Consider the following 54,456-nt stretch of genomic DNA (forward strand, 5'->3'; position numbering starts at 1 on the left):
GACTCCAGGCGAGAACATAATTTGCTTTTGTCTCTGTGGGATTAAGAAGGGTTTTCAGAGCCACGTTTAGTTTGTCTGACCATTTTATTAATAATAATAAATATGAGCCAGTAAAAGGCTTCAACATTAGATAAAAACCAGCTTGAGGTTGTGAATTTTGTAATAAAGGAGTCATAGAAAATGGTTGTTTTCTTTTATTTTTTTAATTAAAGATTTGTTACTATTTCCAACTCAGTTGCAGAATACTTTGTGTGAATATGTTTATATTTAAAATAGGTTGTCAAGTGTTAAGTCTTCAGTACATAGACTGTAAAAAGAATGGACAACGTGTCTCTGCTTCCTCCCACTGTACAAAAATTAAGCCAAAATATCCAGAATACGGGTGCTGCCATCTTGTGCTGGTGATGTCATTAGGAGCCAGAGTCTGCACAGTAGTGAACGGGTAGTGGAGCCGCGGTATCGAGGTCCCACCCATACACTCGCCCAACCCGATCGCGAGCACACACTAATCTCTTTTTATATATGACTCATTAAAAACAAACTGATCAGAAAAATGAGCACTTGAGCAGACTGGTGTGATAAGAACTACCTAAAATTACAGAAACCATCTTTGGAAAACTTTTTTGATGTACACTTAGTTTGGTTTGGCTCATGTCCCATCTGCTAACATGGAGGGAGTGTGACTTATGACCTATACTGCAGCCAGCCACCAGGGGGAGATCAAGATGTTTGGCTTCATTTTCCTGAGCTGTTATACCGTCAATTATTTTTAGTCTATACAAGCACCATAGTCTTGGGTAATAGTGGTCTTTAAAGTGAGGGGATCTAATTCATGCCTGCAGATGTAGATAAGGAATTTGATTTGACGTTATATAGCTATGTATATAAATATTCACAATAAATTACAAACTATTTTATTACCAAGGACTTTATTGAACTACTTTCATGGCATTCAGATCCAACTGGATAGAGGTGCAAAAGCAAACGAGTCACAGTTAAAGATTAGAGGGGATGTGTGCAGGCACAGGAAAGTGATTGGACAACTGGATGTTGCATTACATGGTAAACATATACATATTTGGCCCCTTTCACCCTTTTATAAGTGAATAGCATTCAGAATTAGCTACAGGCACTAGTCAAAAGCTGTCATCAGTCGTTAACAGACATGAAGAACTGATTCAAGGTCAGCATTTAAATAGATAAAAGTATGTCTATATGTCCCATGTGAAAAAAAACAGATATACATTTATGAAAATACAAAACCATTTCTGGCATATTTCTAATTGCATTATCCATTTGCAACTATTCATACAATTTGATAGCTTTGGAAAAGAAGAGTGTCATTACGGTGCTACAGAACCAGGGAACACAATGGAACCTGGCTTACATGTGAAGCACAATGCAATGAGAAGGCCTGGTACTAACAGCCCTTCTATGTCCTAATCCTTTACATAGAGAGTCCAGAATAGTGTAGTTTCTAAATATGTGAAAATGAAATACTTACCAGACTTAATTAATTTCCCACCCGCTCTCCCCCTCCCCAATGTCTGCTGGTCAGAATTCAGTTTCTCATTTAAAAAACAACACTTTCAACTCGTTCTTCTACATTCCTCTATAGCCTTAAGCAGTCATGATTAGTTGGGCATTAAGAACTTCTCCATAAGAACTGAACGGGATTTCTCATACTTGACCACTGGTATCTTAGCTTCGAGACCAACACATCCAGGAATGATCAACAGTATACACCCTGATCTGACATGGTCACCTTTGTGTAAGCCACATAGTGGAAACTTACTTTGACCTACTGAACTATGTTAAGATCATTGATTTATTTTTTATTTAAAGGACATGCTTTGAATTGAGTCACATCAGTCGTAAATTGCATACTCTTATGACATTAATATCTTACTCTCATTCGTTCCATCGTTTCACCTATTAGACAGCAAGTTTGACATTCACCAATCACAGGCTCCTTCCATCCTAGGTTCACAGAAAACCAACAACCAACAAAAACACAACTCCTACAAGAAAATACAATGATTACAAGTTACTTTAAAATACTGTTTTGTAAATTGGCCAAAAAAGGGAAATGTGGAAAGAGTAAAAGGAGGACAGAACTACAGAATTAAATTAATTCACTCAAATAAATCAGAAAATCTGTCACAAAATCTACAACAGTCTACACTTGCATCACTAAAAGGAGAATAAGAAGTTTCACAATGGCTGTGCTGGAGCCAGACCAGGATGCTTTGCAGTCCAGCCCTTTGATGTCCGACAATGTAAAGGTACGTCTCTTCCTGTTATCTATCTACCCACCACTGAGACTGAGACCACACAATCCTCCTTACAGATGGGTTACTGCGGCCACATCCGCCATTTTGTGCCCCCAAGGATTGTTGTTGTGTGGGCTTTACCCCAGGCATCGTTCAATACCACAACTGTCAAATGTCCTTGGTGATATAACCACAGTAATGACTCTCATTATTGAGGACATGCACAGATGGGCTATCATCAGCAAAAAAAGGTGTAAGCTGTAAACAACGCTCTTGTTTTTTATGCAAGCCTGGTCCAAATAAAAAACACACAGAATTGTGTGTTGAAAAACAAACATAATTTGGTACCTACACCCAAAACCAAATGGTTCCTTGAAAACATGAAACAAGCCAGATAGATGGATCTCTATCTGATCTATCAAACATCATACATGTTTGCATTTTGGTGGAGGCCAATGTAGCCCTTTAGTCGTTTCATGAGGACACCAACTGACTTTGACACATCCACCTCATCCATCAGATTTACAAGGGAGCATCAGTGAGTATCTGGAAGAAAGGGAAGGAAAAATATCTGGGGGTAGGAGTTAAAACATTGGTTCGGGACTGGGCCAAAAAAGCAGGTCGAGAAGTCCAGCAATCAGGATTGTCATGTTGCCAGTGCTATTGACTTCATTGACAACCCTCCTGTCCAATGAGAGGCCTCAAAACACCAACACCTTCCAACCAGTATGGGTAAAGGAGCAGCCAAAGAATAAGCAGTCCACCCCTTGATCCAGCAGCCAATCAAAGACCACTTCCCTGTTCCCTGTGCCAATTGTCACCCTTAGCTTGAAGTTGCCCCCATCACTCAAGTTGTTGTTGCTGACAGGCAGTAGATTGACAACTTCCATTTCAAAGGTCACAGCAGAGCCCAAGGTGATATCCGGAAGCTGATTGGTCATTTCTTTTCCATTGACAAACACTGTACCTGAGGAGAAGGGAGTGATGTAAATACTGTTAGGTCTACATTAAGTAGTGCTAGGAGTGGATATGGAATGAGACACAAGTGCTTACCATTGGTCGAGATGCAGACAGCCTGGTTTCTCTGGAGAGACTCCGCCCCACTCTCACAATCCACACACACTCCAATGCTGTCCTGCTTGTCCACCAGACCCACGGCTGAGATCCTGTACACACACACACAAAATTACAGACTCACACACATGAAAGGTTGGTGGAGAGCGGTTAAAGAATCGGGCTAGTAATCAGAAGGTCGCTGGTTCGATTCCCAGCCGTGCCAAATGACGTTGTGTCCTTGGGCAAGGCACTTCACCCTACTTGCCTCGGGGGAATGTCCCTGTACTTACTGTAAGTCGCTCTGGATAAGAGCGTCTGCTAAATGACTAAATTTAAATGAAAGAATGAACTAACAGTAGTGAACGTGTGTGTGTGTGTGTGTGTGTGTGTGTGTGTGTGCACTCACTTGAAGGTGAGAGTTTGTCCACAGAAGTAGGTTGGAGCATTGGAGTAGAGGACCGGGGTTCTGGAAGAGGATGAGTCACTGCGCATGGCAATGTTCCGTCTACTGCTGAGGATGTAGCCCTCACTGCCTGGGCACCAATCTGATGGAGCAGACACACATTATACATAATGTACATGTGTCTGTATGTGCACACTGTCATAGGGGCAATTGTAGTAAGTGTGTAACATATAGTATAGTGTATTTCTGTATGGGCATACAGTACCTGTATACAGAGCTGTCGCAAGGCCTTTGCCAACTGTGTGACCGCACAGGACATCGAGCCTGTAAAGGGCCTCGCTTCTGGCCTTTTTACAAATAATTGTTTAGCACTGTTTTGACCCAACATGCTTCTAAAATGAAATACCTTATGCATAGTCTAGGTCCCAGGATGTATTTTATTTTTGTTATTGATTTGTCAATGATTTGATTTTGCGTCAGTATGTAATGCGTGCTCGCTTCATCTCCCTTCTCACTCACAGCGATGAAGGAGAAAAATATTGATTGCATGAGAGCGGGACTGATTTCGCAGGCACGAGTCGGATGTTGAGAATGTATTTTTATTTTTATTTATTTTTAATGAAGGTAAAATTTAAGAAGTCACTGCGAGGATTGCTGGATAAATTTGTCAACACTTGCAGAGAAGATGTGGTAGGCTCAATGTGGTGATGATGTAAAGCCAGTGGTTTTAAATAATTTTTGTTGTTGTTTATCTAAAAGAGTCTAATTGCAAAAATACAGGAGAGAGAAAAAGTCATAGCTGGGACTATGTGTATGATGGTGCTGTATTATTCTGCTTGTTAAAAATGTATTGCACAGATTTGTGTAAAAGGGTAGTTTCGCTGCTTGCCAGTCTCTCTGTTCCGAGCTTTACCCACACCAAGCTACAAATTCGAGACCTCCAATCCCAGTTACGCCACCTGGCGTGGGACTATTTATGTTGAGGAGTTAGTTAACCAATGCTTCGTATGTGGCCCTAATTCATCTGCATGTGTGTCAATGAGCAGGGTCTTGCACATCAATTTCGCACAGGGCCTCGCAACCCCTTGCGACGGGCCTGCCTGTATATTTACTGTTTATGTAAAAATGTCTATATGTGTGCGTGTTTACCATGCGGCGCCATGGTGGTATATCCGGCTTGGGGGACGCTCCAGGGGCTCCACTCCGTGCGGCCCTCACCGCGGGCACTCACTCTGAACAGGTGCTCGGTGTGTGTGTCCAGGTGGAGCACCAGGAACTCGCAGTCACGGCCGATGTAGGCATCCTTGTACTGGCCCGATGCACTCAGTCGGTACTGCAGACGGTAGTCCTGCGCTGCAAAGTCGTCGTCCACCTATACACACACACACACACACACGTGAGCATGTAGACACAGAAGCATACACGTGTTGAGGGAGGGAAAACACAGGAACCTCTTTATATACACTAACTACTTTTTTCTTTGAAGTGTCTTTACTATTGATGCTTGAACTCAGAAGGGCTGAAAAAGGTGACACATTTTATACAGCTGAGAAGCTAGCTTTTCATTATAACGTCAAACATGTCAGCAACAACGTTCTCCATAAACGGGAATCCAGGGAAAGCTGCAGCCAGGGCCTTTGCAAAGAAGACGCTGCCGTTATCTTGATTGTGATTGGCCAAATGACTTGCGTTACGTATCACCAAAGATGTTTTATTGTGAAGACGACCGCAATAGGTTTTTGAAATTCCCCTTTATGGGAAATTGACGATTTTGTCCGAAAAGCAACAAGTGTGCAGGTACAGTTAGGTCCATAAATATTTGGACATTGACACAATTTTCATCATTTTGGCTCTGTATACCACCACAATGGATTTGAAATAAAACAATCAAGATGTGCTTTAAGTGCAGACTTTCAGCTTTAATTTCAGGGTATTTACATCCAAATCAGGTGAACGGTGTAGGAATTACAACACATTTTATATGTGGCCCCCCCCTTTTTAAGGGACCAAAAATAATTGGACAAACTAACATAATCATAAATCTAATTGTCACTTTTAATACTTGGTTGCAAATCCTTTGCAGTCAATGACAGCCTGAAGTCTGGAACCCATAGACATCACCAGACGCTGGGTTTCGTCCCTGGTGATGCTCTGCCAGGCCTCTACTGCAACCGTCTTCAGTTCCTGCTTGTTCTTGGGGCATTTTCCCTTCAGTTTTGTCTTTAGCAAGTGAAATGCATGCTCAATTGGATTTAGGTCAGGTGATTGACTTGGCCATTGCAGAACATTCCACTTCTTTGCCTTAAAAAACTCTTTGGTTGCTTTCGCAGTATGCTTCGGGTCATTGTCCATCTGCACTGTGAAGCGCCGTCCTATGAGTTCTGAAGCATTTGGCTGAATCTGAGCAGATAATATTGCCCGAAACACTTCAGAATTCATCCTACTGCTTTTGTCAGCAGTCACATCATCGATAAATACAAGGGAACCAGTTCCATTGGCAGCCATACATGCCCACGCCATAACACTACCTCCACCATGCTTCACTGATGAGGTGGTATGCTTTGGATCATGAGCAGTTCCTTCCCTTCTCCATACTCTTCTCTTCCCATCATTCTGGTACAAGTTGATCTTGGTCTCATCTGTCCATAGGATGTTGTTCCAGAACCGTACAGGCTCTTTTAGATGTTTTTTTGGCAAAGTCTAATCTGGTCTTCCTGTTTTTGAGACTCACCAATGGTTTACATCTTGTGGTGAACCGTCTGTATTTACTCTGGTGAAGTCTTCTCTTAATTGTTGACTTTGACACAGATACGCCTACCTCCTGGAGAGTGTTCTTGATCTGGCCAACTGTTGTGAAGGGGTTTTTCTTCACCAGGGAAAGAATTCTTCTGTCATCCACCACAGTTGTTTTCCGTGGTCTTCCGGGTCTTTTGGTGTTTCTGAGCTCACCAGTGCGTTCTTTCTTTTTAAGAATGTACCAAACAGTTGATTTGGCCACACCTAATGTTTTTGCTATCTCTCTGATAGGTTTGTTTTGATTTTTCAGCCTAACGATGGCTTGCTTCACTGATGTTGACAGCTCTTTGGACTTCATATTGAGAACAGAGCAACAGATTCCAAACACAAATACCATACTTGAAATGAACTCTAGACCTTTTATCTGCTCCTTGTCAATGAAATAACGAACTCCCTTTATGAGGGAATAACATACACCTGGCCATGGAACAGCTGAGCAGCCAATTGTCCAATTACTTTTGGTCCCTTAAAAAGGGGGGGGCCATATATAAAATGTATTGTAATTCCTACACCGTTCACCTGATTTGGATGTAAATACCCTGAAATTAAAGCTGAAAGTCTGCACTTAAAGCACATCTTGATTGTTTCATTTCACATCCATTGTGGTGGTATACAGAGCCAAAATGATGAAAATTGTGTCAATGTCCAAATGCTTATGGACCTAACTGTATGTATCTGCATTTGTGTGTATTGTGTCAATGTCTGCCTGTCTCCCTTTCTCTGTGTCAGCGTGTGTGTAAGAGTGATTGAGACTGTTTGTTTATGTATACTTATGCAAAGTGCCCATGAAGCAGTCGGTGATGTCGGTGAGACACACACACAGATTCTTGGAACTATAGATTGATAGTGCACAATGCCCGTGATGAAGTAGGTGACACACAGATTCCTGAAATTATATATAGGGCACAGTGCCGTGATGCAGTCTGCAAGTAAGATGTCAGTTACGCACAAATATTTCTGTAATAATAGATGTGCAGTGCATGTGATGCAGCTGGTGAGGACAGTTTTTCCTAAGTGGCTTTGGTACCTACATTTCTATCATTGGTGGCCAAGCAGCAAAGGCACCTTAAGTGTTTCTACCTTTTATTATTATTATTATTATTATTATTATTAGGGTTCCTCCGGTAGGAGGAACGTATTGGTATTGTTAGGGTTCCTCCGGTAGGAGGACCCTATTGTTATTGGTGGTATTATTCTAGTGTAATGGGAGTCAATGGCGGCCCCTAGACCAGTACTGTAAAAAGTTGTGAAATTTGGCATGTTGAAACTGCAGAGCAGTAACTACCATACCAAACATGGGCCACATGAGACAATAGGTGGTGCTACAGGCCACGCCCCAATTTTCAAAGTGATGCCATTTGCATCCCATTTGTCGCAAAATTCATTACATGTGCCTTATTTCTCATGAGGAATAAAAAAGCCTCAAGAACCTAAAACGGCCGCCATATTGGATTTTTTTGTACAATAAAGATTTGTCAAAAATTCTTCTCCTCATGATCCGTAACTCCGATTGACTCGATTCTGAGCCCTACGTGTGTAGGATACATGTGTTTCTATAGTTTGGAAAGCAATAAGGAATATTTTACAGAATTGGCAAATTATTAACATTTACTAAAACTGTACACCTGTTGCACATATTTCATGTGTCCATAAATATGTGCCACACTGCCCTAGGGACTTGATCTGTTCCACACATGAGGAAGACACTACACCATGTTACCATGGAACTTAATATCTCAAAAAATTATAAAATTTAAGGAGATCAAATTTTCCAATGCTAAAATAATGCTTTACACATCCGCCGGTCAAAAACTGATACTCTGATTCAATCACAAGTTCATATGAAGACTCTTGACAATGTTTAGTACACAAGTCTGAGAAACAGTAGAATGTAAGATGAAAAGTAGATTTATTGTGAATATTTGAAATATGCATGCTTGGCTAATTGCTAGGGCTTCTTCCAATGAACTGTCTCCCTTGCTCCACAGTGCGTGCGCTCCAAATTCTCACAGACACATCCTGGTCCTTGACACACACACAAGCTTAGGGAGATGCACATACATCCTCCTCCTTGGTAAAAAGTTACCACAAATGGCCCACCATTGCCCATAGGTCACGCCCTAATTGTCAATTTTCAAAATGATGGCATTTCCACCCCATCATTCTAAAATGTCTAAAACTGGCTATACAGTTTGCCTTATTTCTGAAGAACAGAACAGCCATTGGTCACCCATACAGTCCGCCATGTACGGTGAACATTTAGAAAAACTTACAAATATCTCTTATGAACCATGACTAAATTATATATGTATGTGTAGGCTACATATGTAGTTATGTTAGTTTGAGACCACAATAGCTATGGAAATAAGAGTGAATGCAATTAGGAGGGTGGCTTTGTCCACATTAAATTTTTCTTGTTGTTTTGTTTATAATTAAAAATTACACGTAATTAAAGCAGTCCAAAATTAACAAAGACCATACGCCAATTAAACAGCCGAAGCCAAATAAAACATAGCCTGACGTTGTCCTACTCATAATTCTAGTCAGAATATGAGTCTGATACCGCTCCGTTGGGCTGTAAGTATGGGGCGTTTCAACCGAACCCGGACAAAAAATGCCTCTTCGCTCAATTGGATAGACCTACAACCAATCAGAGCAACGTAGTATGTTGTTTGTTGAAAACAAATTCAACCCAAGCGCTCTTTAGTGATGTGGTTGATTACGTTACTGTTGATCATCTGTCCTTCCTCGTATAAGGCCCGCCCTGACAATTTGATTGGTCCGAACAACTCTTGTTCGGACATAGTTTTTCCCCAACCGAGCGACCCCAGACCCAACTTCCCGACCAAATTTTTTTGTGGGTGGGCTAAGTTCGGCTTAGCCTGGCTCTGCCCTCCTACGTACTTCCGTTCAATTTTATTTTTGCTTCTGTACATAGGTCTGGCCATGAGGTACGTAAGTCAGATTTTTCAGGTTGATTTTCTACCGGCGAATCAGCAAACAGAGGGAGTGGCTGAGAACGATGACGTTGATGTCGTGCGCTAGTTTGTGTTGTAGTTCCGTAATGGCGGCGGAGAAAGATGCGAACAAAGCTATTCGGTCCGTTGTGGCAACGCTGCCAAATATCCAACAGCTAAAGCCGGAGCAAGAACAAGTTTTGCTGAGTTTTGTTGGTGGCCATGATGTTGCGGCCCTCCTCCCCACAGGGTTCGGCAACAGTTTGATTTTCCTGCTACGGCAGCTAGCTCTGTTACAGTAGTGGTGAAGGAATTGGCTAAGGCGAACGCTAGGGATTGGTTATGGCAGATCAGAGTGGCTCTGGGCAGATCCAATAGTTTTAAACTTCAACAGAGTACCCTACAAGGAAGTCAACGCTTGTCAATGGAGCGAGGCCAGACTCTCTGTACAAATGCAATGTACGAGAGTCTGGTTAGGACCAGGCTGGCACCCAGGCTAAAAGAAACAGAGACACCAAGATGGAATTGAGTACGCGAATAATGGCGCTGCAATTCTACAAGCAATACAAGCTCTGACCAGTAAAATGGACGAGCAGACGGAACTTTTGAAAAGTTTCGACAGACGTATTGAAGCTAACACAACAGCAATCAAGGAAAACCAAGAAGAAATCTGCGTGCTTCAGAAAAGAAAAGGAGGCCTTCAGAGAGAAAACAACCTGTTGAAGGAAACATGTGCAGAGTAAACCCGGTACAAAAGAAGGTGGAATCTGAGGATGATTGGTCTCCCTGAAAAGGATGGAGAGGACACAAGAGAAGTTGTAATCGGGATACTGACAAGGGTTGTTTAAATGTCTGTGGAGAGGCTGCGAGACACCGTAGACACCGTTCACCGGCTGGGAAGGAAAGGCCATGCCGCTATCTCAAATAAGACACCGAGAGCAATCATTCAGTTCGGGATGAGAACTGTGCGGGATGATGTTTGGAAGAAGTCGAAGGATGCGAGAGTGTAGGGACATGCACATACGTTTCAAAGAAGACCTCTCGAAAGAAGACCGGGAGGCGCGTGCAAAGCTATGGCCACTGGTCCAAGAAGCCAGAAAGACAGTTAAAAGGGCATTCTTGAAAGAAGGATACACTCTGATCGATAACCGGAGAGTGGACCCTGACTGAACACTTGTTTTGCTATCTTTGAATGGCTGTTAGAAATCCAGCCTGCACTCACGTTTGAATGAGGAGCTATTTTGTTGTTTGGTTGACATTTAAACGCTCCGATACCACTTTCCCGCACTTTGTTTTTTATTGTATCACTGAACATCCGAGGTTAAATGACCAGATGTTGGGGTTTAAGCATGGTTGGTTGCATTGATGACTGAAATGTTTTGTGCGCGCCAGCATGTGGCTGATGCTGGATGTTGATTTCATATTTGGATGGACCTTTGCTACAATGGCTGTTCGGTTTGTAGTTTTTCTTTTTCACCGTCTACGGTGTATGGAGGGTTGGTTGTACTCTACGTGTGGATTGTGGACTATTTGTTCTTTCCTGTGCATCGTTACACTCTTTTGGGCTTTGTTTATAGAATATACTTATCACCTAAATGTCCTTTATTTCTTTAAAACTAGGGGGTTGAAAGATAATGTAAAACGTAAGGCTATTTTTCTTTTCTGTAAGGAGCAAAGGGCTAATTGTGTTTTTTTGCAAGAAACCCACTCAGCTGAGGCTGACACGAAATTCTGGAAATTGCAATGGGGATACTCTATCTTTTTCAGTCATGGATTGTCACATTCGGCAGGAGTTATGGTTTTATGAAACAGATTTCCTGGGAAAATTATTAACCATAAAAGTGACTCTAACGGCTATTGGTTAATGGTTGCAACAGAAATGAATGGTAAAACTACATTTTGTTATGTGTGTATGGTTATAACAATAGAGCACAGAACAAGAATCTTTTCTCATCCTTAAGTGAGTGCTTAGCTGAATGGAAAATGCTTTTTTCAACAGAGTAATAATAGGGGGGGATTTTAATCTGGCCCCTGATCTTTGGTTAGACCGCCTACCTTCAAAGAGGCATTGCCACACATTTGACGAAACAATAGTTGAATTGATCACAAAGGCCAATCTAATAGATTATTGGAGAATGAAAAACCCAACCAGAATTCAGTTTACCTGGTTCAACTCATCTCACAATGGCCAGTGCTCAAGATTGGATTATTGGTTGATCTCAGACAATTTAGTTAATGAGGTAAATGGATGTGAAATTTCAGCATCACCCCTGACTGATCATTGTGTAATATCTTTGACACTTTCTCCGGGTGGAAGAGAGAATAACAAACTCCATATGGAAATTTAACAATACCCTTTTGGAAGATGCTGAGTTTTGTACTGTAGTTAAACAACTGGTTATAGAAGTAGGTGAATTTTCTGAGTAAATGGGAATGGGTCAAGTTCAAAATTAAACAAATAGCTATTAGGATAAGTACAAAATTATCAACACTTAAAAAGATAAGACAAAGAGACGTAATTAGTCACATTAATACACTGTGCTGTAAAGATGATTTGACACTGGAAGAGCAGACTGAATTAAACAATCTACAGTCCAATCTTGACAATATATATATCTGGAAAAGGCCAAGGGGGCTTTTATTCGTTCAAGGGCTCGTTGGATTGAAGAAGGGGAAAAAAACTGTTCTTATTTCTTTAGTCTGGAAAAACAGAGACAGACGAAGAATAGTATTCGGAAGTTAAATATCAATGATATATTTTTAATGCTATTTAAAACAAGCAGCGTATTTGTTCAGCTGCATTTCCTTTCCCTGCTCTCCCTCCGTCTCTCTGCCACTCATGCGTCTCTCTCACATACACACAAGTGAGGCTTAATCGGAAAAGGCTTACATGTGTGGCCTACAAACACAAGCTAAACTTGGCATGTGACTGACTGCCTAGTATGCTCTGACCTGGTGCCTGTAGCCTTGGGGAGGGAATCGTCTCTGAGGTCTTGGGGTGATGCAAGGACTGGGATCTATTTCCACCTGATCCAATTTGCTCAGCTTTTTGAAGATGTCTGCTCTGTTACCCTTTCTTTAAATGTTTGAAGTGAACCCTAAGAAAAAATAACATGTAGGCCTACAAATCCAATTACCCACATTTGAGTACAATCTCGATCTTAAACATATCCCCATTATTATCAACTACCAGCCTTTAAGTTACTAGATCATAGCTAGCCCTACTCTGAAATACGTATTTCAAACAAGCATTATACAATAGCAAACAGGGTAGCTATCTGACTGCAGTGTTAATCTTTTGTAACGTTAATAGATTGATAAGGCATCTCATCAAGGAATCTTAGCCGTTAAAGTACAAAAATAGTGTAGCGACCCACACCGAAAGACGCGCATTATATGTTAGGTTGTTAGTTCGTTGTTTACCAGTAGTGTTCGCGGGGTCCGACATGCCAATCAACCTGCTGTCTGCTAATCACGGGAATGCCCAGAATGTTCGGATTCCGGGTATCCTGGTGGTTGGCGAAGGGGCATGGAGGGGGGTTTGGGGGAAGGGGTGGAGCGTTCGAAGTTAAGACCAGGGGCCTCATGTATAAAGGATTGCGCAGCTTTCATACCAGAATATGGCGTACGGCCAAAACTCGAAAAGTACCTACGCACAGAAATATTCACATGTATAAAACCGGCCGTACGCCAGGTCCTGCGCACCTTTCCTTTATAAATCACAATCAACGTGAGATTGACCGCACGTGAACGAGCCACTGACCCCGCCTTGCCTCCTCCCATAAATGCATATGCAGATGACCTATAAATGCGCTCCTGAGGTCATTTCTTTGTCTGAAATAAAATGTCTAAACACAAAAAAACTATTTCACAGACTGTGAGATCGAGGTTCTAACCATAGCAGGGGGAGGCGAGAAAATGTGTCCTGTTTGTCGGTGTGTCATCAGGCATTAGCAACATAAGAAAGTCGGCGGAGTAAACTGTCAGTCGCATGCACCCTTTCTTTTTTTTTTACCTGTAGCACTTTGAGATTTAGCTAAATATAAAGTGCATTACAAATACAATTATTATTATTATTATTATTATTATTAAAGGACCGTAAATGCTGTGGGTTCGGAGAACTGGACCATGGCAGAAATTAAGAAGAAATGGTCCGATGTAAAACTCAAAGAAACGAGTGGTGGCGCATCGTAACAGCATGATTTCCTGAGTGAATTTGTCGTTCGTTTGACACCCTCAAATTTGGTGCCGGATTAAACAGTAGCCTATATAGAGCTAGCATTTCCCGTTTGGGTTTTGGCATTTTGATGTGATCATCCACATTAATGAAAAAAAAAAAAAGAAAAAAAAAAAGAAAATGTGATTTGAATAGTCAATGTCATAGACGTATGGCAGTAAGTGGAAACTTTAGGTGAGTTTCGGCACTTTTCAGTTAGAATTCGCCATGTTACAGAGCGAGACAAGACTTTGCGGGCGGTCCGCACATTCTCACGTCAAGTAAATCTTTATACATCACACCGTGTGCGTGAAAACCAGCGTACGCAAGCTTTTTGTGCGTACGCAACGTTTATACATGAGGCCCCAGGTTCAGCGTCTGTTCTTTCTGTTACGTCTGGGTTTCACAAGAGGCGGTCACTATTGTTTTGTGGGCTACCTTTCTTTTATTTAGCGTGGGCTAGGGCCAAACAGCTGTTTGGCTTACTAGTAGCCTGTGTACCGTGTGGTTAATAAGCGTCAATTAGGGAACTTCATCTTATGCTTGGACGATTGTTCCTTTCTGACCTAGTCAGGTCCTTACAATAGATTTCAAATGGCTAAATGATACTGTTGTTGTTTTAAAAGTGTGCTATATAAATGAAAATGAAAAAAACAAAATTTAATCAACTACACCACAGTACAACTACGCTGTTAGCTACTAAGGTAGTGCTAAGTGCTAAACAAAAACATACATATTTCTCTTATCTGAATCTGTTATGGAACCAAATTGCCAATATGCATCTTTTTCTATGGCCCAGCAACTCAACTTTCATAACATTTTGTTCAGGAAGCCTCAACCCCAATGCTAAACCTTAAAATGATAACTGTAATATGATGCTCTTGTCTTCCGTCGCTGGCGCTGTATCAGACGCTGGCGTAGTGATTTGTGACTGACTGGTGAACTGTGGAAATATCCTCGATTGAAAAAATGCGCTGCCAGATGTCAAAAGAAACACTTCTTTTAACAAGATAAATTAAATGTCAATCAGCATCCAATTGCCAGGGATAGCGAATGACATTTTGGGGTGGCACCTGGGGTGGCCAGTCCGATATCAGGGGGGTCCAGTGCCACCCCGGCCACTCCTCTGGCTCCGCGACTGGTGTTGTGTCTAATGATTGCTCCATAGTGTTCATATTAGGGGTGGGGGAAAAAAATCGATTCACATTTGAATCGCGATTCAGTCTACTAGCGATTCACAAATTTCAAAAATCCTAAAAAATAAATTAAAAAAATTATTACAAATCGAATCAAACCCGGAATCGATTCGAATTGTGAGGTACCAAAAGATTCCCACCCCTAGTTTATATATGGATTTGCTGTGTTTATGATCTGAAAGCATTGTTTTATTTTGAGCACAGGTTAAATGGTGTGTTTGATTTTGCCAGAAGAGTCACAGGTTTTGGAAAAGTAGTTTGGAAGATGTGGTTTGGTGTTTACAGTTTTGAGAAAATGGGTGACCATTTCAAGAAATTTGTTTTAGCTATTGTGAAAAACTGAAATACCAAAGTCTGGTGAAAATGTCATGGGAATAGCCTCATTGGAAATATATTTACTGAATTTCAATACTTATTTCCCCCACTGTATAACAAACCTCAAGGATGTCTGGGGCCTGTACTACGAATCAAAATCAACATGCTCTGGATTACTTTCAGTTACCCGGCTACACGAAGCCTAACAATCGCAATCACGATAAGCGGTATCACAACGGCAGTCATCAACTCTTTAACTCAACCCAGATCTTTCCAATCTAGAGACGTTCGCGTTCACATAAAGGGACGGTTTTGCACCGTATGTCCAATTGCAATGGACAAAACAATAGCCGCATATTTCACGCAGGAGGAGCAGACATTAATCTTACAAACTTTGTCTACTCCTCCTGCGTGAAATAGCCTAATACAAACATATCAGGAATACAGACATTTGATACAGCCAAAACCCAAATCCACAAATTCGCTGCTGCCAAGCTGGCAGAAAATAGCAGACGCTGTAAATGCGTAACCTACATGACTTATTTATATCACTGCCCAAGGCACAAGATGTGACCATAATTACACTTGTGCATTCCATAACGTTAAACTTTTGTTGCTGTATTATTTTAGTTGCAACCCTGGCAGTGGCAAACGATCGTGGGAGCAAATAAAAAATAAATATAAAAACATAATTCAAAACGGTAAGTAGCCGTAGGCAATACTTGCACATATTTTAAGGCCAACAAGTACAAGAATGAATTGCCTGAGTCAGTCCCTTTTGTAGGATATTGGTATACAAAGGGCCTATAGAACAATGAAATTGTCAACAGGAAGAAAAATTAGGCAAAGAAAACTGGAGGGAGCCCTCCTCCACAGGACTTCACTCCTGCTGAGGAGCTGGTCCTCTCCAGCTATCAGGGTCGCCCCATGATGGAAGGAGTGGAAGGGGGCATTTCTTCAGACCCTGGTGGCAGCAGCTCGGAAACCCAAGCATATGTATGTTTCAAGTAATCTATATGACCATTTTAATTCAACAATTATTTATGAATATTGTAGGAGTGAAATGTATTACTGTTCTCTGCAGTGACAGGAAATGCTGTTGCTGCCACCACCCACTGTCGTCCCACTGTGCCATACAGAGGTAACAGTGAAACTAATAGTCATACGCCAGTATGTATGCCATATGTGGTTGCTGAATATTGATCAAATATGCCATTTACTTTCTCAAGTGGAGGTCCTAGATGATCAGGAAACTGTCTGCCTGCTCAGAGAGCATTTTGGGGGTACACTTTTGAGTTTTTTTACCACTTGCAACACAGGTGGTGAGAGTGTGTGAACGTGCTAATGGTGGTGGTCTGAACATGAGACACAAGGCCTCAAAGTGCTCATTTAAATTATGACTCAATTCATTAAATTGCTATGGTGTTAAACTCAGCAGGAAGAGGAACTTCTTCCTCCCCCTGAGCCTAGGGCCTCCACTTCAAGGCCAAGACAAAGACACAAGGTATAAGCAATGAATCTTGAAACACAGTAGTCAAATGGACACCTTCAACTTTCTCCAAGTGTGCCTTGCAAAGGGACAATGTTCTTTATTTGTTTCAGGTTGGAGCAGATAATGTGAGGGCCCTGTATAAAAGAACCCTGGAGCTCGATATAGAGGATAAAAGGCTCGACAGAGTATAAGAGGCTTTTAATTAAAAAAACAAGGCTGGAGATAGAAAAAATTGAATATGAGAAGGTAGTCCATGACTAAATGAATGACACTAAACTTAGTTACACTAAGTTATATATAATAGTTACACTATTACTTCAGTACAAGCTCTCCCAGCTGAACGTGCCTGATTCCACCTGCAGGTGGATCACAGACTTCCTGTCTGACAGGAAGCAGTGCGTTAAGCTGGAAACACAAGTCTCTGACTCCCGGTCCATCAGCACCGGTTCACCTCAGGGCTGCGTCCTTTCTCCTCTGCTCTTCTCCCTGTACACCAACAGCTGCACCTCCAGTCATCCGTCCGTCAAACTCCTGAAGTTTGCGGACGACACCACCCTTATTGGGCTCATCTCTGGTGGAGACGAGTCTGATTATAGGTGGGAAGCGGCCAACCTGGTGACCTGGTGCAGCCAGAACAACTTAGAGCTCAATGCTCTTAAGACAGTGGAGATGGTTGTGGACTTCAGGAAGAACACAGCCCCACTCACCCCCATCACCCTGTGTGACTCCCCAGTCAACACTGTGGAGTCCTTCCGCTTCCTGGGCACTATCCTCTCCCAGGACCTCAAGTGGGAACTGAACATCAGCTCCCTCATCAAGAAAGCACAACCGAGGATGTACTTCCTTCGGCAGCTGAAGAAGTTCAACCTGCCAAAGACAATGATGGTGCACTTCTACTCAGCCATCATTGAGTCCATCCTCACCTCCTCCATCACCGTCTTGTACACTGCTGCCACTGCCAAGGACAAGAGCAGGCTGCAGCGTATCATCCGCACTGCTGAGAAGGTGATTGGCTGCAATCTGCCTACCCTCGAGGACCTGCACACCTCGAGGACCCTGAGGCGAGCGAGGAATATTATGGCCGACTCCTCCCACCCTGGACACTCCCTGTTTCAGTCACTCCCCTCCGGCAGAAGGCTGCGGTCCATCAGGACCAATACCTCACGCCCCCAAAACAGTTTCTTCCCTTCCGCTGTTGGCCTCTTCAACAAGGCCAAGGGACCACACTGACTCTAATGACTTCCTGCTTAAAACACACTGCTTTTTGCACTGCATTACAAAATTGTATCTTGTACATTTGTATTTTTTGTAATATTTGTATTTTTATATTGTAAATTATGGCAACTTATATTTTATTTTATTCTAATTCCACTTAGTACTGCTAGTTTATGTCCCCTTGGTATAGATAGTCCACATATTTAAATTTTTGGTCCCTATGTTTATTGTATGCACCTTCCTGCCAAAGCAAATTCGTTGACTGTGCAAACTTTCATGGCGAATAAATCCCATTCTGATTCTAACATTCTTTTTCTGCGTTCCTAGGAAAGAGAGAACACATGAGGATGTATTTGTTCAACTTTTTTCTACGTTTTGGTCTTTGTATACCTTTTTGTGGCTTGTCCCAAATAATTTTTGGTTGTGCCTTTGAGTCTTTTGTGGGGGTTTTCACAATTTTTTTCAATGTCCTATTTATTGTTTTTGAAAAATGCTATAAAAGTGAATGAAACATCCAAATTCAATGAAAGTAGGGAAATGATCATTTATTTAACTTGTGAAGAGCATTGTACGGTACCATACACGTTGTTCTTTTTGGTTTGAAATGTTTTGGTTGAAGGAAACCCACATTTCTGATATGAAAATTATTAGAAAATGGGTAAAAGCAACCCAAGGACAACAGAAGGGGTTAAGGGGAGACACCCCAGTGAATAGGGATAACATATCAACATTAGGGAGTCAGGTGGCTGAGCGGTTAGGGAATCGGGCTAGTAATCTGAAGGTTGCCAGTTCGATTCCTGGCCGTGTCGAATGACGTTGTGTCCTTGGACAAGGCACTTCACCCTACTTGCCTCGGGGGGAATGTCCCTGTACTTACTGTAAGTCGCTTTGGATAAGAGCGTCTGCTAAATGACTAAATGTAAATGTAAAACATGACACTACATAAAAGTACCTGTAGGGAAATAACACAACGCTATGCATAGTCTGTAGGACTGTGAGCACACACACGATGAGTCGCATTGGCAACATACGGCTCAAGAAGCTGGCAAAGATACGCAATTCCCTCAGCTGAGAATCTATATCTTTCATAAAGATATTCATCAGGGAATGTCAAAGGGTCTCGAAATGTTCTGGCTCTTCTGAGCGCACCTCTCACTATCTGCGCACCAAGCGCCATAGGATCTTCTAAGAACGGTGACGCCATTATCATCAAGAATGAATGGGTCAGTGGGCGGTGCTTTACCGGTTGATCTCTGATCTCAAACTTAACCTGCTCTCGATTAGGTTAGGTGTTCAGTATGAGTTAGCATGGCGATTCACCCCGGTAACAAGTGATTCACTGTCGTGATACAGAAAACCCTGGGTTGAACCTGAAGTTACCTCGTTAACGCCAAATCTTGATTCGTAGTACAGGCCCCAGGTCGTTATGTGTGTGTGTTGTGCTTTGCCATTCCTACCTTGCACCAGCGCACCAGCACACTCCCAGGCCTTTCCTGCAGCTCCTCTATCTGGACCGGGGGGTGCGAAGATACAGAGCCGTGCTTGGCCACGCGCTCCCTCACCGCGTACAGAAGTGAATCGTCCAGCTGGGCTGAAACACATGGCACATCCACCAGGGCAGGCACCTCCGGGAGGCTGCCACCGTGCAGGCCGCACGCACACACATTTGGTGAATATTTCAAATGAGCCGTACGCCCATGCACTGCAAAAATGCCCTTTCAGATTTAAGTGCAAAAATATTAGTTATGAACTTGCTTGAAAACAAGTACATTTGGCTGCCAGGCCCTTACAAAAAATAAGTATATTAAAGTATACTATAAGTTTACTAAAATATGGATAGTACACTTTTAGTTCACTTTTGATATACTTTTAAGAAGTATACTTAGAAACGGAAAATGGTATACATTTCTTCTGGAGTAGGATGTACGTGTTCTATTATTATACAGCAAAAACAGTCAAAATAATTTATAAGTACATTACAGGTTACATTTTTTAGATCCATCTCATTCTAATTATTCATGTCTAGGAAAATCTATTATGCATTGCACATTGAAGCTTTTTTGGTACTGAAGCTGTAACCTTAATTACTGCCAAAACATTTTGAAGCCCTATACTCTTATACTAATAATTATCAATTGGAGTATTAATGGAAAAAACGAAAAAGCTACTTGAGAAAGAAGCAGACAGAAGGGTTGCATTATGCATTTAAAAGTTATACTGTCAAACTGACTGAAGAACGAAATAACGACGTGAAAAAATGAAGATAGCGTGGCTCATTGGCTGGTCAATTCCCATGATGCAAGGCGGTAAATAGTGTTAAAATTTGCTGATAAGTTTGCCGTTTGTTTGAAATACAAATGTAACTTCAAGAATTTCGTTCCTTAAATGTGTCTGCTTAGAATGTTGTGTTTTGTTGCGTGGTAATTGTCATTGTTGTGCTGGATTACCATTGTAATCAGGAGATAAATGACGTATGTTTCATAAGAAAAGATGGATTACTACAACGTTTGTGCATACGCAGTAAATAGCTTCTTTCAGCTAATAATCTGCAGTGTCACTTGGTGAGGGCCCCCGTTTTCGCCAAGTGATGCAAGATCAGCGGTGTTTGAGGGGCCCCTAAACATTTAAATATAATAGTAAATCATAGTAAATTTATATTTATTAAGTTTACTTCTTGAAGTACTTAAATTAATTGAAAGTGCACTTGAAAGTATTGCAAAGTATACTTTGAGGTACTTTAGGAAGTATACTTCATGAACTGAAAGTGCACTACACAGGCTCCTTTACAGTATTCAAAAGTAAACCTCAAATACACTATAAGTGTACTTTAAAGTGTACTAAATTACCTAAAAGGTGGGCCAATTCAGTTTACTTAGTACAAAAATAGTATATAAATAAGTACACTGCTAGTATACTTTAAGTACCATGATAATAGTATACTTTTTATACTAAGTATACTTAAATAAACTTGAAGTATATTTCTTTTTTGTAAGGGGGGCAGAAAGATATTTTCACTTCATAATATTTCTTACAATAGTCATCTCTCTAATAATGACAGAAATCTGTGTGTGTGTGCAAATTAGAATGTATTTAGTTGCCCATGCTCAACTGTAGAACCGGACACTCTGCAGTGTTAATATTTTGCAGGTGTCCTGTAGTAGGCTACCGCGATTGAACTAATGCAAAAGGCAGTCCCAATGAAATCAAACTAAGCGTAGTAAGGAAAACGGGGACTTTCTGTTTCGTCATTTAGAAGCGAATTCGCCTTTACAACCGATAATCAGCTGCTTTTTTGCGGAAATGCGGCCCCTCTCTGCCTGCCCGGTCCGGCTGCCCGGTCCGGCTGCCCGGTCCGGCTGCCCGGTCCGGCTGCCCGGTCCGGCTGCCCGGTCCGGCTGCCCGGTCCGGCTGCCCGGTCCGGCTGCCCGGTCGGCCCTGTGTATATACTTTCAGTAACAGTGAATCTTGTACTAATCTTGTTTACTGATGTCGAAACTGCATAAGTAGTCTACCACGATTTAACTAATGCAATTAACAAAGGCATACAATAAGCTAAATGAAATGTATTATTGAGCTTTAAGTAGCCTATCAGAATGGAATGCTTGGAATGTTGGATAAAAGGAACCATTGAGACCAAATGCATTGATTCACTACGCGATCGATCATTAGGGGGGATGAGATTGCATCTTTCAAACAGCCTGGAAGATGCAATCACGGGTTACCAGCTCAAAAAACAAAAAAAAGAGATCCTGTGCTCAATGCAGTAGCCTATCCAAGATTAGACTATTTATTCTATTTAGTCCGTAGATGTAAAGAGAACAAAACTTAGGCTATTCTAAATTATCTGTCAGGCTAGTTGTAGTAGATAGGCCGCTTACTTGATTTATCAAATGCAAATTTTGTTTTACATGCGCTACTGCCCTTACGTAACCCGTCATCTCCAATTGAAACTGGAGTCCCAATGTTACAGTAATACAACTGCCTACATAAAACCAAAATACACATTCTCAACCAGTTTGATATTATTTCGGACATATTACCCATTGTATCTTGTCATTCCGAAAGTTATTCAATTGAATAGGCTAACATCAACAGGCTAAAATCAAGTAAGCCCTATAGCCTAGAATTTCCAATCAATTATACGTCGCTCTCATTTTTGCAATACTTGGACTGTGTTCTGACAATAAATGAAAAACATTAGGCCTACATTTTTGCCAGTATAACTGGATCTAATTAGATAGGGTGACCAGACGTCATCATTAAGGTCGGACCGGCACTAATGATTGGACGGCATTCAGAACAAATGCAATGATTAGACAGGCTACTTGTCTGTCTGTCTGTCTGTCTGTCTACCGGCAGTAGTCAGGCAGCGCATTTATGTGTTTGGGGAGAGTGGCTTTGAAGGGAGGGGTGGGATATTTTTGAATCATTTCAAACTCAAGTTAAATTGTTAAGATTCGAAAAAAAAGTTGCCTATCCTGCCTTTAAATTAAGTCACTAAATGTATGCAATTTATCCTAGTAACAAACTAGATTTAAAATCCCCCCCCCCAGTCTTTCTCTCTCCACCCCCCATACCCCTCTCCGTTACCTGTCTAGTTGGATCTGTAGAGCTTTCTTGGTGAAGCTTCCAAGCTTGTCTTCCTTCTCAGCCAGCCCACAGCGGATAGCTACCTCGCCTGGAGATTAGACCACATCATATTAAATTGAGAGAGAAAAGGAATGAGAGAAAAAAAAGAGATTCTCCCCTGCACCGAATTACAATCTAATCAAATGTAAATAAATTACTTGGCATAAGAGATTGTTATCACCCTTATGTTTGATAAGAGTTGATAAGAGTGTGATAAGATAAAACAAAATTCATAAAGTCAGGGTCAAGCATGACAACAATAAAACACAGTACAGATCAACTAACAAATGGTCTCACACAAATACACACTACAAAGCATGTGTGAAAATGTCAGTGACAACCATGGTGTCATTCACCGGGAAAATGATTATCAACAGAACAACCAATCAGAATTCTAAAATGCATTGTGGGGTTGGACATTGATGAAGAAAGTGTTTTGTCCGTCTCTTCATAAACGGAGTGACTAAGTTCAGTTGAGTTCTGGATTTTAATACGTATTTATCAATCTGCAGATTGGGAGATAAAACCAGACCTCTGACAATAAATGACAACACAACACCAGGCTTAGGTCTCAATCATGTCTCTCTCCGTTGGGAAAGCCGGAGGACCATCTTTTATAGGGCACAAAAATGTAAACATAGATAGTGACAGTCAGGCAGGAATGATGTTACAACAGAGAAAGAGATTCACTGCTCCCAACACATGACAACTCTCAGACTAGAGAGTTCATAGTTGGAGCTCTCCTTGTAGTCATGACAAGGGACGTTTAGCCAGTACTTTCTCCTGACCCCGAATATCTATTAACCTGACACAGACACAATATACTCTTATTAATAGCAAGCTTACATGAGAACGTACTAACTAGTATCCAATGACTAGTTCTATTGATTAGTGAATAATGTAAGGACACAGGAAATCCCAATTTCTTCCACAATGTCTAGAGGAGATCTTATTTAGTTTAGATTAATCCACAATAAACCTTCTGTTCACAGTCAGGTAAATGGATAATGATCGAGAGCCAACGCTAGAAATGTGTAACATTACATCCACTTTTTCACACCCCAGTGTGCACGTGCCACACTCACACCCACCCTCGCGGAGCAGCTCGTCAGCAGCGCCAACTCCCTGCTCAATCAGCTTCTGGCAGTCGTCCAGCGGCTGCACACTGTCATGCTCGATGGCGTCCACCTCAGCAAGGAGGGAGGCCAGGCGCTCGGCAAGCAGGCGTGCCGCTGCCATTTGCAGCTCGGAGAAGTGGCGCTTCAGGGCCTCGCGGGCTTGGCTGGAGCTACCCCGCACCTGGGGGGAAGGAGGGGGGATATTTCCATTTAAACTTATAATTTATGCTTGTTGGTGCATAAACACATTTGGACTATCATAGACCTCTTGATGTGGTGGTAATTTTTCCTGTTGAAACAAATTATTAGCATTAATTGAGCAGGGATGTCTTTTTTTCGGGTTGTTTAAGTACATTAACAATATTTTGGAATCGTCAATCTTTTTTAATCATCCTTAAAAAAAGTTTAAGAAACAATGGACAGTCCTCGTCTTGTCTGCGTTATTGTAGTTTAGTCTGGATTTTGGTTCTAACATCCATGTACAGCCTACACTTACTAAATAAAAATCTTAACAATCACTTATTGCAGGAAAAAGCTATTTAATATTTTTTGTGCCATGTTTTCCAGTGTATGTCACATTCTGTGGGGGAGGACTGAGAAGGTACACTTCTGCTTGAGAAATAAGTGTGTGTGTGTGTGTGTGTGTAACTGGCACCCATAGAGACAGGAAGTTCAGTGGTTTGCTGCAGTCTTCGGGTCTCAGTTCCTCATAATAGACCAACCAAACTCACCTCTATGCCACTGACACACATACAAGCAGAATCGCTTTATAAAATAGAATTACTTGTTTTTTGTCATATATCACAGAACCCCTGAGAGAAATTGACAGTCTCTTATTAATAAAGCGTGAGACGGGTGAGAAAGAGAGAGGGTGGGGGAGAGCGAGAAGCTGACAGATGTAGAACAGGAAACGGAAGGAGGAACAGCAACTGATAAACAGAGCATAGATCAGGAGGGAAAAACATTCAGGCACTTTAAAGACAAAAGACACCGTGTTTGTGTGTCCAGTTTAGTCCAGATAAGAATCATCAATATTTTGAGCTGACAAAGAATAGCCTTGCAAAACATTAAAACAGTCTGACACAATGCATTATGTGATTGTAAAAAGTGAGGATGACTTTTGTGTGTGATCTAGCTGACTAGCTTCCACGGTTCATCTCCGATTACGGTCCTCTAGTGACTCACACCCGAGGGAGTAAGGGATTATGGGAAAAGGCCAAACATTAGGCATAAACAGCTGGGAAAGAAGAGAGCCAAAGAGGAGAGGACTCGGCTACATGCAATTGTTCTAGTTTACACGTAGTTGTACACCAGGTTTGTTTGAATATTGGAAACAGACTATTCTTTCCTTTCATCCTCTCTATCTATCCGTCTCTGGTTTGGAATCACATAAGAGGAAAAACAGCATTGTTTACGGTCTGCTGGAGGGGGGTAAGGGCAGACATGGACAGCCAGGGAGCCAGAGAGGAAATGACAATACCGAAGTTGTCTCCAATGCATGTGTCTGTGCGGTCTACATTAATATGCAGATCTGTATAGCAGCAGATGGGCCTCAGTACCTGTTTGCGTGCCTGGCTGAGCCCATGCAGGCGTTGCTGGAGCTCACTTCTGTAGTTCTGGGCCGCCTCAATGCTTTCCTTTGCCTCCTGCAGCAACACTTCAGCTTCAATAGACATCCTCCTGCCTACTGACACACACACAGCCTGCTTTATGTTTCGTTTTCGGTTGACGAATCACATTTCTCTCACACAGCCCTCTTTGTGATTCTCCATCCTGCTCTCACAGTCATATTGAGCAAATATGTACACAAAACATATTCCATGTTCCACACAGTGAAAAATGAAATCACTTAAATCCTGAATTATTTCGATTTTCTACATGCATATTGTCAGAAAAGTTAAAGATGTAAGTCTTTATCCTGTATAAGAATGATACTGTGTTTAGCTTTGTGTGCAAGGAATGGCTACCCCTGAATTAACTCTCGGCTTATGTAGACATACCGGGCCCTTATCTTGACCTGGGGGAACGGTGAGCATTTGTTACAGACGAAGGCTGAAAGAATGTTTGGGGGGTTGAGCTTTTACGACACCAGAACCAGAGATTCAACTAGGGTTGATGATGCAAACACGCACGCACACATACCAGGTCTATGCAAGAGAGCCAATGAAAGAAGAGCCATGGGACATTTGCATGCCTTTGTTTTAACCAATGACTGTAAAGAGCAGTTCTGTTTCAATAGGTAGCTAGCACAACATGCTAGCGGACAAACTTTCTATTGCGATAAGATTTTGTTTCTTGCCGGCAAGAAAATAAAATAACAAAATAAAATATAACTGCAAGCAGCAATGGCGTATTCCTCCAAACATTGCAAACCACTGAAAAATGTATATTCTTTACAAATTGTCACTGTAAAATTCCATGCTGCAGACTTACCAATGGGATACCAAATCTGAAATGCAATACCATCAAGATCCACAAGGGCTTTTATTTCAAGCCAAGGAGTGAAGGGAGGGGGCTTGGTGAGCCTACCCATTCCAGAAAGCCTTGTATCTTTGTGTATCAGGGCGTGGCCTCTAGCGTCACTTATGGGTGATATTGGGCCATTTGTGGTGTGGTAGTTACTCTTGGCCTATACTATCAATGTTTCAGGATTTTTAGAACTTTTTACCATTGCATACAAAATCGGAAATGCAATACCATCAAGATCCACATGGGCCTTTGCTAAAGACCAAGCAATGAGTGGGGCTTGGTCAGCCCACAATTGCCTGAAATGTTGTGTATGCGTCTCGCCAAGCTTGCGCGTGTGTCAGGGAAAGGCTGAGTGTGTGAGAATGTGGAGCGCGCGCGCTGAGGAGCATGGGAGACGTTTCATTGGAAATTTCCTTAACAATTAGCCAAGCATGCATTTTTCAAATATTCACCTAAATTCAACTTTTCATCTTACAGTCAACTTTTTCTGAGATTTGTGTACTAAACATTCTCAAGAGTCTTCATGAACTTGTGATTGAATCAGAGTTTTTTGACTGTTGTATGTGTAAAGCATTATTTTAGCGTTAGAAATAAATTAGATGTCCTTTATTTCAATCATTTTTGAAGATATTAATTTGCCGTCTCACATGGGAACATGACGTAGTGTCTTTCACGTGACACACCAAGTTTGGTGTTGATATTTCAAAGATTTGCTGAGATTTGATCCAACTTCCTGTTTGGTTGCTTTGTTGACAATTTTGATTGGCTGTACCGGACAAACGGTTTTGAAATTCAAAAATCTGTTGAAGATTTCAGTGAGGGTTGATCTGACGATGATACCTGGCAATTCTGGGGAAGATTGGACAAAAATTGTAGGAGAAGTAGCGAAAAAACGTGTTTCCTAAATGTTTATTGTACAAAAAAATCCAATATGGCGGCTGTTATATGTTATTGAGGCTTTTTTGTTCATCATGAGAAATAAGGCATATCTGATGAATTTCAGAATTTTGGGACAAATGGGATGCGAATGGCATCACTTTGTAAATGGACAATTGGGGCTTGGCCGTAGCGCCACCTATGGATAATGGTGCGTCATTTGTGGTGTGGTAGTTACTCCTGGCCTATACTATCAATGTTTCAGGATTTTGAGAACTTTTTCTAAAATGCGTTACCATCAAGATCCACAAGGGCCTTCACTTCAAGCCAAGGAATGAGTGGGGGCTTGGTCAGCCCACAATTGCCTGAAATGTTGTGTATGCGTCTCGCCAAGCCCGCGCGTGTGTCAAGGGAAAGGCTGAGTGTGTGAGAATGTGGAGCACGCGCGCGCTGAAGAGCAGGGGAGACATTTCATTGGAAATTCCGTTAGCAATTAGCCAAGCATGCATGTTTCAAATATTCACCACAAATCGACTTTTCATGTTACAGTCAACTTTCTCAGATTTGTGTACTAAACATTCTCAAGAGTCTTCATATGAACTTGTGATTGAATCAAAGTATCAGTTTTTGACCGGTGGATGTGTAAAGCATTATTTTAGCGTTAGCGATAAATTCGATTTGCTTTATATCAACCATTTTTGGAAATATGAAATAGCCTTTGCACATGGTAACATATTGTAGTGTCTTCCTTGTCACATACCAAGGTACATGTTGATATGTCAAAGATTTGCTGAGATTTGACCCAAGTTCCTGTTTGGTTACTTTTTTGCTGATTTAGAAAATCAAAACGCCATGGGATAACTTTTGGGAGGCTTGGTCTGAAGATGATCTCTGGTCATTTTGAAGAAGATATGACAAAAATTGTAGGAGGAGTAGGCTTTCAAAGGTTTTTGATAAAACCGGAAATGGCGGAAAATCTATACAACCGAAAATTGACGTCAAAGGGTGCGTTGAACTTGTCTTGATCCAGGGAATCCAATGGTAACTCATGTTTGAAAATCGGTCATACAGTTCAAACGTTGCGTGTGTAAACACAATTCCAACTTTGACCCATTGGTGGCGCTAGAGTGGTCTAATGGGATACATGAAACTTGGTGTAGGTATAGAAGGAACTGTCCTTAATGAGTGTGCCGAATTTAACAAAAAGTTATCCAAGGGTTCTAGGGGCTGCCATTGACTCCCATGGAACTAGAATAATAATAATAATAAAACTAACAATAACAATAGGTTTCCTCCTTACGGAGGAATCCTAATAATAATAAAACTAACAATAACAATAGGTTTCCTCCTTACGGAGGAATCCTACTAGAACTAACAATAACAATAGGTTTCCTCCTTACGGAGGAAACTTTGTGAATTGGACCAGGGGACTGTCCCCAATGAGTGTGCCAAATTTCACAACTTTCGACCAAGCGCTTCTAGGGCCTGCCATAGACACCCAGTCTTAAGAAGAAGAATAATAATAAATATAGCTGCAAGCAGCAATGGAGGGGCCAAGCAGTCCAGAGCAGGACATGGCCTCCATAGCACTTGTGCAACAATTAAGTCACAACAACCTGTTGCACTCGTGCAACACACCAAGTTTGGTTGAAATATATGTTTGCGTTCAAGAGTACTGAGAGTTCAAAGTTATTTTTCTGGTATAACACTGCAGGCCTCCTCTGCTCCTCATGGGAACGATGAAACCCAAGTTTGGTGACAATCGCGTAAATGGTTGCTGAGATATGCTCTTGCGCCTCGTTTGGCGGCTTCGCCACCGCTTTTGATCGTCTCTACCGAACAAACGTTTTTGAAAATTGAAAATTCATCTGATTGCTTTTGTGAAACTGGGTCTAAAGATCATCTTTGCCAAATTTGGTAAACATTGGACAAAAATTGGGGCGTGCAAAAGGTTTTTACACTTTTCCATAAAATCCAAAATGGCGGCCACGTCAATTCAAAGTTTATGAAAAGTTATTAATAGTCAGGCTTGATATCTCACAAGACATCAACAGACAAAGAAATTACTTTATTAAGGTAAAAACTTCAACAGTTATTAGCCAAAACACGTTTATGCTTCCGGCCACGCCCCCTTTCAGTCACATGACACAATTCTTGGAGGACATCCTTAGAATAAAGTTCCGAGTAGGCGTACCAACTTTGGTGTCACTGCCTCAAAGAACTGCTGAGATATGGTTTCACTTCCTGTTTGGCGGCTTTTCTGCAGAATTTGATTGGCTGTACCGGAAAAACGGTTGTGAGGATCAAAATTATTTTCGATAACTTTTGTGAGGCTTGGTCTGAAGATCATATCTGGTCATTTTGAAGAAGATATGACAAAATTCCTAGGAGGAGTAGGCTTTCAAAGGTTTTTGATAAAACCGGAAATAGCGGAAAATCTATAAACCGGAAATTGACGCCATGGTGTGCATTGAACTCGTCTTGATCCAGGGAATCCAATGGTACCTCATTTTTGAAAATGGGTCATACGGTTCAAAAGTTGCGTGTGTAAACACAACTCCAACTTTGACCCATTGGTGGCGCTAGCGTGCCATGGGACGTGAAACTTTGTGAATTGGACCAGGGGACTGTCCCCAATGAGTGTGCCAAATTTCACAACTTTCGACCAAGCGCTTCTAGGGCCTGCCATAGACACCCAGTCTTAAGAAGTATAATAATAATAATAATACTAACAATAACAATAGGTGCCTCGCAGCTTCGCTGCTTGGCCCCTAATAATACTAACAATAACAATAGGAGCCTCGCAGCTTCGCTGCTTGGCCCCTAATAAAACTAACAATAACAATAGGTTTCCTCCTTACGGAGGAATCCTAATAAAACTAACAATAACAATAGGTTTCCTCCTTACGGAGGAATCCTAACTATTGTACTTTCTTTGAATCCGATGACTGTGCATTACTTGATAAAGAAATTATCCTAACACATATCTCAAGGAGTGTGCACACACACATACGAAGGGCATAACTATGTTTTCAAATGGTGGTGGGACAGCTTCTTTTAGTTCTTTATTTTTTATAACCTAGGATTACCATTAAATATAATATTCTTAAATACAGCTGCAAGCATCAATGGAGGATTTCTCCTTAAAAATGGCAAAATGTTGTAAAATTGACATAATAGATAGTTACACTGGGATTAACCAGAAGACTTGAAACTGTAATTTCTGTAATAACTAGAGAGGATACAATTTCTGGGGAAATTGTAGGGTGTGCTTGCTTGCGTCGGTTACACAGGGGTCTGTATATTTTATATAAAAATGCATCGGGCCTACTTATTATTTATAAAGATTACATAGATTTAAAAGCATCTTTTTTTTGCTGCTCATTTACAACTCAAAATACGAGTGAAGTGTCGAATGAAATATGATGTCTTCTCATTTCCCCTGCAAGAGGCAGCTGACAGGCTGAATCAAAACGAATACATTTGGCAGACCGGTGTAAAAATTGACCTAATCTCTATGACTTAAACGTCCTTTAAAGTTGTCCCTTCTCGTGATATTTTCAGGCATTTAGCCTACTCATATTGCATTCATTCATTAATAAAGAACCCCCTTTGAAGATTATTCTACGACTTTACCGGCAGAAGATAGAATCGCGATTCAAACAGTACCATCTGCTAACTGAAAATATGCCCCCAAAAACGTAAATAAGCTTGACATTTATTTAGTGGAAAATCGCTCATTCATAAAAAGCTCACTGGTAGCGATCATTGTCAGTAACAACGCAAAATGCGATATAGCCGTGTGGAGAAGCTGCCCCGGTAAATTCTACTACTACAGTACAGTACTAGACTACTGCTGTGTTAGTCTTGGTAGCGATTGCGTTGGTTGAATTGGATTTAACGTTCCGTTGTACGGTTTAGGCTGAAATTAATTATTTTCATGAACAGATTGACAAAGTTTAGGCTGTAGCAATGAAGTTCAGGTTAGTAGTCAGATTGTTTCAACTATTGAAAGACTTTTGAGTAAGGGGAGTGCCGAACATGTTCTGTCACCATTTGACTTGAACAGCTGAGGAGTTTTTGTTAGCTACTCACACTAGTGTCTCGGGTAGGCTACAGCGTTGCAGTGAGCTACACTGGTTTGAAACCACAGGTAATGGTAATTTCACCAACAAATCGTTTACTAATGTCAGAATAAATCATATAACGAAAATGTATATGTGAGGAATGTTTATTTTAACGATTGAAAACAGATAACGCTACATCATAGACCACTGTAGTATGTGTTGCCCGGGCAACACAGGCTAATGTCATGATGCTAATACTTCAGTGAAATAGTAGACTACTGTTTCCGAAAGTAGATGTACTTCCTTAATAATATCAGCTTATATTGTACATTACACATCACAATTGTGTGTCATATCACAAAGTAAAATGAGTAAATAGTTATCACCCTGGCCTCTTTTCTTGTGGCGTTTCTGCAGCTGCCTTGCAGTAAAGCTATAGTTAGCCTAGCTATCCCCCAAGTTAACAGATGCTAAACGAATGTTCTGGCAAAGGTAGTCACGCGTGTTTTCGTGACGTTAGTGACGCAGTGACGTTAGTAACGTCAGTGACTGTGGCTAGCAAATTAGCCACCGTTAGCTTCACTTTTCGCCACAAAAACTTAACTTACGCTTAAACCATGCAACGGAACGTAAATTCCAATAGAAGCAACTCAATCGCTACCAAGACGAAACTTTTGACACCTACGTTGTCTATGTAGGCCAAATATTGACTGAGTTTTAGGGGGGCAAAAAAAAAAAAAAAAAAAAATAATAATATATATATATGTGAGAGAACAAAGGTTGTGCTCTCGCCGAAGGCTTGAGCACACCCAATAATTAAAAAAAAATGCACCACCCATCGCACATCAGCACTGCGTCTCATCCTACTAAGCCATTCGCAGACTTAGACATTTGATTGTTCAGTTTTTGTATCAGAAAATAAGACGTTTCTTCAATGGCAAGCATTATCAGATTTGGTTAAAGTTCAAACAGCTGTAATTTAGTCCTATTTGAATATGGGACATAAAATGGGACAACTGGATGACTGGGTTGCTGCTGTAAAGAATAGCTTACTCATAGTGCTTTAAAAAAGTTGTTTGGCGTGCCATAACTTGTCATGGAAGGGAATTTCAAATCATGCCTAGCATTAGTAGCGATTTGTCCTGGCTTAGGTTACTGAAATGAATTTGTGCAACAGGCAAGGGATCCACCTGAATAATCAATATACTTCATTAAAGCTAACTCGGTTGTGAATCTGACACCACCATGCATAGACTCCAAGTAGCTAGCTACTGTGGTAAACCTGTCTTGTTTTGCAGTGGTTTACACAGTCTCGCTAAACAGATGATCGGAGTGTTGTTATGGGCTCAAATAATATCTAATTGCTATGTTTTACAACTGGAGGATTGACCGGAAGACTAGAAACCGTTCTGTCCAAAAAAAATTATAATTGCCTTTGACTGGTTTTGAACCTACAACCCTACGTTTACCAGCACAACATCTCATCCAATTGAGACATTCCCAGATCTGGACTTTGCCATGTTCAGTAACTGGATAATAGGGAGTCAGGTGGCTGAGCGGTTAGGGAATCGGGCTGGTAATCACAAGGTTGTGTCCTTGGGCAAGGCACTTCACCCTACTTGCTTCGGGGGGAATGTCCCTGTACTTACTGTAAGTCGCTCTGGATAACAGCGTCTGCTAAATGACTAAATGTAAATGTAATTTACCTCACGCGGGCCGTAAATTGCCCAGGTCTGTACAAGGGCTGGGCGATATATATAAAAAATGGATATCTCGATATTGTCAAAATGTTTGCATTTAAATAATAAAAAACTTGATTTTCTTTTGCCTGCATGCACCCAGTGGGATCATCCTAAATGTGTTCCTTTCAGCCTGCAAAAGGAAAAAAAAACATGGTCCACCCCACAAAAAATGGACAGTTGACAATTTACACAAACATGTTTACAGTGTAGCTGGTTTAACAAAACACAGATGAGCAACTAAAAAAAATACCCATCTGAAACATAATCTAACATATTTAAATACTCAGAAACTTAATCAAACCACCTAAGACACCAAAAATATGGCGCTTTAATAAAACACCTGTTACAGCTGTCATCTTCACAAAATATCCCTATTTTGAAAAAGAGAAATTGTACAATTGCGTTTCTCTCTGTAATCCCATATTTTATCCACCCAAGAGAATATAATCCATTTAAGGTTTCAAAAATGTCATTGAGAAAGGGACTGATTAAATCAACCTTTCCTGTGCTTCAAGCAGCAGTCAGATCTGATCAATTCCATTCTTGTCAATTAGAAATATCATGTGTTAGTTAGCAGACATACAGCTATGCATCTATCTGTATTTTAGAACAGTTGAATACAATTAGGGGAGGTTTGCAGCTAGCAGTATCTTATTACACAAGCATATGATATAGGGCATGGTGGTTGGCTGTAGTTTAGCATAGAGGCATATGACATAAGGCAGGGTAGCTAGCTGTAGTTTAGCATAGAGGCATATGACATAGGGCAAGCTGGCTTTCAGGGTGCACTGACCTAGATTCACAAGGCAACAATCGCTCTGGATAAGAGTGTCTGCTAAATGACTAAATGTAAACAACAGGCCTCCTGCCAAAGCGTTCTTTTAACTGTAAATACACATATGTTAACATGTGTCTGTGAAAATATATATAGAGAGAGTGAGAGAGAGAGTACGAGTGAGAGAGTGTGTTTGTGTTTGAATGTCCCACTTTCCAGACCAGACCCATGCTTGTCTCACACACAAAGAACTGTGATTTTAATAATCCTAGAGCAACCCAAGATTCAACCCAGAGAGGGAGGGTTATCCAGTTCAGAGAGAAGAGCAGAGGGGGTGAGGAGGGATGTCTATTGTTGAGATGCTGTCACTGAAACCAATCCATAGTTTTCTGTAAAACAACAGCTCTTTGCAACACTAATGGAATTCCCATTTCTTTCATTGATTACAGCCTATAGGCTTTATAATTATTTCATAATATGTTAAGATTGTTTATGATATAATTTAAATATTATGTACGCCTAGTAACTTAATTATATTTAAAGTACTAATGTAAATATAAAAGTATATATTGTCCTGTGTTTGGTATTTAACCTATGAAAAAACGATCGACAGACCAGTCACATAAAAATTCGGCCACATACAAAAACAGCCTTACTGGCCTAATTGACACTTCAAACCAACCCTAATGTTACGACAAAAACTTTTCAGCTACTTGAGACCACACTACTATCATCACTTAAGTGACAAGACCACAGCAACAGCTTTTCGCAACATGACATGTCCATGCTCGCTCTAAAATGTATTCCGTAATCCACAACATCTGATCAGGTAACCACCCTACATCAATTCTTATTGTTTTAACATATTTCTGCCCATTCAGATAGTCCTTTGACCACATATATCCTGAGAAATTGTGGATAGTTAATTATTCTATTGCAAAGGTTGGGCGACTTGCTCTTTGTAGTGAGACAATGGCCCACAACTAAAAACATGCGTGACAAAAACGGACTAAGAAAAAATAAGTTCCTTAAAGAATAAATTAAGAAAAGGGTTGTTGGTTCGTGGGTAAGTAATGGGGTACACAGAAATAATCTTACCTAGTTCAGGGCTCTTTTGCAGTCATGTCTCAAACTTCTGACTCATTTCCCGTCGTCTGTTGTGTTGAACTTTTTGCAAGACCCAAATACAACATTGCCTCTCCGCCTGCATCCAATCGAGATAAGAAGCCTTTTGAAGGTTAGTGATAGACTGCATGTGCAGCCAATTGAATTCCGCTATGCCAAGATCCTACTCTTTATGCGTCCGCCTTCTTTTAAGATAAATATTCTTCAAGTTGCTATTTTTATGCAGATTCCGTGTCTCTTATTTGCCAGATCAAATGATTATGGGCTATATGCATCAAGCGATAAGCACATCAAGGATTGCAACCTTATGGCAAGCCGTATTAACATTTAATCAATGCATTTTTTATATCAACAATTCGAATTATTTATATCTAAAAGCAATTCTTGAAATCAACAATTCGAATTCTTGATATCAAAAATGCAATTCACCTTTCAAGTAAGCCACGCCCACCTTAGTTAACCGTTGTTTAGTCCGTCATGCGTTTCTTCGTTGTATTGTATGGAAGGCCAACTGTATGGAACGCCAACTGTGCCAAAATGTCTGAATTCTCGTTCGTGTACAGACGTCACATTTTAACGTGTACAGCCGTTTTTAACGTCTGTACAGAAGAACAACTTGTGCGGTTTATCCTGTATCTCACTCCAGTCCAGTAGGTGGCGATGATGCACCTATACCTTGTTTGCTAACCGCCATTAAAAAAAACAAAGAAGAAGACGAACACGTTGTGTGTGATTTCGAATTCTGGTGGAAGCAAATAGCAGAACATGAGACCACAAACTTTCTGCCCAGACTTTTGCAGAATGTACCGACTTTTGTCTTCAGATGACCAGGATTCTATACAGACTGTTCTAACCAGGTAAACTATCAATTAGCAACGTTTTATATTGTAAATTATGGCAACTTATATTTTATTTTATTGTATATTTTATAGGGATGGGAAAACGATGCCTTGTGAAGCTTTGGTGGTTTCTTCCGGATTGTGCCGAACCAAAGAGCCGAACTATTGGCGCATTGAAATTGGAGAGCACAGTGACATCTAGTGGTCAGCTAAAATCATAGCAGCCATCTCAACTGAATGAGATGTACCAGTAGTTTCTGACGGTACTTCGCCTGTTAATTATTCAATGTCTTCATTTTTGTAAGGCTACGTGGTGGTCTAATATTCGTGTTCATTCATTAAAACCATACATGTGTATTTGAGAACTGTGTAATTTTCATACAATAAATATGTTTTACTGTGATGTTCAACTAGTCTACACCACACTTTGTAATGTTCAGCAAACAGTAAGGCGGTAGAATGCTTAAGTGTATGGAAGTATTAAATGACCGCTGATACAGAGTAGTAGCCTACACGACCACTCTGCTTATATAGCTGTCTCTTTCCTTACATTTGTGATATGTATTGTGAATCAGGGGAATACTTGTGGGGACAGTGGGGATGTGCTTCTGCAATATGAAAAGGCAGTGTACCATAACGGGGTTCGGGGGAATGTGTTTGTGCAACAGTCTGATTTGAGAACATTTATAAGTTCTTATTCAGGAACAGGATTTGTTCGACTGTACTGGGTTTCAGGCGGCTTCTCCTCTGGCTCACAATTTCTCCAGCCTTGGAGAAGATCCTCTCACAAGGCACTGAGGATGCTGGTGTGCACAGAAACTGCATGGCCACTTTAAATAACTGAGGGTAAAGGGCCTTGCGTGTGACCCAGTAGTCCAGAGGGTCCTCCGTCCTGGCCACATTTGGGGGATAACATATCAAAATGTTCCCATACTCTTGATCGCTTTCTTCCTCCGGTAGCATCCATATCGTCTTCTACTTTCTGCTCTTCTGCTAATATAACCTACTTCTCTTCTGCTGATGAACTATACTATTCTGCTAATGTAACCTACTTCTCGTCTGCTAATGATAATTCTCTAATCGTCTTCTAATAATAACTATGTACTCTACTAATGACTGTTTGCGCTTCTGCCAATGTAGTGTTCGCCTCCTATTAAGACGACAAGCACTGGTTTCTTTCCCTCTTTTAAGGTTTAGAAGTGCGCCACAACTTTGAACCAGTTCGTGACGTCTGAAGCATTGAACGTCATCAATCACGTGGCATCGTCATTTGACACAAGCTCCAAACCACTTTTTCGAAACTGTGCGTATTGGTTTTGCGACACAAGCATCGATGCGTCAGTGCCATATGTCCCATCCCTAATATTTTACTTTAATTCTAATTCCACTTAGTATTGCTAGTTAGTATAGTTAGTCCTCATGTTTAAATTTAAGATTACTATATGTTTATTGTATGCACCTTCCTACCAAAGCAAATGCCTTGTTTGTGCAAACTTTCATGGCAAATAAACCCATTCTGATTTTGATTCTGATTGAGCCAAGTCACTTGTTTTGTGTAGCTGTTTGGCTAGTCCTGTCCTCCTGGGCTCCTGACTTCTCGTCATCACACTTGTAGTGTGAAGGATTCATAAATCTATGTGTCTATTCCAATATGTAATGATGGTATTCAATGACACAAGTCTGTGTTCTAGAAAGTGTTCTGGAGTCGCAGAGGTCCCATAATATCAGCTTTAATGCAGCAGTTGGAAATCAACAAGTACAGAGCTCTGGGGTTGTCTACGTTTCCCTACCCGCAACAGCGTTTGGGCTGGTTCACGAAGTCCAACTGTCTATCTGTCCCTCCCCAGCATATACAGTGCAATTGAAAAACAAGTATCAAAAAAGGGTTCAGCTTGTTCTCTCGTGCGTCAAGGAGTTGTTCTTGCCTACGCGCGTCCCACCTGCTCGGGTGCCATCTCCACCCAGTTTCAAGGTTGTATCTGAAAATGAAGAGATAGAGACACAAAGAACAGCCTGCTTCGCACACTCAGTGTGAGACCCAATGTTTAAGCCTGAGCACACTTCTAAGTTCATAACTTTAATAAGCACAATGCATAACTTTAATAAGCACAATATATTCTTTAAGTGCTAACTCTTTGATAATGAGCAAGCTCAAATTAACGCCGCTAAACTAGACTATATAAGGCTTTGAATATTGCGTTACTGAATCCGGTTATGTTACTGAAGCCAGCAATCTCAAAGAGTTGTTTAACAAGCTTTGTTGTAGTTAGCCTGTAGTTAGTAGTTAGCACTAATATATTTTGTCATGCTAACAGGTTAGAGATCATGGCGACGAGCGTTCGCTGGAGCAGAGGTCGATTGCTTCAATCTGAAGTGGTTGATGAAATGCTTTTGCTCATTAGCGAGTTAGTTCGGGAAGCCAACGATCAGCAACAACAACCTGGTAATGTACTTGTCATATTTCAACATGATCTGAAAAAGCAAGATTCAATACACGATGCCTAACATTTTTCTCTTGAACTGCAGTTGCTCCTGGTTTCACCGTACCTCGAATGGGAGGACAGACTGGAGGAAGGCCGGTTTACCAAATCACCCAAGAGCAGTTGCAGATGTTGTTGTCCTTTAACTTCTCTGCTAAACAGATTGCGGAGATCTTGGGTGTCTCAAGAAGAACAGTGAACCGACGGTTACGGTATGTGTCAATTGAAGGACTAGTTCAGGAGAGATCTGAATAATGTAACCCCTTTCTCACTGAGCCATACACAATTTTCTTTTTCTTTACAAAGACAAAAACACTGCAGAATTACCCTTTCTATACATTTCGTAAAGAAATCGATATACTGTGATAGAACTCTTTCATATCCCATATCTTTGGAGAAAAAAAATTTCATGCGCATGTACCACATAGCTGCCTTGTCACTGTTCCTTAAACGCATTGTTTTGTTTAGAATTACTACTAGGGATGAATGTAAAAAATGTATATAAGTTCTAATATGTATACATTGTCTTCCATAGACAGTACACATTTCTCTTTTAGAGGTCGCTACACGGATCTAACAGATGATGCTCTTGATCTGAAGGTGCTGCTATTCGGAGTATGTCCCACAGGCTTCGTCGGAGAACATATCGACACTAACTGTGTCCCTAGCCAATGACAAGCTGATTATTTTATGAATTTTGAATTGAAAATGAGATTTTCTGCTTCAAATGAATGCAATAGAGGTTAGTACTTTTCTTTCTATTAAACGCCCAACATGTTGCACAGAAATGTATACAAATCATTTCAGCTGCATTCAAGCCATTTATATATTTTGTTATTGGATGTGCTCACGCCTTCGGCGAGCACAACCATTGTTCTCTCACATATATATAGTATTGGGTGTGCTCACGCCTTCGGCGATTTGGTAAACCGGCCTTCCTCCAGTCTGTCCTCCCATTCGAGGTACGGTGAAACCAGGAGCAACTGCAGCACGCAATCAAGACTTGCATGTACAGTAAGTAATGTCACATTAAACAATGTATGTAAAGTTTAAACTCAAGCTTGTGTGGTGCGTCGCTGGCTTCAGTGCCACAGCCTAAACTGTATGTCAAAACAAACGTTCTCATTTCCGGCGCTTTCAAACAATCCCCTCACTCAGTGAAGTTTGGCTAGCCACCGCAACTAGCTTGCTCGTAGCAAACTTCTTTTGAATTAGCCATTTCTCCCTAAATAGATGTTAAGCTTATTTACGTTGTTGGGGGCATATTTTCAGTTACCAGATGGTACTGTTTGAATTGCGATTCCATCTGAAATACTGCCTGTGACAACGTTGTTACGTTAGCAACGACGCATGGATACAACGTGCATAGATATGCTGTTGCACAGCGAGTATCGTATCGTACCGTGGTGTACTAGCAGCATCATACATGTACATTTAAGCTAATCAAGACTTGCATGTACAGTAAGTAATGTCACATTAAAGAATGTATTTAAACTCAAGCTTGTGTGGTGCGTCGCTGGCTTCAGTGCCACAGCTTCCAGCAAACTTATTTTGAATTAGCCAATTCCGCCTAAATAAATGTCAAGCTTATTTACGTTTTTTGGGGGCATATTTTCAGTTAGCAGAAGGTACTGTTTCAATCGCGATTCCATCTAGCTAGCTAATAATACTGCCAGTGAGAACGTTGTTACTTAGAAAAGCTTGTTTCAAGGGGGTTCAGCTTGTTTCAAAGGTGGTTTTTAATGAATGAATGAATGCAATATGAGTGGGTTAAATGTTTGAAAATATCACTACTGTAGAAGGGAAACACTTAAAGGTGACATGACACGAAAACTTCACTTTAGGAGGTTATTTAACAGTAATATGAGTTTCCCTAGCCTGCCTTTGGTCCCCCAGTGGCTAGAATTTTCGATAGGTGTAAACCAAGCCCTGGGTGTTCTTCTCCGCCTTTGAGAAAATTGTATGCTATCAGTAGTTTAGTCTTTTATTTTTGCTCACAGACGATTAAAACAGTCAAACGAAGACTGCATTTTAGCGATGGGGTTATAGTACCAACAGTATAATTACTACGATGTCCTGTGTGTTTATGCTGGTCAACCGTTATGTAATCCATCTGACTGTAGGTCTAATGTGTCGACTGTAGGTCTAATGTAGACTGCTGTTCTGGCAGGTGTTTCAGATTTCTAAAATATTGTTAGAATAATGATAAAAGTACTGAATGGATGAATGCTGTATCTTCTTGTCCACCAGTTTCAAACAAAGACAGGTTGACCGGTACTATCAGTGTCAGAGCAGCTTGTCACAGGTCCATGCAGAAGAATGAAAAACCACACAGCTTGAGAGTAGGCTAATGTTTAGGGATGGGTTTGGGTATTCTGTTCAATTTTTCAGTCTGTTCCAGTTCAATGATTGCAGCATAGCATGCGTTCATCAAGCCTCTCAGAACGAAAATATTTACATTACAACTGCTTTCATTTGACCATGAACATGTTCTCGACTATGTAAACATTCTTCTGAGACACTTGATAAATGGCTATAGTCTACCTGTTAGTGGAGAAGTAAGGTAATTGGGGCAAAGTTGATTGACAGTAAATCTTTCTATTGCAACATATTTGGTATGGTATACCTCACCTCGTATTGTAATAGACTTGTAGGAAACCCCTTGTCAACAAACTTACCCCAGCAACTTTACTAGGCCAATTCTTAATTCAGCGGTATCTGAATAGTAGCAAAATTCACTTCAAAAACAATTCAAAGGATACATCAGTATCAATGTTTGTCTAATTGTCTCTTTGTGTACTTTACACAGATAGTGCTACGTGATTCAGAACCTGTCGTCATGACCTCCAGTCAGTGTTCGTGCAAAGCTGGCACAGCAGTGTGTAATGACACTGCTGCACTGCTCTTTCAGACAGCTCATTACTCAGAGCTCAATATCCAGGTTGTCCCCCCTGTTCATGCCTGCACAGAAACTGAACAACAATAGCACAAGCCCAGAACTGCAGTAAGGGTTGAGGCAAATGTACTGTATATGTATGTAAGAGTTAGGCTATGTGTGCAGCAATAAAAATTGTAAATTGCTAAAAGAAAGTATTGTGATCTAAGGTCAGAAGCATTTTGAGGTGCAGCGTAATATAGTGGAGACTAGTGGTTTATTTTCCGAGTGGTAAATGGGACTGCACCCGACTACATCAAGTCTCTCCTCCAGCCTTACACCCCCACCCGCCAACTACGGTCTTCTTCTGACAACCGTCTGGTGGTCCCACCGCTCAAGAGCGCCCGGTCCCAACACAAGCTCTTCTCCTGTCTGGCCCCCCAATGGTGGAATCAATTCCCCACCTCCATCAGAGACACTGACTGTCTCCCCACGTTCAAGAAAAGGCTTAAGACGCACTTGTTCCGGTACTTAGGAATGATTGACTGGACCTGATAGTTTCCTCCAGGATCACAATGACTCTTATTGAGAGACTTGTTGCTCTTGTTGGTTAGTTGTAACTGACTTAAAGTTATTGTACTCGCTGTGAATATCATTGTTGCTTGCTTTTTCTACAGGTACACACTTGCACTTCTGAAGTTCATGTTGTTTCATTGTAACTTGTCTAAACATGCTCTTATGGTTCTTCCCTTTGGGACTTATTTGGTTTTTCACAATGTATGCTTCATGTTTTGGCTACCCGCAATGTTTGGGGCTATCTCGTTGTTATGATCAGTGACCTATGCACTTTTGTAAAGCTCTCTCTTGGAAGTCGCTTTGGATAAAAGCGTCTGCTAAATGCATAAATGTAACTATCCCTCCATTGTCAACAGCTGCAAAGTTCAATAGTCTTCGGGTCTTTTGCCAAATGATGGAATGGAAAGGGGGAAGTGAACGTATGGACCAAAAGACTGGGGGTGGCATGTTTTGGATGGGAGATTTATGCCAATAATGACCATCAGGTCATTAGCAGAAGGATGATTGGATGAAGATTGGGCCGATGTATTTGTCATATGAATGGTGATTCTGCCTATTCAAATTAGAGTATATTCAATGTTCTGGACACCTCATAGAAATGATCTAAGCTGCAAAAAAAAAAAAGTTTTACAATTAGTCTGTTGTAAAACGCTACTTTGCCTGGACTAATAGTAACAGTTACATACTAGCTAGTTATAACAGTTACACAGAAAGAGACACAATATGACAACGAAGTCCAAATGGACTCAAAGAACGCATTGTTCGGCAATCAACTGCAACAACTACCAATGTGACAGTATTTATGCCTTTCATCGCTTTCCCAAGCCCCTGACAGGTAAATTTAGTCGGTAGCGTAATCTTATGCACCTGCTAACTATAAAGTTTTTTTTGTCTAGTAGTACCAGGTAGCAGCTGATTCCGCGCCGGATCTGGCTGAGTTCCGGCAGATCCGCGTAACAGTCGCATCCGTTTTGCGGATCCGTTCCAGATCTGATACAAATTAGTATCATTCTACGGAACTGGCCCGTTTTTGGAACGGATTCGGACATTTCTCTATCATAAATTTTACACTTAAATTTGCTCAGTCTTTTCTCGTCATTGACGTCTTAATCGAGTTTCAAACATTCCCTGACATGAAAAGTATTGGACGTCGAGTATTTAAAAGACAGCTTGCATATTTAATAGTCTATTAGCCTACGTTAATAACATTGTCATTTAGCCGACGCTCTTATCCAGTAATAACCTGTGTCATCGGAACATTTTCCTTAACCCTCATTGTGTGCTACACTTTGTATTGTAAGACAATGTCAATGGGTTACACACTCATAGGCCTACTTGCATTAATAGCCTTCACCCTGATATACACAAGGCCAATTATACACCAATCTACCCCATAATACAACATCAGAAACCATGGTTGGCAAACTTTGTGCAGCCACATGTGGGTGGTTAAACAATAATACACAATTAGCACCACAATGTGTGATTAACTAGTCAGTTTATGTATAATGTAACAACACTAAGCCTAAAACTTAAAGCCACTTAGGGGCTGCTATACAGACTTAAAACAGTCTATGCCTATAGTAAACTAGCTGACTCACTCTCTTCTACCTTACACCGCTCCGTAGCTGGCTGTTGAAATCACAGACTCCTTATAGTCATTGTTGTGTTTTGATGGCCCTTTATTGATCACAATGTTCTTCCATTGAACATGCAAGTCCATGTGTCCATCAACAAACATTTTTACATTCCCATGAGTGTTGCGGTGTGCGCAAATTGATGCGATATATATAAATCAATGAAAATAGCTCTTACATAAGGGATGTAAAACCTGTGCAATATCAAGCCAGTCAACTGCGTTAAACTTGTAAGATGGCAGATTTATTGACAGTCTGAACTAACAAACATGAATGTGCATTTTCCAGGAGGGATATCCTTAGCGGAGCTTATGAGATGAGCCCTCTGGAAATTGTAATGAGGATGTGCAATTATAATAGAGAGGCTATATGGATTGATAACATTGGATAGTCAGTGACACACCAGCCAGGTTGTCACCAAATTGCCTACCGTGCTAACAAAACATTTATATAACCAAGCACTGCACCATCTGATTTCACTTTGTGGCTCCCGTTTAATAAAGAGCAGCAACTCAATTGTAAAATCAGCTGGTATAGTGGTTGTTTGAATGAAAACCCACACCCTCTTGGCACTTGATTGCTGTACACATATTGACAAATGAGTAGAGACAACAGCTATGTTTGTGGAATGGAGAATGGTTGTTATAGCAGCAGGTTAGAAGAAGCACACAGAAGTCCCCAACACTATTGATGATGGGCAGCAAATCACCAGGAAGAATCTTCAACACTCTGCTCACTGGAAAATAAAAGTAGTAAGTACATTTAGCAGATTCTCTTACAGAAACAGCCAAGAACATTAAACTCATCTTGCTACAGAACCATGTTAAAGATTTGCTCATTACATGCTAAATAAGAGTCACCATAACCAACAACCCACTGGCAATCAGAACATAACATTAGAAGAGGAGGAGTAATCCAACAGGCCTACTTAAGTAATTAAGGAGGTGTTTAGTTGGTTTAATAGCCGAGCTAGCTCATGACTTAAAGGTATTTTTGACATAATTTGACATTTGCTGTTAGACTTTTAGAAGTGCATGGCAACTATCAGTTAAGCATTTACTTTTGCAGTATACCGATAGACCTCGTATATTACTCTACATCCCAAACTGTATATAAAAACAACGTTAAAACGGTACAAACAAAAGTACTGTAAATGTTTTTGTCCCGTTATAATCAACAAGCGACAAGCTGATCGCACGAGATGGCTGTCTCGTGAATTTGTGGCTAAACATTCGGACAAAAGCCGTTATTTTGGGCAGTTTGTTAGAGGACACTTCTGCAAACTAGGTGGTCTAACGATACAGTAACAGCTTTTGAAAAGTAACGTTGAGTAAGTAGATACAAGTTAATAATCTTTTTGTAACTAAAAATGACTAAATGTAAATGTAACCATCTCCTTATACAGTGGGTATACTAGCTGCTGTAGCTAGATAGCGCTAGCAATATACATCGAATACGATCCAGTGGTGTGCTCTGTAAAATTGTTACGGTGCGTGTCCACTGCAGCGACGCGAATCGCTTGCCATCGCTCGCCTTCCCACAGTTCACCACGCTCGGGGGCGTTTCAAACAGATTAATGTAAAATGTAGTTCTCTAAAGTCACTGTTGTAGTTGTCATGGCCAAGTGTGCAGACTTGGGTTTACATACTCGCAACATCGATCAAAATACAACTTGTATACAAAATACAAAACTGTTTAATAGACATAAACGTTGACATGTGTAAAAAAAACATTTTATTATATTACTCAAAGTCTGCTAATCTGTCGATACGATAGGGAGTTCCAGCCGGGCTAGCTAGCTACTGTAGTTACCACAGAACGAAGTTACGTAATGTGACTAGACTGAATTTGAAAGTACAAGCACCAACAACTTCGGCAACCTTGCGCCGTGCATCGTTTTTTTATTAACATCTCTGTAAGAATACAGAGATGTGTCGTACAACACCGGGTAAGCAGCTACACAAGCAATTATTTTCTCCTCCATTCCGAAACTGAGAGCTAGAAATGTTTACCATGGTTGCTACGTTACGAGAAACAGGAAAACAATCCGATTGGGCATCGCTAGCGAAACTCGCTCCTCATTTGCATCAAGTTGAGAAAATCTCAACTCGAATCGCTTGAATCGCGTCGCTACCCACAATGCACCACGCAAGCGATTCGCCTGGCTCCATTGAAAATGAATGGAAAACATCGCGTCGCTCGCATCGCGTCGCTGCAGTGGACAAGCACCGTTAGAGCTAAGCTACCTTAGCTACTGGCCGGACATTTTTAACCTCTTTATGGATAGACCTGTAGCTACTAACTTGTTATATATGTATATATATATATATATATATATATCTAACAGATTGGTCGGTCCATTCTACAATTTTAAAAGCTATTGTAAAACCACGACTGGGAGAACTGCTATAAAATAAACTAGTAGCTATAGTAGCTCGAGCTACTACAAGCTATAGCTCGAGCTTTGTCTACTGTACTGTACAGTAGCTCAGTACTACTAACGGAACATTAGCCAGATTTGCCATAGTGTGCGAGCTACAACACAAACGTAACAAATACACTGTAGTCTATCATTTTAATTAAATATGACTTGTTGCACGTTATTTATATTATTATATTATCACGCTTACCTCGATGTTGATTAAAACTGTTCTCTTCAACGTCGCTGTCCGTTGCTCATGTGTAGCTCTACCTTTAGCCAGACAGGATATGGATGAGCATTGGCAACGGCAACTGTCAATTACTTGAAATGACCATTCAGAAGCAAGTTGTCGCTTGTGAACAGCTAGTTTTCAGAGTCAATCGGCCAATCAAAAATTATGCACTTTCCATTGTATTTTATTATTTCACCATATAATTTGTAACGGCACTTAATTAGTTGATTCTGATCTTAGAAATAATATCTGATTGTATTCATTTGTTAAAACATGATCTTAGTCATGTAAAAAATGTTCTTTCAGTTTGAGGTTTACCTGGAATACTGTAACAGAAAGGAGTCACACATCACGTCTTCAGCACAACAAGAAGGTGAGTCAAACACACCAACATACAATGTGTTACAATATTTATGGCACCCCTTGGAAACAATGAGTAAAAAGTGTTAACTTGTTTTGTTTTTTGTATTAACTTTGTTGTAATTCAGATAAATGTCTGATACACACACATACAGTGGAAAAAAATAAATAAAGATCAGTAGACCCCAGATGGACCCTAAAACATGTATTTCTGTCAGAATCTATTTTAGAGAGAAGATGAAAAGGAGGCAACCTCCATTAACAGACTCAGGAGTCAGGCAGAGGGCACGCTTTGCATTAGAAAAACGACTCCATGACATTGCAGATGACTCTCAGTTACCAGAACAGGCGGTAGAAAACAGGGCAGACCCATGTGTTAACACCAATGACAGTGATGGCAACCATGATTGTGACTCTACTCAGGTGGAGGATGACAATTCAGATGACCATCACACAGACATAGAATGGGGGGAAGAAGAAATGGTTTCAGAGTCTGATGCTGACACTGATGAAGAGCATGTGAGCCTTTTGGACAGCTTAGCCAATTGGGCTGTACAGTTCAGTATTTCTTTGGTCGTGCTCACAGCCCTCCTTACCCTGTTGAGGGTGTACCACCCAGAACTGCCAAAAGACGCTAGGACTGTCCTCAAAACTGAAATTAATTACAAAATACAAGAAAAATGTGGTGGGTTGTATCATCATACAGGTATCTTGGCAGCGCTTCGTAACACCTTATCTCAACATATACGCAATGTTGCTGATGGCTTTAAATTCAAGCTGCAGATTAATATTGATGGGTTACCACTGTTTAACCCTTGTGTTATCTTCGGGTCATTCTGACCCATCAGTCATTGTGACCCACCGTCGTATTGCGACAACTTTATTGCATACAAAAACAAAGTGAAGCATTTTCTTTTAACCATTTGGCTGTCTCAGACCCCCCACATTGCGATGGTTAAAATAAAATTATTTTATTTGTTTTTGTATTGGGTAAAATTGGGTAAACACAACGATGGTTCGGTATGAACCTTTGGGTCATGTGACCCGAAGGCAGCACAAGGGTTAAAAGCACAAATATTCAGTTATGGCTATTTTAGGACTTCTGTTAAGTGTTCCAATGAAGGAACCTGTTGTCATAGGCATTTTTTGTGGCAGTAAAAAACCTTATCCAGCTGAAGAATTTTTGCGAGACTTCACATGTGAGTTACAACAGCTACAGAGAGGTTTTGATTTCAGTTGGAAAAAAGTGTTCCTTGAACTGGTTTCTGTTATGTGTGATACACCTGCTAGGGCATTTGTAAAATACACAAAGGCTCACAATGGATATCACGGATGTGATAAATGTTCCCAGCCAGGTGTTTACATTAACAGACGAATGACTTACCCTTTAAATAATTACATGTTACGGACTGACTCATCATTTTCAGAGAGAGCTGATGACGATCATCACCATGAAGGACCTCATGGATTTTCTAATTTAGATGTTGGTATGGTAACTCGGTTTCCCCTTGATTACATGCACCTTGCATGTTGAGATGTAATGCGATGATTGCTAAACATTTGGCTGAGGGGCCCTTTGATGTTTCGTTTGTCCTCTAGTCTTGTTGACAGGATTTCAGAAAGTCTAACTCAGATGCGTAGGTATATACCAGCAGAGTTTGCAAGGAAACCACGATCCCTTCGAGAATTAGATCGTTGGAAAGCTACAGAGTTCAGACAATTTCTCTTGTATACAGGCCCTGTTGTTCTGGAACCATATTTAGACAGTAATTTATATAACAACTTCATGTTGTTATCTACAGGTATTTCCATCCTTGTCAGTCCACAGCTCTGCTCTATGTATAGTAAATATGCAAACACGCTGCTTACCACATTTGTTAGTCATTTTGGGGAGCTGTACGGCAGAGATGCCTTAGTGTATAATGTCCATTCCTTGGTCCACCTGTCTGCAGATGCAGATGTGCATGGTTGTTTGGACACTATCTCAGCTTTTCCATTTGAAAATTACCTTCATAAACTGAAGAGGTGTGTTAGAAAGCCTGAATTTCCTCTTGCTCAGGTAGTAAGAAGGTTATCAGAGGTTCAAAAGATCTGCAGCATTGGTTGTCAAGAGGGTCTAAGAAGGCAACCTTATGTTGGACCTGTTCCTGATGACCTTCAAGCTGAAACACAGTACAGAGAGCTACATACTAAAGAATGGACAATGAAAGTGTCCACAGGCGATAATGTTTTTGCTATAGGCAGAGATATGTGTTTTACATAACATCACTCAATCTGTGGAAGGAATTTATGTAGTAGTCAAAGTTTTCTCAAAAATTGAAAAGTTCTTCAACTATCCCATGGGCTCAGATTTTCTTAGAACATTTATTGTGTATCAACCAACAGGACCTTTTAACCCTTGTGTTATCTTCGGGTCGTTCTGACCCATCAGTCATTGTGAAGATGGTAAAATTGGGTAAACACAACGATGGTTCGTTATGAACCTTTGGGTCATGTGACCCGAAGGCAGCACGAGGGTTAAGGTAGCTAAAGTGTCAGACATCTCCTTTAAATGTGTCCTCTTACCCTATAAAGATAGGTTTGTTGTCATGCCTTTTTTACACATGCATAGTGACAGGGCATAGTTGGAGTGGTGGGTATAAGGAGGGAGGGTGGGGAGTTTGAGTAGTGGGAGACTATCCATCCATCCATCATCTTCCGCTTGTCCGGGGGTCGGGTCGCGGGGGCAGCAACCTAAGCAGGGAGGCCCAGACTTTCCTCTCCCCGGCCACTTCCACCAGCTCTTCCTGGGGGACCCCGAGGCGTTCCCAGGCCAGCCGAGAGACATAGTCCCTCCAGCGTGTCCTGGGTCTTCCCCGGGGCCTTTTCCCAGTGGGACGTGCCCAGAACACCTCACCAGGGAGGCGTCCAGGAGGCATCCTTATCAGATGCCCGAGCCACCTCAACTGGCCCCTCTCGACGCGGAGGAGCAGCGGTTCTACTCTGAGCCCCTCCCGGATGACCGAGCTTCTCACCCTATCTCTAAGGGAGAGCCCGGACACCCTGCGGAGAAAACTCATTTCGGCCGCTTGTATTCGCGATCTCGTTCTTTCGGTCACTACCCACAGTTCGTGACCATAGGTGAGGGTAGGAACGTAGATCGACTGGTAAATAGAGAGCTTCGCCTTTCGACTCAGCTCCTTCTTCACCGCAACGGACCGATGCAGAGCCCGCATCACTGCGGACGCCGCACCGATCCGCCTGTCGATCTCGCGCTCCATCCTTCCCTCACTCGTGAACAAGACCCCGAGATACTTGAACTCCTCCGCTTGGGACAAGATCTCCTCCCCGACCCGGAGATTGCACTCCACCTTTTTCCGGTCGATAACCATGGCCTCAGATTTGGAGGTGCTGATTCCCATCCCAGCCGCTTCGCATTCGGTTGCGAACCGCTCCAGTGAGAGCTGGAGGTCACGGCCCGATGAAGCCAACAGGACCACATCATCCGCAAAAAGCAGCGACCCGATCCTGAGGTCCCCAAACCGGACCCCCTCAACGCCCTGGCTGCGCCTAGAAATTCTGTCCATATAAGTTATGAACAGAATCGGTGACAAAGGGCAGCCCTGGCGGAGTCCAACCCTCACTGGGAACAAGTTCGACTTACTACCGGCAATGCGGACCAAACTCTGGCACCGGTCGTACAGGGACCGAACAGCCCCGATCAGGGAGTCCGGTACCCCGTACTCCCGGAGTGGGAGACTAATGACTAATAATAAGACAAATGACTGCCAAGACCAACAGAAAAAACAGCACATTTACTCCAAATGAAAAAGGGCCCACAAAGGGTTCTGGATACTTGTGAATTTTAATGATGTAAGTATCTTCAACGAAAATGGTTGGTAAGACGTACAGAAACTAACTACAATAAGTGCACTCAGTACGTGTTGAAAGTCAGACTAACAACAATACCTAACGACTACAAAGACAGACAATGAATGGAAAACATTTTGTGTTGTTATTTCCAAAGAAATTATGAAATAATGCTCATTTTAATCTGTAGCATTTTCTTTTTCAGATGTATATAGTTGTGGAATTTACTGAAACAAAAATAGTACACATTATATCAGACTCGTGGTTTGAAGATGGTATGACTTGGTGGCCAAACTACAAAAGTGATGATCACATCAATAGAGCTGTCCAAAAACGGGAGGAACCAGGACCAGACTGGAAACAGTATGATGTTCGAGTCCTCTTAAGAGCTGGTACAGAATCATTTAGAAAGTGAAGGATTCAAAATCTATGTGTCTATTCCAATATGTAATGATAGTATTCAATGACACAAAGACACAAATCTGTGTTCTAGAAAGAGTGGTCTGGAGTCGCAGAGGTCCGATAATATCAGCTTTAATGCAGCAGTTGGAAATCAACAAGTACAGAGCTCTGGAGTTTTCTAAGTTTCCCTACCCGCAACAGAGTTTGGGCTGGTTCACAAAGTCCAACTGGCTATCTGTTTCATATATTCAATTTCATATCACAGGTCTTATCAAATGTCTTTGTTCTTAATGTGCTCAATTTACCTACCTGTCCTCAGCTCCAATGTCACTGGTTGACACCCCTACGCGTCTGCCCTCAAGTCCTGTGTGCCGGATCTCTGCCACCCCTCTGTCAGATGATGGCCAAGACCACCTTTTCGTCCCTAGCTTTAGACTGGGGAAGACCGGCACTGGACCTGTTCCTTGCTCTGGTACAATCATTTTAAAACAGACTGTGACCATATAAATGGTTAAATAAGTCAATATGAAAAAATATTTGTACTTACATTATGTGCTCTTTGAAACTAAACCCTATTAATGTTGTTTATCTGGTGTTGAGTGCAGGGTTCTGTTCAGATAAACCCAGCATTTGATGCAGAATTGCAAACTTCATAGAGTCAACAAAACTGTGCATAATTGTAGCAAATATTTTGTCTTTTGATCTAGAAGAAACTTGGTGCTGTAGGAGGACAGAACACCAAGAGAATATCCTGGAATGTTCTATCAAAGATTTTCTCTGACACAGTGGCCAAAATAATTAATTGGAAAGGAGTAAATGTCAAAAAATGCTTCAAAGAAATGCTCACGAGAACTCTGTTAATCAGTAAGTATTGTAAAATACAGTAAAGTAGCTGTCAAAACAATGGAGAATTAGTTGGAATAGGTGGAACATTCAGAATCTGTTAATGACAGTTTATTAAGTGATGGACAATCTCCCTCAACAGAAGCTGTAAGGAAGAATCATCAGAGTGCACCGGACAGTGAGATTGACTCTTGCGCCATAAGATGGTTCAACCTGGCATCTGACCGGGGAGGCGGCCGCCAAGACAGGGCGATGGCCAAGGAGACATCAACCTCTTAAAGTTTGTGTCTTCTGTCTAACTCATTATTCATTCCTGTTTTATGTGTGCATTTAGTATTGTTAAAGTGAATCATTAAACTAGGACATGGTTTTCTTCCTCTTATCCATTTGATCTAATGAAAGATGTTTATTTGTATAATTTTTTTTATATAAATTTGTGTTTTTTGTTGTTTTAATTTGTGAAAATGTACATATATTTAAACTAATGGCTTGAAAATTAATAAAAGTTTTTGATTTGAATTTATTTTTTTATTTTTTTTACTGAGAACTATGAGCATTAACTAACATATATGGGCAATATAACCTAAATAATCTCCGTTTTGGAACTGGCGGTCCGGATGTGAACCACATCCGTAAAACGGATTCGCGCCGGTATTGGCCCATTGTGCCGTTGGACACCGGCCCGAGTCCGCTTTACGGATCTGGCCCAGACTTTATGGAGGCTCTGGGCCGGATCTGGGCCAGATGATTTTTGCTATCTGGGAGGTTAGTAAACGTAATTCCTTCTAGGAACTGCAGGTCCTAGCCATAGAAACCAGAATAATGATTTATATGGATATGACAGTAAATTAAAATGAGCTTCTTAAATTAATTTGCTGAATTCATATATTTCATTGATAACTTATTTGTGTATACTGTAGGCTAACGTTGTAATGTGTACTGTAGAGCTAGCGTTAACGTTACCTCCTGGGAAACGGTCTAACGTTAGGCTATTATAACGTTATATAAACTCATCACTTTATTCTTACCTGTCACACTTAGCCTAATGTAGAGAGTAATATAATTTATAAAATGCTTGAACTTCTCTGTCAATATAAGTTCTTTGCATCACCAAGCGCTGCAGATGTGTACGGAAGTGAGAAGCGGAAACGATTACATCTGTTTTCCGGTTCGAACGCTGGGCGCTCCGCATAACCCCTATTGCTCTGTTTGAAAATCTCCCCTCTCTCTGCTTTGCTCGCCCAGAGAATCTGGCCCGCCCATAAGAAACTGAGCTACGACCGTGCAAGTGTTTTTATCCTCGAGAGACATCATGGCTTGCAAACGAACGAAGCATTACATTTGCTCAGTTTGGATGTACAAAGGAAAACAGAAATATTTTTACAGTTCCTTCATCCAAGCCTCTGAAGACCCAGTGTCTTAATTTTATTTTCTCTGGAAATGCGCCTACACAACTTCTGTTGTAGGCGCATTTGTTTTGTATGTCTGCGCCAAACACTTCAGCCACGACTGTTTCCTCAACTTGAGCTAATACAAAACTGGCCTTGCTGAAATTAAATTCTGGATCAGTACTAACTCTCCTTCGTCCAGCTACTAACCTCGGACAAGTAAGTTAACTAACGCTATATCATTTTGTAGCTTTACTGTAGGCTATATGGTTACCTAGCTTGCTACCCTTAGAATGTGGCTGTAACATTAGCTCTGCAGCTAACAGCTGAGTTACTGTCGCTAATGGAAAGGTAGATAGCATCAAGTATGTGTGTGAATACACATGCTGTAACGTGAGTGTTGTACACTTCTTTGTTATTTGGATAACCGTTGTGCTGTTGGTGTTATGACGCGCGCGATATCCGCCTTTCCCCTCATTGAAATGACTGAGTGTGTACCTCTGCAAACCAGGGTTATCAGATGAGAATGGCCAAATTTGAGGCATATTACAGCAATGGGGCTACAGCCATTGCGATACATCCATTGTAAACATTAGCGCATGGTGCCGCCCCTCCGCTCCTCATTAGCATTTAAAGCTACAGACACCAAATCAGCGCGTTCTGAGGAAAGCTCCTTGTGGGACTGCTAGTAGTGGCTGTAATTCTGCACCAAGGCTGAATTTCGGGAAAGAGACTTCTGATACAGTATTAGGGGACCACTAAGGCCTATATAAAAGCATCCAAAAACAGCATGTCATGTCACCTTTAAGGTGACGTTTTAGTCATATAGGTTAAGTTCATTCTACATTTACAGTACATTTACATTTAGTCATTTAGCAGATGCTCTTATCCAGAGCGACTTACAGTAAGTATAGGGACATTCTCCCCGAGGCAAGTAGGGTCAAGTGCCTTGCCCAAGGACACGTCATTTTTGCACAGCCGGGAATCGAACCAACAACCTTCTGATTAATAGCCCGACTCCCTAACCGCTCAGCCATCCGACAGTACATTTAGTCATTTTAGCAGACGCCTGTATCCAGAGCGACTTACAATAAGTACAGGGACATGCTACACTTCACTTTTTGTATTTTGAATTCTACATGAGCAGCAACAAATGAACAGAAATATCAGTTGTAAAAATAGCAGTTAATAAACTGACCCATCTGCAAGCAAGCACACCCTACAATTTCCCCAGAAATTGTACCCTATCTAGTCTATAAAACAAGATGTGCAAGTGAAATCTTTTACTTTTCCTTCCTTCATCTCTTAGGTGGAGGATTGTAATCCATGGAGGAATCGATGGGTTCAGCCGACTGGTGGTTTTCCTGAAGGCTTCTAACAACAACAGAAGTGACATTGTAATGGACCTGTTTTCGGAAGCAGTCGCCCAGTTTGGTGTCCCATCCAGAGTCAGATGTGACTATGGAGGGGAAAACAACCCCATTTGTCTCTTCATGGATGTCTTCCGAGGATCAACCAGAGGGAGTGCTTTAATGAGGGATGAGCACTCATAATCAACGCATTGAAAGACTGTGGGGCGATGTCTGGAGAGGTGTGACAAAAAAAAACACAAGGTCCTACGTAGTGTGGTCAGGTCTGCTGAGTTTATCATCGGCAGGCCACCACTAGCCACTTTACATTGATGCATTTCTCACTAGTCACTTTACACACTGTCACTTTCAGCTACTGGTTGCACAATCAGCAATATTGCACTAATGTACCCCACTTGTCTTAGGTTAGTATAGGTCTAAGGTTAATATAGGTCATTATCTGTATTAGAGGTCTAATATATTG

General features: G+C 41.2%; 1 protein-coding gene and 1 long non-coding RNA gene across 3 annotated transcripts; one reads left to right on the forward strand and one right to left on the reverse strand.

The window, feature by feature from the left end:
* Positions 1 to 1,810: 1,810 nt before the first annotated feature.
* crlf3 (cytokine receptor-like factor 3) lies at positions 1,811 to 34,754 on the reverse strand. 2 transcript variants are annotated; one of them, XM_067233046.1, is made up of 9 exons: positions 34,694 to 34,754; positions 25,226 to 25,350; positions 23,640 to 23,847; positions 22,510 to 22,597; positions 19,377 to 19,554; positions 4,882 to 5,104; positions 3,736 to 3,874; positions 3,327 to 3,439; positions 1,811 to 3,240 (listed from the first exon to the last, which is right to left on the reverse strand). In XM_067233046.1, the coding sequence occupies exons 2-9, from the start codon at positions 25,340 to 25,342 to the stop codon at positions 2,975 to 2,977; spliced, it is 1,332 nt and encodes a 443-aa protein (XP_067089147.1). In that variant the 5' UTR covers positions 25,343 to 25,350; positions 34,694 to 34,754; the 3' UTR covers positions 1,811 to 2,974. The 2 variants fall into 2 exon arrangements, with proteins under 2 accessions (XP_067089147.1, XP_067089148.1); XM_067233047.1 differs by having other exon boundaries at positions 25,226 to 25,353; positions 34,694 to 34,748.
* Positions 34,755 to 35,370: 616 nt separating this feature from the next.
* LOC136940759 (uncharacterized) lies at positions 35,371 to 35,962 on the forward strand. The gene is made up of 2 exons (XR_010876400.1): positions 35,371 to 35,577; positions 35,653 to 35,962. It is a non-coding gene; the product is annotated as an uncharacterized lncRNA (long non-coding RNA).
* The last annotated feature ends 18,494 nt before the right edge of the window (positions 35,963 to 54,456 follow it).

This window comes from Osmerus mordax, chromosome 3, assembly GCF_038355195.1.
Source record: "Osmerus mordax isolate fOsmMor3 chromosome 3, fOsmMor3.pri, whole genome shotgun sequence".
Taxonomy (NCBI): domain Eukaryota; kingdom Metazoa; phylum Chordata; class Actinopteri; order Osmeriformes; family Osmeridae; genus Osmerus; species Osmerus mordax.

Coding starts and splice junctions, on each gene's coding strand:
- crlf3 (XM_067233046.1), bottom strand. CDS start 25,342: ATGTCTATTGAAGCTGAAGTGTTGCTGCAGGAGGCAAAGGAAAGCATT. Junction 3,875..4,881: donor TACCACCATGGCGCCGCATG/GTAAACACGCAC, acceptor CTGCTCCATCAG/ATTGGTGCCCAGGCAGTGAG. Junction 3,440..3,735: donor GGACAAACTCTCACCTTCAA/GTGAGTGCACAC, acceptor GTGTGTGTACAG/GATCTCAGCCGTGGGTCTGG.